This window comes from Columba livia, chromosome 2 (genome assembly GCF_036013475.1).
Source record: "Columba livia isolate bColLiv1 breed racing homer chromosome 2, bColLiv1.pat.W.v2, whole genome shotgun sequence".
Taxonomy (NCBI): domain Eukaryota; kingdom Metazoa; phylum Chordata; class Aves; order Columbiformes; family Columbidae; genus Columba; species Columba livia.
Window position 1 is genome coordinate 64,978,176 of NC_088603.1, and position 72,089 is coordinate 65,050,264.

A 72,089-nucleotide genomic window follows, 5' to 3' on the forward strand; every position below is an offset into this window, starting at 1 on the left:
CACATTACTCAGTGTTATCATCATTTGGTCCCACATTGAACAGTAATTCCTCTACTGAGCATGTTGAATTAGAACTGCTTGTTAGACTGAGAGAAGAAGTCCATTTTGATAGCAGCCATTATTCCTGGTGAAAAAAAAACCACAAAGCATAGCAAACACACCAGGATGTGTTTCTCACAGGTGTATTTGTACAAGGCAAAGAGGCATCAACAGTGGTGCGTCATTTTTCATTCCCTACATCTCCACCATCTTCCTTTTTGAAGAACTTATTGCTGCTTTCATTGGGGCTTTTAACAAGCTGCTGTTAGAGGTATAACAGCTCCCATGGCTTTGCTTCCTTTGTGGGAAACCAAAGTACAGGGGGATAGCCAAGACTCGTGTTGTGCCAGTGAGCTAGCTATAGCCAGAAAACCCTTGCAGTCCATTACCTTCACTTTTGGGCTTTCAACACTGACATCAGATAGTTGTTGGAGAAACTGATTATCTGACTCACCCTTCAGCGCATCACCTGTTTTTACAAGGATGGCTTGGAAAATAGCTCAGATCCCATAAACATTTTAATGGAAATATACCACATCACTGTAATCTCTTTTATTTCTTCAGCTGTTCCTGGATGTTTCTCTGCCTATCTCCCCCACCCTGTTCACTCAGCATCACTAAACAGAAGAGGGCTGGTGTGGTTTTTCTTCAAAAAGGCCACACGTATGGGTACTTCAGAGAGTTTGCAGGACAGAAGCCTCTGAAACAAGGACAATCTGTTTAAAGGAGCCAGAACTCTGCTTAGGTGGGATTTGTTCTGCACTTTGCCATACGGTTAAGTGCCACACATCATCTCCTTAGGACAGGGCCCTTTGGGAAAGCATGAAGTGTATGAAGGAAGCCACTGATAGCATACAAGAATAACAGGTGCAGCACTTCTACAGTAACAATGCCATCATAAGTAGTCTCTCCTGGCACACATGTTCTTTAACTCTTCACAGAGCACTGATATGTAAAAAGCAGATTGCACTCATTTTCTTCTTGCTGGAGAGGTGCAAGCCACAATCCAATTAGTGTTTGGTGGAAGATCCACAGAGAAATGAGAGGGAAGAAAGGGCAGGAATACAGCCATACTGCTGAGGTTGTGATATAGTAAAGCAGTGGCTGGATCACACAAGTACGCTGAAAGGAGCTGAAACCTGAGGGAGGGCATGGATGAGAAATGCATATCGCAGTCCAGTGTGACCATCTGGGGTAGATACACTACCCAGTCAAAACGGCATGGAATAAATCAGAGCAGAAATCCTTTTCTTAGAGGAGATTTGCAGACCTGCTACCCTTCTGCTTGCTGGTATTTCTGGTGGGTAAGTGCATACTAAGTGTCAGTGAGGCCGCTAAGTCCAATTTTAAATGAATGCTGTCAAGTGGGCTTTTGACAACTTATTAATATAATTCCAAACCCTCGGGTTAGTTGATTTTATAGTTAACATTTCTCTGTTGGAATAGCAACACATAATGTCTGCCAGCAAGCCAGCCACAATAGCCATAGGTTTATTTTCAGAAATAAAATAGTAGTCTATATCTGTCAGGACTGTGACAGTGTCAGGTTCTACGTGGGCACTTCTTTAACCTCATAATTCACACAGCTGAAGCATGTCTAACAGTAGGCTGAAGTGTTCTTGCAATCTGAAAGAAACTCTGTTCTCTTCTCCACTGTGGCATAACTGGAGTAGCTACTGGCAAGAGACTGCCAAAACAGTCCACGGGTTATATCAGAAGAGCATTGAAAAATCACAACTTACCAAAGTTAGACAGGTATATTAGAAAAACCAAAAAAAAAAAAAGGAGATTGGTTCATTTTAAAATGAAAAGAGTTATGATAATTTTTTACTAAGTGAAGTAAGATCAAGGAAATGCTGTGCTTCAATAGATCACTGACCCTGATTGTAATGGAAACCTAAATTTGTCCAGGTTCATGAAAGATTTGGTATTTGAAAGATGGCACAAATGCAGCCTGGCTGGGTTTGGTTTGTCCATTTATAAAAAAGGTAGTAACATCGTGACTTCAGTTCTTGTTTGCAATTACAGTTGTGTGTGTACAAGCACCCATAAATATTTGCATAAGATGCAAATAGGCTTACTGAAAATTAAGAAGGTTAATTTTTCATATTGTTTTAATATAGACCACACCACTCCAGAGAACCTAACAGATTAGGAGGCTAACAAGGGGCCCATACACAAGTCCCTGTGTTGACTGACTTGCAGTGACAACTTGTACCTTCTTCTTCCTAAACTGATATCTTAAGCAAACAGACAGGGACTGAAGCTGTCTTTGGAAACTAGTTTTTACAAGAAGAGATAGCTTTATCTGGTAAGATTGGTAACGGGAGGAACAGAAGAAGCACGGGTTCAGGTGCAGGTAAAGATGGGCTTAGCATGGGACCCAGGTGCATACCTTGACTGTCCTGCAGTAATGGAGCATGCAACACTTTCCTCAGTAATAAATGCTACCCTGACCATGAAAAACGTTTGCAAAAGCACCTTTGGTGACTCCAACATTTGCTCCTTATAATTTTATTATCTGAGTAAGCTTACATGTCCTTTCCCTCTCTTCCAGTCAAAACTTGCCCAAATAGTACACACGTGTGTGCAGTATTGGAATATTTCATAATGTGCCTATCTCTCTGTACATATTTTAGCACACACATGCGACTTCCAGTCATAGTAGGACTGATAACTGGACTGGGGCATCTTCTTTGGAAAAGAGAGCAGAACTAAGTAGCATTTACTTTGTTAGTTCTTCCAGTTTTGTCCATTTGGAGGCCTTTTTAATCACCCATATTGTAAGTCTATGTACTTATATAACCGTAATGAATTGTGACAAAGTTATAGACCTATTGTAGTTTGAACATGGGAAATTATGTGGAGTATTCCCATTTCACTGCAAAAGTGATTGTTTAATGCTCTGATTTTCCAAACAGAATGGATATCTATAATGACACCACTGTCTGCATTTCAACTAAAATAACATATAAAAACCCAAAGCATGAGGCCATGGAATACAGCCCCTTTTTAGAGATGATGAAGTGACAGTTCATTTTGTCATTTCCTTGAATGCAGCTGACCATTGATGTAAATGGATCCTCTGTCTACAGTGGTCACGTTCCAAAATCAATCCTTTCACTGTATCACACTGTTAATAAGGTTTATACATGCTGTAAAAAGCAAGGCATTCCCATCAAAACTGATCAAAATTAATGTAATAAAAGTTACTTTTTTTGCCCAAATTTGTTTAATAAGATTCTGATCTAGAAGTTCATTTCTTGGATGAGACTTTTGTTTTCAGTTTCAACCCTGAATTAATTCACAGGCAGTCTGTGTTTACTTATTTTTGTGCCACTGTTACACGTGTTCACTCAGCTCTCATTTTGCTAGGCCAAAACAAGCCAAGCTGGTTAGGATTTCTAACTACCACTCCAATCTTACTGTCAGCTCTTTTTCTGCACATCCTTTTTTATTTCAGTACATCTTTCCTCATCATGGACCATCAAAATTGTACACAATGTCTCATGTGGAGTCTTTCTGTATTGTCTAGAAGACCATTAATGGGACTCTGGGAAATATTTTCAACTCGACAACACTTCATTTTCTAAGGAAATTTGCTTTTCTTCTCAACAGCCCCTTATCTTACTGAGCCTAAGGTTCTGGGCCTTTGTTGCATCTCCCTTAAGTCAGGTCTGAGAGCAAGACTATTATTACTGCACAATACATGTTACTATAATTGCAAATGGATTTATTGGATGGAAAAACAAAAACAAAAAAACCCATACAAAACTGTATCTACAAGAGAAGAGAGAAGGGAAGTGCTCTAGTATTTTACTTCTTGCTATATCACACAGAAGTTACATGTGTCATTGCCCAGTTTATGAGTGTAACTATTATAACCATTGTGGCCATTATGCATCTTGCTTTCCAAAAAAATGGTGGTTTAAGGTTCAGTTCAATCTTCTCTAAGATGTATTTGCTTTACTAAAGAGGATCATAGTGCTGCTCGATGATGTACGCTGGATGCACTTTAGAACCAGCTTCAAAAGTTATTAAAGATATGGAAGCATGCGAAAGTATTTCAGTTACATGGAATGGACAGAAGACAGTTTTTTCTCCCTTTCCTTCTCCCTTGCTACTGAATTAATCAATAGCACTTATCTTTATGCTATTGGCTTCACTGTGGAAAGGTCACAATTCGTTCATAGGCTTAAGTTATTTTAAGCACAAGCATAGTAACCTATATTGAGCAAAATTAATTGCACTCTCTTCCTGAAAGTACATACTGAGGAGCAAGGCGTGAGTGCATTATGGAAAAGAAGAAATACATTAAGAGAGATAGTCTTAAATTCTGTACTTCACTATGCAATACTGTATAATATAATAAATTTCACACTTATGTACATGTCCACTTTCTGATAGAGAATGTTTGAGGAATTGGATAGCAGTGCTCACTCCTTTAGATTATTTTACTCCAATTTGTCCTATTCATCACTAACATGTATAACAGGGGAACAGAGGACTAGTAGGGGCCACCTGGTCACAAAGCTGGATGTCAAACTAGGTCAGCATCCCTGTCAAAATTTCTTTCATCAGCTGCTCACAAACAAGTTTGTTCAGACAGAAGTCCTGTTTTAAACAATGGTTGGGCTACTCTGCCTTCACTGCAGTTGTACTTTGCTGTATCATACTATCACTGATATGAAAATGCCATGTAACTACAGCAATAATAAGGAGATGAAACTTCTATGATAATTTATTTTTGTATAAACTACTGATTCTCTGTAGATTGACTAACATATCCAGGCACTTCGGTCTTCATTCCCAGTGAAAATTTCCCTAGAGACACTAGACTTAGAGAGATTTTATAGAAGGACATATCTATATCCCAGGAATATATCTGTGTGAAGTTTAAAATGCATTTGTTTCTTCTTTCTAGCAATGTCCAGTTGTTTGACTTAAGTGATTTCATTTTCAATAAAATCTTTTCGTCTCACAAATCCAGGCCTTTGCTCTTCTGCAGCAATGTTATAGAATTCCTTCCTTCCTTCCTTCCTTCCTTCCTTCTTTCCTTCCTTCCTTCCTTCTTTCCTTCCTTCCTTCCTTCCTTCCTTCCTTCCTTTCTTCTTTCCTTCCTTCCTTCCTTTTCTTCTCCTTTTAAAGCTTTCAAGACATACTACATAATAGCAACACTGAAACTTCACTGAAGGATTTTGGTGTTTTTTCTGTTTATGGACAGTTCTACAGAGAATATCACCTGAGCACTTGATTGAGTTGGAACAGATATTCGAGAATCATTCAAAGAAAGAAACATTGGTATAAATGTGAATGTCTTTAATAATTGCTCATTGGGAAGGCGAAATGGTGGCACTGTGAGTAATGTAAGAACCAGGCTATGCATCTCACTAAAGAAATTCAGAGGGCCACACCTTTTGTAATGTGTACTTTTTCACACGTTTGCATTAGCACAAGTCTGCTTTGTTTCCAAAGACCTCAGATTGGCCTGGGAGAGTCCTTGGTCTATATGCAGAGGTGTTCAATGAGTTCAAGAAAATCTGACACTTGGCTGCAAGACTGTCAGGCACTTGCTCATAATAGCTCATATGATGAGTTAAAAATGGAGAGGTAGATATGATACCAAGCCTCCCCCCCCCACCCCACCCCGCCCCACAAAAAAAGAAAAAAAGCGGACATTAGTGGAACCATGTCAGTGATTTACTTTGGGACTGTACTGAGCTGATAATTGCCTGGAATGGCAAGGAAACCTCTAAAAACACTACACTGATTCCAGATTTCAACGGGAACTATGACTATGTACCACAGTATTGTTCACCCATATATCCTCATCTTTAGTGGACAGGCTTGATTTATCAGAGTTCTGGAGAGATCTCACTTTGAAGTATTTGTCTTGCACATTCATGTCAAATGCACTATGTCATATGCCCATGCCTCTGATCTTATGTGCCAGATATATCCCTTGGAAATATCATAAAAGAGCCAAATGAGAACTGATTTTCTGGTCTACATTGGACAGTTTGAAGCTGCAAATGATCCAGTACATCTCAAGCAATTTAGCTCTGCAGGATGGAAGAGAACATGTTTTAAAGCTGTTTAGCAAATCCCGTAACAGCACACAAGTCTATTGGGTTCCGTCTGGTGGCAGTAATCCAGAAATCATGTTGCATTAATTATGCTTGACAATGTTGGCTCCTTTAAAATGTCTTTTTTAGTTAGAAAATATGAAAAAAAAGTGTAAAGCACCTAGGTTAAACTACAGGTGCAAACGCGAAATGTATAGATACAGACAATTTGGTTAAGGGCTAGATGAAACAACATAACTGTCATCCACAATGAATGCTTTCAATCTTTCTTATGTTGTGCAAGCAATAAGCATATTCATTTTCATTTACCTTTATTGAGTTGCTTTGCCTCTCTGCTATTATTCTTAAAGCAGGGAGAAACATTTGTGTGACAACACAGGACATTTCCAAAATCACATTCAAAGGTTTCAGAGGCTTTTGTTATTTTTCTAGAGATGGCAGAAATTCCAGTTTACTTCAGGGCAGAGCAGACTTCAGACCCAACACCTGAAAATGCAATGGGACTGCTGTGATAACTTACACAGCTGAGTTCAGGATGTAGGTAGCCAAACACGCTTATGACAAGGAAAGAAACCTTGGCCTCACTGGAATTAACACAGACTTAGGCATTGATCTCAACATGACTGTGATTTTAACAGTCATTTTAGAAATGTTAGGCATGGTTCATGAGCCTAATTGATGGAAACATTTTCATGAATGTCAAATTTAAAATGCCATTTTTACCTCAAGCACGTAGCTTGCTTCTATACTGATCCCAGGTGAAGGCTTTTACAACAAAGTATAGAGCATAATATACTTCAATTTTTATGCATACAACTCTGACAGTGGAATCCTTGACAGCTGGAGTTATTCCTAGGATGGGTAACAGCATTAAGGAGTTCCAGCTTTGTGCCTGCACAGTTACTATTACACACAGATACTATTAACGATACTGATCTGTGCAACAATAATTTCAAATAGTTTACCGGGAAAACAAAAAAAAAATCTTTCATGATTGAGACTTCTTCTTGAATACTCAGCATTTCTGCAGTGCATATACAGCAGCTCAGGGAAAACAATCTAAAATCAGCTCTTCTACTGCATCTACATTTCCTTCCACTATTTCCATAGAGGTCCCACAAAACCAGCTGCAAATAAAGTGCTCAGACTGGAGAGCAATGTAAATTCTTCTTCTTCCTCTAATCTCCATCATGTGCTTTGCAATCCAACAATGCCAAAGCCAGAATATAATTGAGGCTAGAAAACATCTACATAAAATATACATAAACGTGTATACACAGGCTGTATACACTAGTCCAGGTGCATATATTAATAGCATACTAAACTGCTGAATAGCTCTCTGCATGGGCTTCACAGGAACAGAGACCCTGTTATGAACTACTCTCCTCCATTTTTTTCCCCATACACTTGGGCTATTGTAACATCTTCTCTCCCAGCAGTGCTTCCTTTCTCTTGACCTTTTACCCTCTCTGCTTCAGCCCTTCTATGAATGGAAGTGAAACAAAAGGGGATAAATATCAAGAGAAGAGTAATTAACAAGACCACAACTGTTCCAGCTCCTCAGAGGTATCCGTACAGAGTGACTCTCTGAGATCATCAGTGCAACAGAAGATACCAGTGTCACAGATGAACAGGAACAGGCAGAACTGGAAAAAAAAAAAAAAAAAAAGAAAAAAGAAAAAAAAGAAAAGTTAGAGACTGCCTCAGTTATTTTTGAGACCTATTTTGTTAGAAGAATATAACATGAGTGAAATTAAGAGATTTTGCATTTTTCTTTAAGCTATAGTTTTTCAAGTGGACTGGATGGTTATAACCATACTTCAGCTCCTTGAAATCTTATGTCACGTGTGTTTGGACAGAATCAAAAGAGTAATATTGGGAGAAAGGTCTGTTAGTATTCATTCAATATAGTATTGCCAAATTACCTGAGAAGATGCTGTAGAAAGTCCCTTGAACGTTAAACAGCTACTGAGCACTATCCATTTCATCTAGCTGTACCTTGAGTAACACAAGAGCTAATACAGATCAGGGAATTTCAAAAGTATGCCCCAAGCATGCACAAATATTACAGCCATAAAACCCAATTGTGAACCTGTTCCTTAGGCATTATTAACAGGATTTGGATAATCACAGAAAAAGCTCTTGGTGCTGAAATTATATTCTTTTTGCTGACAACACGTTACCTAATGGGTCTGTATGAAGTTAAAAATACTCTCATCGACATGAATATTACAGCAGAAAAAACAGCAACTTTGGTGAAGCTTCCTTGCAAGTTAATAATTTGTTTTACTTTATACTCCCTTTCTTGTCTCAAGGAATAATTTCTAATGAAAATCACGTCTTCATGCCCTCTAGCTAGAGCCAAGTACTAAGACAGCAGGTTTTATAACGTCCATTGTGGGGATTAAAAGATCTCCTATCAGGAAGCCATGCCTGGTGCACACTTCACACAGGGTTCATGGAGAGGCCCTGCTCAGAGAACGCTTCTTCTTGCTTGTTTTCTTCATCACAAAATCCATCAGTGACATTTCACATGTCCTTTGTGACTGAAAGCTGTCCTATCCTGACCAGTTGAGGTAAAATTCTATATTCCATACAATTACTGCATATTGCATTTCTGGTTCCAGCATCCATAAATATGATTGCTCTTGCCTGGTGAGGAAAGACGGACCAGACTAAGTAAAGAGAAGCTCCAGCCAAAGTGGACCAGTGAATTATTAACTGGGAAGTTTGAAAGAGTGATGCCTCACAGGAGCAGGCTGTCCCTTAGCTGTATAACATGACCATCTCCCCATCATCCCTGATCTTGTTCTTACATGCTGTCACGGAGGTAGGTTAATTTAAGGGACAACAAGGTCCAAAAACAACTTCTATTAAACCGGTGAGAAACAGGGTTTTAGCACTCCAAAAGTGACCTAAATAAAGGTTCAGATATCAGTTGAGGAAAATTATTGAGGCAGCAACTAATACAACAGGCGGTTCACAGCGTGCAGGCAGGTGGCTTCACCCAAAACAATGCCGGAGCCGTCCCTGAGTCCCGGAGGAATACACACTTGCCTAAACACGGTGCAGGATTATTTTTAAAGAGATACACGCACTCATAGCGAGTACGGGAAGTGTACACTTGCAATTCCGCGAGGGTAAATTTATAATACACCCGCAATCCTGCGAGAGTTAATTTACTTACACGTGCAAGTGTGCATGGAATCCTACACGTACTTATGCTCCGAGAGGCCCGCGGCAATGGGCAGAGTCTCGACGAGAGTCCCGTTTTTATACTGGCTGATCAGATCTGACTGTAGGCATTCTGGGAGCTTCTCTGCACCCCTACACTGTCTGTGGGTGCCCCTGAAGCCTCCAAACATCCCCCACACTAGGCGCGGCTCAGTGTGCCTCGGCACTCCCTTCTCCTAATGGTCCTGGCCAGGGTGCTCTGGGGCCAAACAAAAGAAGCTGTTAGCCTCAAGTAGCAGAGGAAGAGGGAGATGTGCCCACTCCTTCCATACTGAAGGAGGGAGGGGGAGAGAGGAGGGCGGGGGTTGTATTCTGCCACACATGCAGTCAGAATCATTCTTCCATGCAATAAGGTGGAAGGACAAGTGGCTTTTTCCCTTTGTTCCTGGTTTCTGCATTTCGCCAGCCAGTACACAGTCCAAATAAAAGGATGAGAGAAAAGTGGACACAGGTAGACGTCACTTTCAAATGGCATTTTACGGGTGCCAGACTACTATGCCATGAGCGGTTGTTCGTTACTCACTACAAACTTTTATTTTCCTGCTTCCTGGCTACTTGTTACCAAAACTCCCTGCTGTCCACAGAAGGCAGGTGCCCACTGCTGGCACACAAACAAAGGAAAGAGGAGGTTGCAAGACTTTTGGGGCTATTACATGGCCATTTTCCTAAGAAATCTTTGGCTACTGGAGCTCTGTACCCTCTCATAGCAACTGCCACGTGATGGGGATAGAGGCAGGGGGTTGATTCCTTATTTCTATGATTTGTAAAAAGGTAAATGTTTATCTCAGTTTTGGCACTGAGAGAAAGAGCCAAGAGGGTTTTAAAGGCACTTTGCATCTAAGTACTTACGAAACAATACTGTATTCTCACCCAGCAGGTGGTAAGCAGCAGAAACAGAGACACGACAAATTAACAATTCAAAATAAGCTCCAGGCACCTGGTACTTGTACCTTTTTTTCCTTTTAAAAACCCTTACAGCACTGAAATGCATGGGGTCAATCTGACCTGTTCTTGATGCTGTTTGCAGTAGCAGGAAGGCTTTGTGACTCATATTTTCAATCAGAAGAACATTTTAGAGTATTCAAGCATGGAGGAGAGAAACACACAGCAACAAACTGTTTATTTGTGCCCATTTTATGATCCCAAAGGGCTCTGGTTTTCATTTATCCAAAAGATGTGTTTTCATCATACAGCCCCCAACCCAAATTTATTTAGTTCCATTATATGTGACCTGTCTTTCTGCCTTTCCTTTAAGACATATAAAATTATGGATCTACAGAAGCATGTGATTCAGAAAAGCAATACGACATGACAAATACTTGAATTTCAAAGATACTGGCAGTCCCCTGGCGCAGGTACTTCAGCATTATGACAGCCAAGACCCTCTGTAATGAAAGTGCTGGCTCTTGATGATGGCTAGATAGCTCATACTCAGCTTCTCAGAGTTTTGGTCAACTCATTCCTCATGCAGCATCTAAAAGCCTCTGCTCCATATCTGGCACTTCTGTGGAAAGGGTAGAGAGAGACGGGCACTTCTGAATCCAAAAAACAAGCATACAGTCAACAGGAATGAGCATCCTTCCTGCCTCTACCAGAGGTCAGTATAGATGAGAAAAAAAGAAACAGAAATGTGCCACTGGAAAGCAAGCAGTGATACTTGCCTCCAGGTGTTCCTCTGCTCCATCAGCACTGGGTCCAAGGTGGTGCAATGAGGAGACAGGTCCTGTGCACACCTTTCTGTAATGCCTACGGATCGGCATTATCTAGCACAGCCCCTTTGCTGGCAAAGCAACGCAGCTCCATTACAGGAGCTACTTTGCAAGAGTAACAGGCACTCAAGAGCCACAGGCACTCAGAGTCACAGGCTGACCATTCCCATCTTATGGCTGACCACGGAATGTCACTGTGGAAGAGGTTTATTAGCACCATCCTAATGGCTGCATGGCTTCCAGGTCAGACCTGGGCTGTCACCACCAGCAGGGAGCACCAACAGAGAAGCCCAGGTACCCAGTAAGTCTACTCTCTCCATCTGCTGTCTTTGGGAGTTTGGTGTACGTAGTGATTTGGTCAAAATTTGGGATTTGAATCTTGCACCCTTCCTCAAGTTGAATAACAAGTATTCTTTGTTCATATGACTTAAGTGTGAAGGCACCATGCAGTAAGTAAATGCCTTAGGATTCAGCTCAAAAAGTGTTGACGACAAGTGGATGTAAAAATAACTGTAGATGTCCATAGAAAAATGTTATCTGGCTATAAACCACCTTGTACTTAACAATACAAACAATATTAAAAAATGAAAAAAATAAGTTTAGCACATGTCATTAGTTCTGATGCTTACAATTAATTGTAATTCATAAATACCAAGGGATAGTCCATTCCAACTCCATTATATGTTTCAATTGTTAGAAAAAGTATTATTTTTCTGCCATGCATTAAATTTAATAATAGTTACCATGTTGGAAGGAATAATGGGAAAAACCTTTCCTTGGGTTACCAGAGGGAGAGAGCTAATATCTGCCAGCAAATCCCATTATGATTAGTATATATTACTCTAGGTTGGATTCATTCATAGATTGCACAGATATTACTAAATTATGCTTCAGGCAACTATACATGAGTTTTGTAAATTGTGATCTGGCCTCAGTGCAGTGGCCGCCAGTTAACAGATTAACGAGCTGTCAGTATTAAATTCATTCATTTTGCCTTATCATTTACAGAGCAGGTGGCCTCTAACTCTACCAGTCCGCACACACAGCTCTGAAAGACTCATGGCATTTCACAGAGAAATGGAAGGAGATGCAGCAGATTTCATTTGTCAGGAATAACATTTTATTCATGACCTTTCATCTCCAGCACCTACGCAGACTCATTCTGCTGGCATTATTGACCCTCCTTTCTGTAACTTGAAATAAGGCAAGGCCTTTAAAGAAAAACCTTCAAAGGATTGAAAATATGTGCATGTGTGCATGTATCTGTTCAAAGAAAGCACACAGTGATGGACCGGACTGTGTTTTGCAGATACACACGTATATTGGTTTCAGTGGAATAGTAAGGTGTATAAATCAGTGCAAAATTTGCCTTACCCTTCTCCAAAGTCAAGTCAGACCTGTCTGCCTCTGTCACAGTGTAAAATCAGATACAATTAAAATATCTTAATTATTTGACTGATTTATTGTATATATATAAAAAGTAAAACTAAAATTGCTAGAACTGTTTCACAGGTTTTTTTAAATAAGAGGGATAACCCCTAGTGTAGTCAGGATATATTGTCCTTTTTCTCTCCGACCCCTCTTCCCTCCCACTTTACACTGTACTAAAGCAAATAGAATATTTGGCTTGGAAAAACGAAAAAGGATAGGAAAGAATTCCATTTTGACCTTTAACTCAATAGCTTGTCTGATTGAATCTCCATATGCTGAAAAAATGAAGGGGAGCAAGCAAGCAAGAGAGTATACTTACACTAAGCAGGGCCTTAGTGGGGCTACATTTCCTATGATCTTATTCGTTTACACAGCTTGTTTATAACAATTATTGTAGCTCCCCATCTATTACTGCAGTATTCGCATTACAAGCTAAAAGACTACTGAAGGACTCACTGGAAGAAGAATAGTGGTCACTAAACAAAGTGAAATACCCATTCACTGCATACCAGGGGATAGTTTTTCCACAAGTGAAGACAAAAAGGAGTACCATGAGATTTGCTGAAACAGCTTAGTAACGCTTATCTTGTCTTACTATGGCAGCAAGTGCTGTCAAGGAGTGCTTTCACCAAGAAGTTGAATTACAGTTATCGTGAAGAATGAAGCCATGCTGCTGCTGGCAAGGTTACTGATGGCATAATACAATGGTGCCCCTAATGAAAATTTGAAAGACAGAACAGATCTGCATTCAAAGGAACCTTTTCTTTGTCTGGATAGGATTTTTCCCCTTGATTATTATAAGACTTTTTAATTTAAAACAAACAAAAATCACAACAGGTAAAGGAATTCTTAAAGTATCCCATAAGAAAAACATCTGTCATCTTTTGGGGGGAGTAACCTGAAGGTATGAATTAGGGCGAGTATCTCCAAAACCATATCAGCCAAATCCTTCCTCAAGGAACTGTGTATGCTTGCATTTCTGAGACCTGTATGTGCACTAAAAACAGCTCTCTTTTCAGTCCTCAAGCACTACTGCTCTGAACAGTACTCAGCAAGAATTCAGAAACGCAGTACTTGAGCAGGATGGCACTTAGAAGGCAGGCATAATGCAAAATCATTTCATTAAAAACAGGTTGCATCAGGACCCAAACAGAAAGACAGTTTATCCTGGAATGACTGAAAATTGGTATGTATGGTCTGCTTTGCCATCAGCTTCTCCAAAGAGTGTGGCCCAACTAGATCTTAAAGTATTGTGCCTCAAAAGGGTATTCGGACACCAGTGTTGCTGATGTCCAGTCCTAATTTTCAGACTGTGATGCCACAGAGAAGTCTACCTTTACAATTTTCTGAATGGTAATAATTTCTTCTTTTATACCTCTATGTGGATGAACATACCCACATGGATCCTCACCTCACTCTATATGTAACTGAAATTATATGTAAGTTCAAATGGTACTAAAAGAAAAAAAAAAGGACAGCTACTGGTTTTAGAAAGTTATTTACAGTAGACAATAAACCCATTTTCAGCCTTTTGGCACACACATGTCCTTCTTCCTGAAAATATGAAAATTATACTTGCATAGGACAAATCACTCAATTGTTTCCTCACGGATTCAGAAAGTAGAAGCTTCTCTCATACAAGGAAAAAAATAGCACTTGAAATGGCACACACTCAGACATAATTCTTTCTTTTTGCCTTTTTCCATCTCTTATTCCTCATTATTCCATCAGGTTAATGTTATCTGACTTGCGACCCATTGCTTATAATACTTTATGCATAAATAATTATAAATACAGTATATTTTAAAAAAGCAGTTTTCCCATCCGTTGTTTGTTTGTTTGTTTGTTTATTGTTTTTTTTCTTCCATTGGCAGCAATGGACTTTGTCTCCTGCTTCTAAAATAAATGTTTGCTCCAAAACCATGTCAACTATCCAGTGTTTTGTTTGCACTCTATTCAAGAGCTTGCACAAATATTCAAGATATACAGAGAAAGAAGGGAGCAAAATGCCTGATATTCTACTTCACGTTACTGGGATTCCTTGTAGTACTGAAACAAACCCTTAGCCGTGATTGTTTCACACACTTTTATGGATGATTATTGCCAAGAGATGTGAATACGGGAGGCTGGATCTTTTCTCCTTTCATCTGCCCTCTTTCTGTATATGGGTTTTCCTTACTGTAGAGCACCTACCTTATGCAGTGCTCTGCCCTTCAGCATAGCTTTCACTGCTTACTGCACTGCTCGTATTCTAGTCCCTCCTTTGCACCACTCCTCTTTGTCACCCCTCAGCCTGCTTGAAGCATCCACCTGCTTGCCTTGCTCCATGGACTCTCCTTGTCTCTCTTCTGTTGCTGGCTTGCTTGTTATACCTCCCTGACTCACTATTCCTTCCAAGTCCTTATGTAAGAAGGGGTAATGTATGTAAAATGCTTTCCGTTTGCCAGCTCAACTGTGTTATGCAAGTGAGAACACTTATTCCATTGCTTATCAGATTAATGAATAATTAGATAAATAAGACTTTCTCCAGGCAGCCAGCTTCAGTGTGTGCTGGAATGCTAATTGTAAGGTAGGGGAGATAAAGACTCAGTACATTGAGCAACCAAGCAGATACTGAGGAAAGAAGCCAAGCTCTTTGAGCTGACAACCTTCACCGCTCAGTGCTGACAGGGACCCACAAGTCACAGCACATAACAGATTACCTACATTTTGGAACTGTTCACATCAGTCCACACACACACAAGTTTTCTCTTGGTTTTCTAAGGAAACAAAGCCTACACAGTCACACTCCCTCTGTTTCCACCCACAAGCATCTAACAGCTGCTGAAGCGTTGGTTTCTGATAATGGGTTATCCCATTTCACGTGCTACCAGGTATCAGCTGGGACTCATATTGACAGTTCTGCAAAATGGGGATAGTGCATAGGTTTAAATTCACATAATGTAACCTATTCCCAGGCACTCTGAGTGGAGAAACAGAAGACATGTCTCTGTACATGTCAGGGAAGAAGTTTGCTGAGGTGTGTGGGAATCACTTTGTTACTTTTAATAGGCCTTTGCATCAACCCTGTGAGAAGTTCTACTACAAGTCTCTATCTGTTCTTCCATTTACAATACATCCTACTCCAAAAGAGTACCACAGCTGAGATTTCCAAAGGATAAAAAGGGATTTAGGAACATAAATGTACCTGAAAGCTGACGGCCCTTTTCTACTGCTCTCAAGCTGCTTCTAAAAATCCCTGTTCAACAGCTCTGTGAGTTGTTTGGGGGTCTTGTTTTGTTTATTAATTGTACGCCTTTGCTTTTGGTTCCCTTTTGGACTGAAAATCAGAAGGAGCTAATTTGCTATTCACATAACAGCTTGCAGAAAACTTATTCAGCCTAAACTATACCCAAAATTTAGCCACAATTCAGTATGGAATTAAAATACTATTATAAGAATAATAGGGAGTAATAGTCTATCACTAACATTTAAAAGCATTAGCTTTATCACATTTTGAATATGGAAAATCTTCCAAGAATAGTTAATACAAGTGTATTTTTCCTACACTCAGCCAGAAGTACCTGATCGCCTCTCTAGACACTTTTTCTCAGAAAGCAATTGACAATTTGTAATACTTACTGAATTTAAAAAGTTAATTGCTATCTAACTGAAATAGCTTATTATACAAGTACTGGGACTATGCCTATCTGCCAGTTGAATACACTAAAGCATTCCATTTAAGCAATTTAAATTAAAATATCATTTTATAAAGTTGTTTTGATTGTGATTGCATATTGAGATTTTAAATAAGTTCAATTTAATTTCAAGGGAGATGGATTCATTTTGTATATTATCAAATTGTAATAATTTCTGTGTGATTAACATTTAATTTATGTCTACGCTCTTAGCACTTCCCTTCCCTATAGCCATAGTTGTATTATACTTTAAAAAAAAAAACCCAAACTGAGTGTTCTGTGCAATGCTCTGTGGAGATGAAGAAGCAAAAAGCACATTGGAAAAAAAACAACATCTGGAGCTCTACAACCAACCCCCTAGTACAGGGATGTCAAACTCATCTTCACTGGGGCCACATCAGCCTTGTAATTGCCTTCAAAGGGACAAACGTAATTTTAGGACTGTATAGATGTCCCCTGCCCTAGTAGAATGCTATTATCGTGTTTCGTCATACAGCCAAAAAGATAGCTATATAATAGTAAGAAGACTTCATAGTAGAGACAACTAAATATACCAACTAAATATACCAGGACTACCAGAAGACAGCTCTGGATTAGCCATCAGCCCAAACTCCTTTTATTCAGGAGACAGTAATACAGACAAAATGTCTGTAGCACAGCTGCATGCTTTCTCCTCTGCCCTTCTCAATGTTCACTTCAGGACTCACACACCTGTTTTGAGAAATGATGAAATGCCGAAATAGTACACTCTCCACTGCAAATGTATTATTCACAGAAAGTGAAAGTAGGCAATTCTTTTCCATTTTGGTAGCTGGGTTTTTTTTTGTTGTGTTTTTTGTTGTTGTTGTTGTTTTTTGTTGTTTTGTTTGTTTGTTTTTATTCTGAAGGGAGTGTACACAATATAGTTAAATTATCAAAAAAGTAAATACTCCAGTCAAACTTTGGTGAATGGCTTTAGCCAAATCGGATAAAGCAGGAAAATAAAATGTCAGAAACAGAAAGACAAAGCATTCTGACTTTTTTTTTTTTAATTAACCTTTCTGATTTTTCAACTGAGGGACAGATTTTTCTAGCATTTGAGATGAATTACCTGGAAATAGTCCAGTTCAAATAACTTTGATTGCTTAAGGAAGGATGTGAGAAAATATGTATCTCTGAATATGCTTTCAAAGTTAAAGGACTACACTGAATTCCCTGAGATGTTAGCAACCTGGTGAGGAACAAGTATGGACTAAGAACTTTGTAACCTCATCTAGGTGTTCCTGCTCCGGCAGGGGGATTGGACTAGATGATCTTTCGGGGTCCCTTCCAATCCCTGACATTCTGTGATTCTGTGAAGAATTTAGCTTTTGACTTATGCTGAATTTCACCCAGGCAAATATTCCATAATGTACACAGTAACAGTTGTGGTCAATACCACTTTAAACTGAAGTGTCCTAGGCAATTGCACAACTCCCCATATCCTTTCTGAAGGAAATGCCTTAGCAGCAATCTGATTGAGCTCATCAGAAACAAGTACCAAGCAGGAATTTACATCCTGTCTTTGTCTAGGGACTTGATCTTGAGTTTACAGATTGTTTTCCCTGCTAAGGTTTATAAATGCATCAATAAATGGTTTGTCAATGCACACCGCATACTGTTTTTTTCCCATTGTCAGCTCTTTGTAAAGCTTATCTGAAATATTCCTACTGCTAGTCCTTTTGAGTGTTCAGGTAATATGTGGTAAACCAAAACATACACACAAAATAGAAAAAGAAAAAAAATCTGTAAAGTAACAGCACCAGTACAGCAGCTGAAGGCATTTAGAAAATGACAATCTTTCTAACGATGCAGTAAAAGTAGAAACAACACAATCCAAAGGACAGATTGTTTTTAAAAAACTGCACATTCAAGTTATAGCAACCATATTTAAAGTATATTCATTCAGAAAACCACAATGAGAAAGTTTTGGGCTTTGGTGGGTTTGTTTGTTTGTTTGTTTTGTTTTCTTTTGTTTTTGGTTTTCTTTGTTTACTGAAGGAAAATATGTCCTCAATAAGCAAGGTATAGAAGAGCTAGCTTTAAGGACATTATTTGAGAAGATTTTTAAATTTTTAATATCGAAGTCAGGAATATCAAGGAATATCCTGGTCAGCTTATCAAGAATAAAAAGAGATTGGCTTGCTGTGAAGTTAAATGATTTATCTGAGCCTCTCTCAAGTGCGCAAGGTTAATCTAACTGTCATTTATACAGTTTTGAACAGATTTTCTCTCCCAGGGAAAGGACAGAGAGTGTAGGTAGTCATGGGTCCCTTCCCTTCTCAAGGTGGGAGATACTGCAGGAACAGGCTGCAAAGGACAGTGCTGGACCATTTACTGAAGGTGTCTATCCCATCAGTCATCTCAATACCAGCTTCTTTGTCAAACTGCCTGATCAGATGATGAACCTCTGTAACTCTAATCCCAGCAGAGGCACACTATTTCTGATCAGAGCACAGACAGAGCTAAAGAGGAGCTAAGGATGGCTAAGTACTTGTCCTGTCCCTTAAATGTACATGGATAACATAATGTTGTATGAGGTGTTGATCAGGGGCTTTTTTGATTATTTTGCTACAATTGTGTTTTCTTATTATTTCCATAGTAAAAGTGTAGCAGAATGCTGCGATGTACAGAATTGGAAATATCTAGATTTTTTTTCTTCATCCAGTGTATAGGACATACCAGTTAAGCTTAAGACTTAGCTTTTTGTTACTCATTTTTAAATTGAGAAGGACCAAAACTAAAAACTTGTATCTCAAGCTCTTTGAATCTTCTGGATAAAGAAGCCTTGATCTTCATCCTTGGACGAATGTTTTCTCCACCAGTTTTTGCAGATCTACATCTGCCAAATCTGCTTCAGACGAAAAATTAGCAAGAAAATAGAAGAAATCTATTCTGAAGTTAACAGGTATCTTTAAGCACAAAGTTATATCTCACTAGCCTCAAGCTTTGATTTGCACCTAAAAAGGCAAATTCCAAGGATTAGACTCTTCAGCCTTCTCTACCTTCAAACAATTTTTTCTTTAAAATCCTGTCTAGTGATCCAAACCAGCTAGCAGTGATCACCATCTTTTTAATTGACTTTGGGACACTTTCCAATAGAATTCTAATTGCTTAAGGGGCTATGCATTGACAACGAAATGTTAGTTTAACTTATTTCAGTGAATAAGTCTCACCTGAGACTTTTGAGTTTGTCTAAATGTAGACACTTCAATCAACTTGGGCTAGAAGAAGGAAAATCCGCTACTGGAAAATGAAGTTAATGATCTTCACACTGCACTAAAAAAAAAAAAAAAAAAAAAAAAAAGTACAAAACTAATTGGTTGCAAAGGCCCAAATCCTGAGGGACTTTAAGCATCCACAGTGTTGCTAAATTGTCTGAAGATGCTGGCATTTGCCAGCTCTGAGAATTTGCGTTTAACAGAAAATCTACCTGTTCTCACATTGTATTTAACCACATGAAATATCGTCATATTCTATGCTTCTCTGCTCCACAGTTTTGCTGTCCCTACTACAGTGAGGACCTTAGTCTGACTCTAGGTCTTCTAGATGGGTCCACATCCAAAATGGACAGAAGAACCTACAGTGCATTTGGTTTTTGTATAGCATCTAGCATTTGTTGTGTCTACAGAAATTATGTCCCTGAAACTTCTTAATAAATAACAAATGGAAAACAAACAAACAAAACCCCCTGAACTCATTATCTTCATTCCTACATCTTTTTTGCATTAACACATGAAGCACAGTAGAGCTCCTTACAAAGCTGTAACACTTAGGCTTTGCAACATACGAAGCTGTCATGATAACAAAGTGTAATGTTTGACACGACAAGCTTTTGCCTTGATTTCCAAGTCCTTTATAAGGCTGTCTGAATTACTTAACAGGCAGGACACCTGAAGGCATCGTACATATGTAGGAAGTCATTCTTATCATTCATTTTGTGTACCACCTAAGGGTCTCCGAAAAACTTGCAGTTAGATGGATTCTTGGAAAAGAGCTGGCAGCACAGATATCTGGACCAGTACAGCAAGAAATTAAGCAGAAAATGTTCCACATCTTCTTCCATTAAAGAAAATAGAAAAATCCTGCAGCACTACTCCATGCAGGGCTTTTTTGATTCCTGAACAATGATGTTCAGAATGTAGTTGTGTATCAATCTTACAGCTTACTACTTCCATCTCTGCTGTTTATTCACTTTTTTATTAAAGGCGCTGCACTGTCCCCCACTTTTGTGCAGTCACAGATATTAAAGTCTTATGGAAAGGATTTGGGTCAAAATGAATGCTTTCTTCCTACCTTTGCCTTTTCTTGACCTACTGTGAGGAAAGTTGCCTGAAAAAGCCTCCAAATAAAATATTTTTACAATCTCAACCCCAAAAGCTTTTGAAGTAAATATATACTTTCCTTTCTCTATAGTTACACATGCTAAGGTTTCCAGAAATCCCTCTAGCAGAAATGTGTGTGTGTGTGTACACATGCACACCCTTTATTATCCTGGCAAGGAAGCAAGGACAAAGAAGACTTCGTAGCAAATTATTTAGATAAGAGCTAAAAATCCATAAAATAATGAAAAGCTATTTTGCTGTTGTGTTCTTTTCTCCTCCTTAAAACATCGTTATTCGAGAGAAGCTCACTACGAGCAGCTTGGGGAAATGAAGCCCTTCCTACAACCTCAGTACAGGATAAGAGTGGATTATCAGTGTCATTAAAATATGTCTCGGTCCTGACCTTTCATCCTTGTGTAAGGAGTTCAGTCCCCTGTGACTTCCCTAACCCACTGCCAGCTAGGTTAGCCAAAGCAGCAACAATTAACATAACACACCCATCTGTCCCTTAGAAATTACAGTGAAGTGTGAGCATGCCCATTTCAGGTAGCCACAGGAGCAGCTACCAGATTATCATCACCTTCAGCCTTTTCACACTGGGCTCAGGAGTGGTGGAAGGTCTCCTTTTGACAAACTCCCTTGCACAACCAGTGCTGCAAAAAGCAGCAAAGAAGCTGAGGTCTAATAAGCTGACTGTAATTAACTGTGTTATGCGAAAGGGCTGAGGAATGGAGGGGAAGAAGGAGGAGAAATGAAAGAAGTCTGTCTCCTGGATGAAGGTTCCCAAATGTCAGCATACTAGGATCTACCTGGTGGCAGATGCACACACAGTGTCTGCAAGGAGGGAAGCTCAGAGAGTCTGTCCTGCATCTGGCTTACTGCCCAGGGAGCCTGCAAGACTTTGTCTTGACTATCTCCTAAAGGTAACTTTCAGGATATGCCCCAGTTGGTGAGCTTGTAATTAGACCAAGGGCTAATCACTATGGTGGTGGCCCCAAGCTGGCAGACACAGGTGACCAAGCTCGGTAGAGGGCCTGTTCCTCCAACAGGAATCAAGGTCAGCCTCCAAGGCAGTGAGGAAAAACACAGGTGCAAGGAAAAACATCAGGTCTCTAGGTGTGGTGGCCATGCACGCCTGCCCCTGCCCTCCCTACCTCCAGCTGTGCCACCTGCACTGTCACTGCCCAGCTTCACTTCTGCTTCCCCAAGGAGGGGGAAGTATATCAAGTTTCCCAATTTTCAAAACACTGTTCTAACAATGAGCTGTTGCTGCACCTGCTTCCTTAGCACTGGGCAAGAGGCCGCAGCTTACCTCCTGCTGCAAAGGCGAGCCTGGCCTGCGATTATTAACTCCAGGAGAACACAATGGTCAACATCTGAACCGCCTGTGTGCCAAGGAGCATGTTTTCCTTGTTTATCTTGCACAGCAAGTTTTTAGCACTGCTTTTTTACAAAGGCCATGCCTACTCTGAATTCCCAGACGGTGAGTCAGCCGCAGTCCCCGGTGAACCTGCAGAGCCATGTGATGGGGAGTGAGGAAATTTCACCCCATGGAGAGGTCAGGCAGGCTTGCCACCGGAGCATGTCCTGATTTTAAAAAACAAACCTGTTTCCTACTGCCATGCTCTAGCCTCAGCCAGCAAGTAAATAGTTCAGGGAGGCTGGTGTTCAGTGCTAGCTGCGCTTCTGCTTCCTGCCTATCTTTCCAGCCTGAGGGTTGTATCAGCAAAACATCTTCGTTTCACCACTATTTGGCATTTTATCCTCGTGGTATAGAACCATGATTACATTATTTTTTATCAAGGCTGAGTAATATATGTACATTACAGGGCTGTCATCTCCATTCCTAAAACACCCAAGCTCTCAGTCTGAAGTACAGGGTGTGGATGTGCTGTCTCCAGCAAACCCCAACAAGAACAGGCGTTTGGGGTCATGAGCAGCCAGTTGGAAATTAGAGCAGCCCTGAGGCTAAGGAAATTCAGAGGCACTAGAAAGTTTCAGCTAAGCAAGAAAAAAGTCCAATACTCTACCAGCAACATTCATACAAAATGCAGAGGGTGTGTTACGAGGATGTTTGCATCCCACAGCAGTTGCCATCTCAGCAAGCAGCTAGTTAGAAGTGAAAAGTATGAAAGTGATGGTATTTTGCACCCCCTTTCCCCTTCTCACTATTGTAGCATGTGGCAAAGACATATACAATTCATTTTTGTTAGCACATTATGTATAATATTCTGTAAGGGTATCACATTGTGCTATGAAGTGAGGAGAGGTTATCATGAAAAGGAACTTTATTATCACTGCTAAAGATGGTCTCAAAGTGCTTAGAATAACCTTTGTAACATGAAAGGTAGATCAGAAAATATAAGCATTTGTTTTTCTGCTTATGCTGTAGAGGGCTTTTGGTCTATCCTTCAGCCTGGGTATGTGTTATACCATTGCCATATTCTGAACATAACTGTAGGCAATACCAAGTGAAGGCAAACTTAAATATCTGCTATCTCAGTGTCTCTGACACTGCAGTAGTGCTGCTCTGTGAAGCCCAGCCCAGATCTGCTCAGTGCTACTTGGTTTCAGTGTCCTTCTACATTTGTTCTCAGGAACCTTATTTATCATTTCAGAGCTTGTTCTGTGTTAGAAGTTGGGGGTGAGGGAAGTGGTGGTGGTGGTGTGGTGTGAACAGGTCCCAGGATTGGGATATGAAGGTCTAGAGGGCCTGGAAGAAGGTTAATGAAAAGGGATTGACCTCCTCAGGCCATCGTGCACTGCATAATCCCACCATTCATGTTGTCTGACCTACCCTCTCTTACTACCTCTTCCTCCAAGCTCACCAAACTTGCTGCTGGCCTCCACAACAGGACAACCTTGGTTGCTTCTTAGGTCTGGTCCTGGTTTGAATCTCATTGAAATCAAGGTGAGCAGTAGGAGAAACATTCCTCCCTTTACTCCTATGGACCTTCAGGTACAATTTAGAGGAGAGCTGTGGGGACCTAACTAGTGAACCATTTAAACTGCTGTTTGTTGATTTACCCCTTTTGTAATTCCACATTGGTTTTATTGTTACTATTTATTAAAAAGCTAAATATAAGGAAAGTTTTGTCTTTGAGCTGAGTGATTTTTTTATTTTTTTTTTTGTTCCTTTACTACAAAGCACCACTTTCCACCATTTCCTTTCACAGGCAGGGTTAGTCTTGGTGGAAGGTGTGAGCTGCAGGCTGGGAATGCCAGGGATTTTCCACACAATGCCCACAAAGTTTCTGAGACTGATTATGTTGTAGCTTGTTCTTAACAAATGTCAAAATAGAAAAAATCAAGCCTTCAGTCAGCATACTGAGCCCTTCTTTGCAAAACAGAGGACCTTTATGAGGAAGCCGGCACTCACGGTACAGTATTGTAGGTGCCCAGTGACTTCTCTGATGGGCATACAGATTACCCCAAGGTTTCCCCTAGAGAAATATCATGCTGCAAATAATGATTTTCATCTCCAAGGTTCATTCAACCCAGAAGTTTTTAATTTTATAAATGAATGTGTGGTTTAATTTGAAGTCATGGTATGGAGCCTATCTTGTTGAATAGCCACTTTTAGAAAGCATTGGTAACATATGTGGGATGGTAGAGTTTTGTTTTTGTTAAAAGTTTTGTGGAGGTTTGCTTTCTTTTCTTTTTCTTGACAAGTACAGCAACACAAGTTGGATGGATTGGAGCATCTCAGTTTATATTGTCATGGACTGTCACATTTATTGGTGTTCAAAAAGGATGCAGCAAAATGTTTATGTGGAAAACTAATAATTGTTTTGTATTTTTTAATGACATTTTGCATTGTATATCCTACAATATTTTTGTGGGGGAAAGAGGGTAGATTATTTTGCTTTTGATTGTCTAGTTCTTACAGCTGGTCTGATCCTTCTCCTGCTGAAACCTTTGGACATTTTACCACCCTTGTGAGCAGGCCTGGAGTCAATATGTCTACAAATGCAATAACAGAAGCCCCAAGTCTGTGATGATCTTTGAGCAGGAGGAATTCCATGTCCATATATGAGACCTGGGTCAGCTGCAAAACATGTCAGCATAAAGCCAGATTTTGTGGAGACCAGCTAAATAAGAGCAAAACTGCTTTAATTTCAAGATACTGTTTTAATACTACAATGTCAGCTGATGTTTTTCAGAGTCTGGGAAGCACATCTGGACTGTTGGTACAGTTCGCCTTGCTAAACAGTGGCATTAAGCTCTAGCTCCACATCCTTTCCTTGAAGAAAACGAGTTTCTACTCTCTGCTCTGTGCATGCAAGAGTCAAGTGCCAGCAGACCTCTGGGCCTATACTGAACCTGAAGAAAATATAAGGCAGGTATATACTTATTCATAAGTGTAACTACTTTTTTTCTCACATGCCATTCTGATTCCAAATTGGATATGCTTCATTTTAAAGAAAGGTAATGGGATGTTTTGAAAATACCTTCCACCTCTGGCTCTCCCTCAGCAGTTCCCCAGGCAATGAAGGAGGCTGAATTTTAAATGGAGGTTAAGAGATGCCCTGGAGCATATTTAAGCCTTGTTACTTGTCCTTGTGAAAACCAGTACTTGTAACATTTAAGAGGCAGTGGGCATCTATCTTGTTGACCTCTCTCTTCCCCTGTGTCACCCTACATTTAAGGTGATACAGATTCAGAAACATGTCATGTAGCTGTAATTCATTCTACAGAATCCTCTAGTCAAATGACAGCATATTGAAGATCCTAAAGGAAGACTAATCTTTTGTGTCTCCAAGAATGCTTCTGTGCTCACTGCAATAAGTTTGGCAATAATGAAGAAAGGTTTTTGTTTTAGAAATGGTTCTAATACTGGAGAGGTTTGCACAGCATTGAGGAGAATCATGAGGAGCCATAAATCACTCTGTAACATGTGTTCATGAGTTCCTGGGTTATAGTGTTCCTTAATTTGTGTATGTAAGCCCCCAAAATCAGAGAGACAGTTATCGTCTTTCTTGGTGATGTGGGGGTCACAAAAGACAGCTTAAACTTCCAGAGTGCTCTTCTGCCAAAGCACACTACTGAGTATGAACCAAGGGTAAGCTCCACAGTATACTGTGATATGGTACTGAGTTGTCCTGAATAGAAAGTACTCAGGTGGCTACAGGAACACCTGCTGCTCAGAAACTTCCACAAGATGAGTGCACTTAGACATGGACTGTGTTTCCTTTTTAATGAACAAAACCGTCAGCAAAGACAGGAACTGAAATTCCACTTCATTCAGGGTAACACCCAATTTGCCTATTATGTTACAGATCTCTCCCACATTTATGATTTAATTTAGGAGATAATGTCAATGAAATTGAACATTGTAACTGCATAATATACAGCTGCTGAAATGCAGAAGAGATATATTTTCAAAGAAAAACACCTAATTTTTTAATGATGAAAGTTTGGTTCCTGAGCAGATATTACTATTATACCAACTGAGATGCTATTATTTGTGCAATGTGATAAATTAGTTTCTTCTATCTATGACAAATGAAAAGAAGATACTTGCTTTTATACTTCACTGTATTTGATTAAAAACCTGCATTCTTGTTAGCCAAAAGATGGAGCAAGTCAGTGAGGACTTAGTCTGTATTTCAGCTCCCCAGGTATCTCTATAACAAGCCTGTTCCACCTCCTTTTGTAATTACCTGAACATCAGTCATATAGATCAATGTCTTAAGCTATCTGAATATGTGGATCATTCAGAGATGCAGGAATGTTCAGTTCAGGATCAAGCCAGGACTTTTGCTGGCTAGCACTGAATTCATATAGTATAATTGCTACAAAGATTGTGTTAAAGGAAAAGTAAGGTTAAACACCAAGCACTGGGGTTTCAAAGTGCCAGCATTTAAAACAATAAATAATTAATAGGTCTGGAAAACTTAATTCAGACCCTTTTTGCATATGCTTTACACCACAAGTCTGTGTTTTGTTTAAGTTTTTACTACAACAATTTAACTTAACATTGTTATTTGCCATCTCTGCTCCTTTCCCTCTCTCTCGCTCTCTTACCTGCCTTCCACTTTGTTTTTTCCCCTAGTCTAATTTATCATTCCGTCTTTGATTCTTTTCTTTTTCTTCATCCTTCAGTGTTCACTGCAGCAGGCACAAGAAAAAGTCTCCAGGGTCTCAGTTCTCATGTCTAGGCACTATGACAGCCGAACAGTGAAACGGCACATCCACAGTAGCTTCTGCCTCCCTCTTGCAAATGTCCTCGGTCACATTTTTGCTTTAAAAAACAAAAAAAAAAAAAAAAAAAAAAAAAAAAAAGGGAAGAAAAAAGATCCAGCCATCAGTCAGGAATTTTAAGAGAATACAAGATACTTAGTGTTTTATGTAGGTGAATCTGACAGCCAGACTCTGATATGTCTTGGGGAATGAAGGAATTTTTTAGTTATGTATTTATTTTTAAGGCAGGACAAAAACAAATGGAATCACAGTCATTATTTGTGAACAGAGGAAGCTGTTTTTACGAATGCATATGTACAAGGAAACACACAATGACATTGCTGAGCTGCAGGACAGGCGTCCAGTATGACTGCTTTCCTAGATGTATTAATAGGTGTTTTATCATTGTCCTCACAGGCACCACTTGTGTGGCAGGTAACTGTTCGCCTGCAGACATTATCTAATTTGTTGTGAAAGCAATCTTGAAGGCAGTGTGAACAAATTCAGAGCTGCCTAAACTCGCCAGGAGTTGACTATAAAGTTGAAGAACATCTTGGATTCGTGCTTGTCAGGCCACTTGCAAACAAGCCATACTGACATCAGGGGAGAGGGTTATTTTCAGGCTACTCATGTTCAGTTTGTGGGATTGACATGCAGAATGGACCAGGAGCCCATGACCGTTAGTCACAGACAAAGATGCAATGATATCCTCCATGACTGCACTAAGGGCAGGGTTCCTCTGAGTGGATGCTGGGCATATTTGTCACAAGGATAAACCCAACACAGTTGAGCATTCTGTTCCTCTGGGCAGCTGCGATGGGCACGGGTTTATCACAAACAGCAGGCCATGACAAAGCAGCAAATGGGCTGTGTCACACCTCCCACAGAAGTGAACTTTCCAGTGCAGAAATTGCTATACCCAGGAGCTGTACAATCCAGCATAGGTGTTGTCTCTCTTTGATATGGTACTTGTTTCTTGTGAAATGCCATTAAGCCACACCTGTAAATTAACAGTTCTCTAGTAGCCATCCTTCGACAGCGTGCTCATTAGGCAAAGTCATGACTACCATGACAGAATGAAACTGAACCTCGCAGCAATTTTTCAGAAGATTTCTGGCTCACTTTCTGGTATCAGTGAAGGTAGCATGGTCTGGAAGATGACTAGGACAGCCTTGCCCATAAGGATTTACCTTTCTTTCTTGACCTTGCTGGTAAATTCATGGTTTAGAGAAACGTGAGCAATATTAATTCGATATTTTGTTATATGGTGGGTTCTGATGTCAGCACATTGCAGACACTGAAGGAATACTGTGACTGCTAGATGTCTGTTGTTAGGATGGTCACCAAAATGTTAAAGGGTAGGTGACATTCCAAAGCCAGTCAGTCTCGCTTGCCATATAGATGCACCCAGATGTCCTAGAGATGCCCTAGAGGTCTGAAACATTGACATAGAGGAATTGTTCCAAGCTTGGGACTCTATGAGTGAAACAGCACTTGAGAGGGCTGAGGCTCAAAAATATAACAGACAGAGCTGAGCAGAGCTGCTAGCTATTATGCTTCCAGCCCCTAGATATAGACACAGCTTTTTCAAGTATATTTGGTGCACAGAATTTCATCAACAAAAACTAACGGAAATATTACCTAAATTAGACATTTCACACAAGTAGTTACAAAAATATTTACAGGCATGCCACAAGGTGAAATAATAACTTCACCATTAATGTTTTTTGCAGTAAGTAGTATGAGTACCCTGCAAGATCATCTGTTGCTTTCAGATTCCCCACACAATTGGGAGATTTCTTTCTGGTATGACCTTGCCTTCACATTAGGCACCATCATGCCTCAAAGACCATGCAGGTATTTGGTTGCCTTCTCAGCCAGCTGGTTAAACAGAAGTCCTGCACAGCAAAAAGAAAGACTGCAGATATTTACAACCTTTCATTTATGCTGGGTTTACTTGGCCTCATTGCATTGGTTATTATTTGTTCTTTGTGAATATTTCAATTCAAAAGAAGACTGCAGAACAAACTGTTTGCTACCAAAACATAATGCAGACTTTTCGGAACAGTAATAATAATAATAATAATAATAATAGTATTATGAAGGTAGTTACACATCTTGGAAAAGCACACTTGAGTATTGCTCAGTATCCAGAAGGTCTTATGGACAGACTGATAAGTTTTCAGTAAAAAAAAATCTTAAAATACATAAACAAGTAAATCAATGGAAAGAGATATACAGTTTGTTGTTTTCATCAATTTTGAATACAAAGTCAGCTATAATAAAAATATTTCATTTGTGCCTCTATCCGTGAGGCCTCATGTTCTGTGCACAAGACACAAAAGGTAAATTCAGATTTCAAAAAGCCACTGTACTTTAACCCATCAATAAGGATTACACGGTATTTGTTTACTCAATGTGTTTACATTCTTTCACCATCTTTAATGGCCATAAAATTTCATATGGATATAATATACTTAGAGCTTTTATGAAAATATTCTGACTCTACTGAAAAGAAAAATAATGTATAATTTACTAATGAACACCAAAGGGAAGTTGCAATCTATGTCAGAGTTTGAAAATTATTAATAAAAAAGTGTCTTTGGAGATTGCAAGCACCCTTGGTACTAGAGGGGCTTGATGATTTTGTTTTTTCTTCAGTGCAAAGAAAGCAAATTATTTCTATGGGGAATATTCTTAATTCAATGCTACAGATTCTATTACCTAAACCAATAGTTTGGTTTGGGGTTTTTTGTGTGTGTGTTTTTGTTTTGTTTTGTTTTAATGCAATGAAGTCAATATATTAATAGGAAATCTTTTCATAAAGTTTTCTACGAAGAAACAAAACAATGAGAAATGCATAATTAATGTGTTTCACAGGAAAAGGAACACATTTTATTTACTTGTAAAAGTGAAAAAGAATGTATGTTGTAAAGTAGCTTGTATAATATTGGATCAAATTCAGTGCTATTAAAAGATGGTGTGAATTAAAGACATAAGGTTCAGGGAAGAAAACAACTGAAACTGTACAGAAAAACAAACCAAACCAACCAGCCAACCAAACCTTTTGAGGTCTGTTGTAGAAAAAGCAGAAGACTGAAAGAGGTGGTTTAGAAGGTTTCATATGCAATATTTTCTGTCAATGAGAACAGTGAGTTCATTTTTATAAACAGTTCAATCCATCAAATTAGTTCTATAATTTCAAATATTTTGAAGGGGGGCATTGTATTTAAAAACTTACAGAATGTGATTATTTCTATTACTTTAGATTGGTTTATATACTGAATTTACTGAATTTATAATTATTTCTTAATATTGTATTGGGTTAACCGCTCAGTGAATAATAGAATAAATGAAGCTGGAAGGGAATTCTGGAGATCACTTAGTCCACCCTCCTACTCCAAGCAGGGCAATCTTCAAAGTTACAGTAGGTTGCTCAGGGCTCTGCTCCACTGAGCTTTGAAATTCTCCAAGGATGGAGATTCCACAGCCTCTGTGGCAAAACCATAATAATGTCATATTAGTATTCCAAGACATGTCTTTTTTAACAGAAATATGTAGGGTTTGTGTCTCAATTCCAACTTCCAAATCCTGTTTACATGGCACCTAGACCTGTACAAGTCCTGAATTTCTTGCCCTCAGGTCAGTATGTTGACTTTATTTCAGGTATTTTCAGCATTTTTATGATGATTAAGTAAAAGATGTATCAAAAGACAAGTAATATAATCACTGTTGGATGCATTCAGTGTGTACAGCAATGTAATGCTGGATTCATTTCTCTAATGCTGAATATGTTTGTTAATGCTTGAAAGAGTTTATAATTATTAATATAATAACAATATGGAGCAGCACCTCCTCTGGACTATGTACATTATTTAAAGTCCTTTCCCTCTTTTTTTTCAGTAGCAATGAAAATTTAATATCAATAAACAATTTACCAGAAAACACTCATTTTCATTGTTTGTGGGGTTTTGTTGTTTGTTTGTTTGTTTCCTAAAAGAAAGTGAAAAATCCTGCTTTTCTCCCAGGTACATAAAGAATCCATAATCACTACATGTCAGGTGCGGATTCTAAGTCCTTCAGTTGACAAAACATTCCTTAAACCCACTTAAATTAACTAAATTTGTCTCACTAATTTTTAAGTGGTGAAGAGTTATCTAGGCTATTCTTTGAGAAACCATATTTTTATATTTTAAATAGTATCTATACCTTTGAAAGATGGCATGCATTATTATAGACGGATTTGGTATTAAATTTTGTAGGCAATGATGAGAAGCAAAAGTCTGTGAAGTGGCACCAAGATTTTTTATTTTATAGGAGGAGGAGGAGGAAAATTTGCACTAGCTAGAATTGCTCGCCACTCAAGGAAGAATTTAACTTGATGTTGGTGGGTTTAGTTTTTCTGCCTTGGTTTTGGATTTGTATTTTTTATTTTAAAGCACCCCTGTTATTGTGAAATTCTAATGGTTTTCCTATCACTCAGCCAGAATATGTGATGTTATTCATTGTGACAATGTTATTAATTCACTGTAACAATAAACCATGACTATCTGTAGCAAGCAAGCTGCATGCTGAAATTCATGATTACATTAGTTAATAATGGGGATTTTATCTGTCTTTCTTCATTGGTTTTTCAAACAGCTCTTCATGAAAATTTCAGGTGTCTCCTACTCAGTAACAAGTCATAACTCCTTGTAGGTTCCCCTATTTTCTTATCATACATGACATAAAGAATGGTCTGTCCTTTGTCCTTCTCTTTTTTTTTTTTTTTGTTTATTGACTGTAATTACTACTTAAAATCTCTATTCATCTGCTTTTGATAAAGCACATAAAACTACAAAATCTCTTGAAAATTAAGAACTGTCCATAGTAATGAAACAGACCAAGATGGTGTTTAGCTATTGATACTAGCATGATACATTCTGCTAAATAGAGATCTGGTTTATATATATATTTCTAAATGTATTTAGAAAAGCATTGACCCAACCAAACCCCTTGTTTCAGCTTCTTGAAGGATAGCTTTGCTTTATTTTCATTTCAGTGACTACACAAATTATCAATTTGACCCATATCACAGGAAGAAGTTCCTTTGTGGAGATGCTACAAAAGTGAATTTGAAATAAGTGGCCTCACAATTGCTCTTATTTGCCCACCACTAATTTCAGGTTGGAGTCACAGAATTCTGTCTGAGATTTCATGGACCAAAATTAGGTCCCAAGAGCTCTGCATTTTTCTGGCCTACCTACAACACGTGAAAAAATATGTTCATTCTCATTAAGCACAGTGCATATCAAGCACACCAGATCTACTGTGCAAATGATTAATTTAGTAAGACGATTTGCGTGCCAGGTTTCGCATAATGCAAATGTGAATATTTTCCATCCGAAAAACACAGTACAGTAGTCCACTTTCACTTAAGGGATCTAAAATGAAATCTCCAAAGTTGGCAAAGAAAGAAGGTGCTTTGTGTCATACATTATCAGCCTGATCTATCTCTCTGTGAAGACACCCATAAAGATTTTCCCTGGTTTCAATTTTGGATGACTACCCATGCATCAATTTCCACAAAAGAAACACAAGCATAGTTTCACTACCTAAGCCAGTAGGGGCAACTGAAACATGGTATGTATGTTCCTTCCAATATGATGATATAACTGTCAAATAATAAGGCAAAAACCTCTGTCTAGGTATAGGGACCATTCTTGTCAGCAAAAGTTTGTTATTCATTTAGTTTTGTTTTGTTTGTTTGTTTCCCCTAATGGATGTATTACAATTTTCAACAAAAAAGTAAACATAGAGAGCAATGTTTCCTACAATCCCCCAAAGGACTTCCATAGGGAACCCAAAAGTTTAGAAGAAAATTACCTGGGTAACCTTCACTATTCTGCCCAGTATCTATGTTGTGGCAAACAAGATATGTCACTATGCACTCCAGCAATAGCATAATACAGTATTGATTATTACAATTCCATGAGCAGAGGAAAACTGTATGCTGAATTACATTCTTCACTGTAAATTTCAGGAAGATGTATAGTCCTTTTTGTATAGTTTATCCAAAACAACTGATGATGACTATACAATGATAAAGACTCAGGCACTAAAAATATTTTAACTGCAGTTTCTAGTCCAATTTAACGATTCAGTAATACCTTCAGCTATCCTATATATTAATTATGCCACAGCTTCTTCTCCTTGTAAGTGTTTGAGAGATGGCACAAAAAGAATGCAGCCTGCCAGGCTGCTTTATCCTCACTTTTGGGGTTTGGAGGAAGATGGAAGGTGGGTTTGCTTATTAAAACACACCATCTCCTTGATTTTAAGTAGGGTTTTACACCTCTGCCACTCATACAGTCCTTTTGATGAATCCTCTAAAAACAAGGCCCCAGAATCAGGGAGAGAAGGCAGTGAGCACCTTTTCTGCACAGTACAGCTGCTCCTGCTGCTGCTGTTGGTAGAGAATCACCTCTGTCACTCACTACTCCTCTGCATCGTGTGATCTGCAGGCAGAAATTCATTTGTGAAGCTGGGTAAAGTGACGAGGAAACCAATACCTCTCAACTATGCTGTGACTAGGATGACTTATTTCTCTGGGAAAAAAAATGCATATATACATACATAAATTTAGCTGGAGATGGAGTGAAAATGCATTGGATGGGAGAAGGAATATTCCTTTTTCATTACCTTCTACTACTGGAAAGCCATTCCTTTCACTCTTTAGCACTTAAGTACAAGTGGAAATGCCATTTATCTTCTGAAGCCTACAGAGAGATTTCTTGAATTTGTTGTGGTGTTCAAGTTCACTTCACAATTTGATTATTCATTGTGTTTGATTGGGTATATTTAGATTCTTGATCTTCACGCAAATCACGATTAAGTTCAGGACCTCTGTCTATTCACCAGCTTACCTGTGTCTGTTGTCGTGATTGCTTGTATCTGCATATCGGCAAAGCCATGGCATGTCACTTTGCTTCTGCGTTTTCACTTGCTCAGCGTATCCTCTCCTGATACCTAAATTTAGATTCAGTAGCAATTCATTCTGCAGCTTGTACTGCTGACAGGGTAGACAGTTCTGTGGTGATATTCTCTCTGATGTGCTGAACACTGCACAAGACAGAGAAGTCATTACTGTATTAAACCTAACAAGATGACAATTAATGGAGAACATGGTTTTCTGGATGTGTTTCAAGCATAAATTTAAAATATGAACATAAATTCTTTTGCAATCTGAACTGTTCTTTATCTAAGTTTCCTAATTGGGATTGAGAGCTACTAATGATATTGACCTGATCTCAAGCCACTCATGCCAGGATTTGTTTTGTAAAGGGACAAGCACTCTGGACGCAATTTTGCAAGTGCTTCTTATGCACATGCCTAACTTGAAACCACAGGAATAGTTCCATTTAACACAAAGATTGTTCTTGTGCTCTCAGGTTCAACATGTACTCAACAGCTTTGCTTTAGCAGGGCAGGAATATGCACCCCTTTCAGTAGTTTTTCTACCACAACAATTTCATTATCTTATCCAATATCTTGTTGGTTGGCTTCCAGGTAAGTCATTTAGACCAAATATTCCCATCTAAATCTTCCTTCCCTTTCCATATGTTTAACTAAAGCTCAATTTCCCAAACTTCTGCAACTGCTACTATGCCAAACAATGTGTTTTGGACTACCTTGACATTAGTTAGAACTAACTTCTTTTCAGCAAGTTAGGGAAAACCTAAAGAAGCCATGGTGAAAACTATGTAGAGGTTTTCCCTTAGGCTCAAGTGGGATGCGTATATCCAAACAATCTTCTTGACTTTCCCTATTATCGCACATCACTTGAACTGTGTCTGTCCTGATGTTGGATAGCACAAGGAGAAAGGAATCACAGGCCCCCTGTGTCTGTGTTTTTTCTCTTAACTACGGGGCATAAGTTATGTAATAAATTAAAATCAAATTTATTTCACTGCAATTTGAGCATAGACAGATTATGTTGAATTTGCCATGATTATTAGTGTACATCTGCCCATTATCATGATCAAACTGAAAAAGCTCAAATGTTGTCAATCCACAGCTGCTAAATTACGTGCCTTATAAAATACTTCTGAGACCCATTTATGCCAAGTCCATGCAAGTTTCTTGTGTACACAAGTCTCTGCTTAGATTAATACATCATGTAATCGTGTATCATGCAACAGTAATAGCATCACAAGCAGTAACAGCATGACAAACAGCAACAGGTGGCCAAACATGGCACAAGCCCAGCTGCAGGGAGCCTCACCTAGTGAAATCTAGTTTATACGAAGTCTGGTTTATGAACGCTCTTGCAAGACGGTTAACACAGTTCTGCACCTAGAACCACCTGCACCGGTGGCTTTCTGCTTCCTACTGCAAGAAAGAACATAGACCACAGGGATGAAAATCGGTTCAGAAAAGTTCTTTGCAACAAAAATGCAGTCTTGCTTGACAGCATCTAGCATGCTCTGCCCAACCCAAAACCACAGAGGCAGAGTGACAAATACATCTCTCCCTCTCTAAAGACATAATGAAGAGCTATTTTAGCAAGGCAAAAAAAAACTTGCCATAAATTAACAGCTTGTTTTTTTTCAGGGAACATAAAAATTTTTCTCTGTTTCAGCCCATTCGACTCTCTATACTAAAATGCTCCAAGGCTATGGCAGTTTCTTGGTCTTGTGGTGGGAGTTCTGCTCTCCCTGTGGGAGGTTTGGTGAGGATAGTGCCCACCCAGGGCATGAAATGTGCAACATCTGTCCTCTCCTCCCATCCACAGTGCTGCATCAAGGAGCCTGGAAATTTTATTAAATATCTTCCTGTTTGTGTGTAATTTCTTTCTGTTTCTAGAGAAACAGAATGACAATATCATCCTTGCAAAGATAAGGAAGGACCAAGCTGAAGCATGACCTTTACTTCCATACAGTCATTTTATTGTGTCTATATATTACTGAGCAGCAAGATCCTAAAGAGCAGCATATATGGAGCTAATATTCTCATGTTATTAGTTAATTGTTTACTATATTTCAAATTTAGTAGACTACCACTCTTGCTGGGAAATTTCTTGGTACGAAGGCATGCACATGTGTGTGCACACATTCGCATGTGTGTATTGAACAGCTTCCTGTGAGAAGTGATGTTTTAACAGTTTGTTTGCTGGGGCAAATGATGTTCACACAGTTCAAAAGAAGATGTGAGATATCCACATATTGTGCTTTTCTATACCTTAAACCAGATTTACTGCGAAAATATGTGCTGCATGTGATGGTAATTTTTAGCTTATCTATTTATCTCTGTTGAGTCTTGTATTTTTCCTTGTTTTACTTGTTTGTGAGCCTCTTGATAGAAGATTAATTAGCATTTACTGAGTTGTAAATAGTTTGTATTCTCCTGTTCTCTTATCATTTTCTATTACATTTTTTGAATCAATTATTTTTATTCATTGATACACACCTTGTAAAAACAATTTTGGATAACCAGCACATTAAAATGAAACATCCATTACAAAACATTTGACAAGAAACGTCTGTCCCCTGTCCTTTGATGGGTTTTCTTACTATCCTAAGCAAACATTTTCAAACCAAGTGTTTTACCTCTAGACTATCCAACAGCTAGATACAGATGCACCCATCTATCTGTCTGTCTGTCTGTGTCCCTGCCTAGCTATATATCTCCTATTTCCTTACAGAAACATTTTCCTGACAGTTTATTTTCTCAGCAGAAATTTGCAACATCTGAAATGAAGTGAATAAATGGTTGAATATGCTATTATCCAAAACTCTCCCCAAAAAGGGCAGTCTTTGGGAAGTTTTCTTCAAATGTTCAGATGCTCAGTACTTCATATTCTCTGAGAAAAAAAAAAAAAAAAGTCAGTGAAAAATGAACAAGTCATGGATTTTCAGTGCTTTAATGACTTATACTAATGTATTCCTTCATCTAAATACAGATTTCTATTTAAAATTCAGTATGCAGGGGTATTATGAATTCTAGTTTAATAGATTCCAAATAATTGCCCTTTAGAAATGATGAATAGCTGTTTAAAGCCACTGATAAGAATATACTATTTCTCCCCTAACAATGGGCCTTCCACATTAACTGTATCATATATGCCTGAAATTAGTTTATTAATATTTTTATTGATATGCAAACTACAAGCTGATGGCAGATGGCAAATAATCCCTCACTCTAACACCAAACCCTCTAAAAAAGCCTTGTCTCTGCTACTGTTCTTGTAGGGGGACAAAAAAGAGAGATAAGAAGATAGCTTTTATATTGAAGGCAGGCCACTGAAATGCAGATGATGCCATCCTCTCTTGTACTCAGTTTTCAGATTTTGTGGCACAAAAAGAATAAGATATAAGGTTGAATTAATGACCAGTTTTTGCACAACTGCAATTCAAGAAGCTTTCTCTGTGCTGTTCATGCTATCTCTGTGACTTGCCTTTAAAACAACCATTCTAGACTTGTTCTTTCATTTATAAGATGACAATCCAGAAATACTGAAATTAAAAATACATTATTCATGTATACAACATAGAGAATGACCTGGCAAAAATTTCACCTAACAGAGCTGATGGTTTCTTTGTAGCATATGAAACCCTTTGAAAACACCAAGTAGAACAGATTAAACGCATCTAAAGTTGAATTTGCAGTTATGCCTACAGCATAACATTTTTTCTGAGGTTGTATGTGTTTTGTGTGCTAAACACACCTGCTGTACCTATATGCAACACTTGGGAAAATATATGTAAAACGTCATTCTATTAGCAAACTAACACTAAAACCTTTTTCTTTAAAAAGGCAGGGGCGGAAGTTTGTGAAGTATTATCTCAAATATTTAAGGAGACACACAAAGATATTGGACACCAACACCAGTGATTTTGTCAAATAATATGGTAATGCTGATGTTACAAGAGTGTGTTATATATAGATGTTTTTTCACTACATAATGTTTAGGTTCTACAAAGCTTTTAGATTACAAGCAGAAATAAAACTTTTGCTGGGTGAAAAGTACATATATACACAATTACGTTGCATTTAAAAACTTTAGTATTTCTTAGTATGCACATATTGCACTATGTAACATCCTTGTACTAGTGCTCACTTGCTCTCTGTTTCCATATGTGACTGCATGTAATTTTATTTGTGTACAGAGACTGCATCTCATCTAAATGTTTGTTGCTGGAAAAGTGTTTGCCAGTGTCCTTATTTGCTAAAGCTAACAACAAAAAGAAAAGCTCTTAAATCTTTCCTAGAGGTAGGAAGTTCCTGTAAGAATTGCCTTACTTTCCTCATTTTCATCTTCCCTACCTACAAGCAAATTTCCGATTAATTTTCCCTTGGCAAAGCTAGCAACACCACAAGAGATCCTAAAAGTGGATTAAAGCAATTTTGTGTCTTAACCATAGTTCCATCTACAATACTTGGCTCTGATCCCTACAGCCTTTTTTTTTTTTTTTTTTCTTTTTTTTCTGTAGGAGCAGGGCAGTTACTCCCCTCTCAGGGCCTTTTCTTTCTCGCTCTGGGGTAGGCTGCCTTCTCCACACACTACTGGTACCCAGAAAAGAATGGTTCTTCTGTTTGCCTCGCTGCCTGCATATTGCATCCATTGCTCCATTCAGCCTGTCTTTTCAGGTCTGCTAGCTGCTGTACAACTTAGCTTTTGTGCTCTACTGCCAGGGGTTTTCTGAAGCCAGACGCTTTTTGAAAAGGGGGTATATTTGCATAAACAATACCATGTGAGGAGGTCTGCTGGAAACAAAATCAAAATTCAGCTGAGCAAATCTTCCTGAGCAACTCATTTCTTGCAACCAACACCTCCTATCATTACCATCTGTGAACTAAATTATGGCTGAAAATGTGTGTAGTTCTTTCTTTTCACTTGCTGTTGTGTACAGATTCTTCATATTAGCTGAAGAATATTTTGTTTTCAGATTTAGGCTGAACAGAAACCCTTAAACAGAATTTGGTATATGGAATGAGAAAAATATGGTTGTGTTAAATAAGGAACAGAAGGCCAGCCATGCATCAGCTAGCTTGCAACCCAGATTAGATTTGTACTGAAGGCTCATCAAAATGCATATCAGAAACAAGATCTACCCATCAGCTCTCTGAAATTTCAGGTCAATGATAGCAGGGCAGCTTTATCAGAACAGAGCAGAGAGAGGAAGGCTTACTACTGTGGCTGATAGCTGAAGGAATCATTCTGGAAATGTGTGTGCTTAAAACAAATCCCTAGTGACTTAAAATATTGGATATGCTGAGTGAATGTGTATGTGTACGCACATAAACACAAACATAAAGGGGTCATACATATGTATACATGAATGAATTCATGTATATTTCTATGCACAAGTAAACATACACACATGGTCTGTGCTACATCCTCTATGTGCATTTACAATATCTTACCCATGGGAATAAAAATAATTAGGCTAAGCCTGAAAAAAGACAGGCAGGCAAACTGAAAGTAGACACATGGGAAAAAGGAAAATGCAGTTTCATAAGCCACTGCTCAAATCTCCCACTTATTTGCATTTTTTATTCAAGTATCTGGCTAGGTAATACATCTCTCACTATTCCATTAAATTACAATCTTAATTTTGCTTTTTTGCTCAGATGCTTTGGATATAATTAATAACTATTCAAAATATGTTTCCCCTACTGCTTTAGGTCTATACATATAGTATCTTTTGTTTTGCACTACATTAAACTACACTCCTCTGTCTGAAATATGGTGCTCATGGATATGTTCAATATTCAAAAACTACCACACACAGGGCTTCTCCTCCTACTCCACTGCCTTGATCACTGCCCACTCTCCAAGCCCTAGTGCCAAGTGGGTTGGGAGAAGGCAGATTGCCTCCAAGTGTTGAATCTATCCACAGGGGATTTTTGTGAGTCTCTTTTATTAGTCTGGTTTCTTTCCACACAAAACCCAGCTCAAGGGAGTAGTTTGAACAGAAGGTCTCATACCACATCTTGTCACCTGCAGATAGGGGTCATATCAAAGAGCTCCCCAGGCACCTCTGAACTATCTGAAGGAGCCTCTTCCCATAAGTCAGACCTCATTCCTGTCATGGGGCTCCAGTCTGGGTGTGTCTCACTTTGAGGATGTACCCAAACAGGCAGTTAGTAGAAAACTAGAAGGAAACACATTCACTCCTTCACATAAATTCCAAGTCCTCTATAAGATGGGTGCTTTATTATTCTTACCTGGAATGTAAAGTGATCCACTTCAGATAACACTGGAGAATGAAAGTCAATTAAGGTCTTGTTAAGGAGATGGCCTTAGTAACTGTCTTTACCAGATTTCAGTTTGGTAGAATCATCTCTTCAAGGTATTTTTCATTTGTTACATGAAAAAAACTGTTACACAAATAACAAAAAACACAGGCATTAAGGTTTAATAGGTGCACTAGAGATAGGAATGCCCACTACATAACATCTGTAAATATGACTTTATTATTCTACTGCACTGCCCAGAATAAATCTTTCATTATTGTGAAATTAAATGCACGACCAGTATCTGTTATTCAAACCATCCCCAGTATTAGTTTACAACATCAGTGACTATACCGACCAAAACAGAAAACAATAATAAAAAATAATCAGAATTTTGTGCATGACCAATAAAAAACAAAATACCTGTTACAACAATGTCATGTGAGTTACATGCCTTAACACTTCTAGCACACAAGTATTAGTTTCAGTTACACCATAGTTAAAGGGTGCTGCTTCTTTATCTGTGACTTTATTAATACGCTCGCTATAATTGCATGTGTCCTTAACAAGTAGAGTAAACAAAAGCAGCCTGGGAAATCTTTGAGCAGGGCCTGCTCAAAGTAGCTGCTGATGCTCTTTGTCTTCCCAAGTCACCATTACGTGTGATGGAGCCCGGCTTTTCTGGCGGTGGCTGAACACCTGCCTGCCCATGGAAAGTGATGAATAAATCCCTTGTTCTGCTTTGCTTGTGTGTGTGGCTTTTGCTTTACCTGTTAAACTGTCCTCATCTCAACCTACAAATTTTCTTCTGTCATTTTCTCCCTCATCCCACCAGGTTGGAGTGAGCGAGTGGCTGTGTTGTGCTTAGTTGCCAAGTGGGATTAAATCACAACAGTAGTGAAGGAGTGAGTGTCTCTCAAGCTCAGTCTTCTCCACATATGCCTGTTTAGTCCTGCAAGGCCAAGCAAGGTCTTCCACCACTCCAAAACCAGACATGACCCCATAACTACATCACCCAGCTCACTTTGTTCCTGGATGTTACCCTCATGCACCTCCTCCTAGTGAGGTCTGAAACAGGTATGCCAGTTTCTCTGGTCCTTTCAGCAGGGGTGATGCTGTTACAACCTCATGGAGTCCTCCACTGATGTCAACAGGAAAACATCTATATCAGCATATCAAGCCTCAAATCACCGAGGCATGCAGACGGCAAGCTATATTAGTCTAGTGGAAAGCAATTCTTCAACTTGCAGTTATTCATAGCACATAAATAGGCAATTACAGAAGAAACTCACATTTCAACATTAACAACTGTAACCCTCCCAGTCCAAAACATGGTATATACTTCCTTCATGGTGACTGGACTCCTTCTTTAAAATTACCCACAAAGGAAGACATTTTCTAAGACAAAGCTCAGAAATATGTCAGTCTGAAAGTAGAACTTGCACTTGAGTGATTAGTAATTGTGCATCCTGCAGTTAATAGGCTCCACATATGTTAGCATATAGATTGATGTGTACGTTAATCTCCCTGCTTTTCTGAGGATTTTCTCTATGTTACCCTCCCCACCCCAAGGCGGTGGGAGGTAAGAAAAAATAAAAATTTACAGAAGAAATGATGGTATTTATATGAAAGAGATATTGCCTGATTAGCATTAGCTGTGCACTCATTATATTGCAAGAAAAATTAGAGAGGAGGGAGAGTTGGAAGTAGGAAAGAGGGAAGAGTGAACTCTGTGGAGTTTGCAGAATGTGTTTTCCATGGAGTCTACAAAACACTTTGGAGGGGGGTTTGCATGACTGGATTTTGTAATCCTCATAACTTGGAAATCAATAAGATAAATGGAGGAGAACTGAAGAGCTAGTGACCTCAGTCTTGATGATTCCAGGATAAATCCTTTTAATAAACATGAAACTGCAGTAGAGCAGAAAGTCTAAGACCTGCTTTTGATTTGAAGATATTTACCTCTATATCTGCTACATTTCTCAGGTTTTATTCTTCTTCTATCTTTTCAATTTTATCTCTCTGACTACCCATACAGTTAATTGTTTTTTGCATTTATTCTTCAATGGTAAAGCATGTGTGTACATACACAACACATTAATATATGCAGACAGCTGGGACATACATATAGTTTTGCTTTCTAGTGTCTCTCAAGAAGACTTAATGGAAAATTACTGACATTGAGTAGTCATTTCATTCATGCTTAAAGCGTGTTGTTGTCTGTATGGAAAATTCACATTTGTGAAACATGCAGAAGGAGAGGAAAAGAAGGGAAATGTCATTTAGAGAAAAGTTACTTACATATAGGTTTTGCTGGTGATGGTGGTGACAAAGGAATTGTTTAAAAAAATGAAACAAACTATAGCATTTTCACAACATTAGGACTCCTTCACCAGTTAATCCATCAGAACTGAGATTTGTCAAGGCTTGGTTTACGTAATAAATGTTTGATTAATTTATACATTTCTATGATATAACAAGAATTTGCAAGTTCAAGATTTAATATCCAGGCTTCCCTTGATATACACGGGGGGAAAAATACATTTAGATCTCTCATTTATTTTCCAATTAACTGTTCTTTATCCATGCGTTAATATTACAGATGTCACAAGAATAATTAAAACAGATAAGCAATTTATAAAAATCTTCACATTTCATGCTAATTATCATAATGTAATGTTACATTTCTATTAGTAGCTTTTGTTCCCTCCCCCCACCGTTCACTTCCAGGAACCCTGGGGCCTTAGCCAGTCAGCATGTTATAAATCTTTGTTAAAAAATGACACAAAGCTAAGAAGCTTGCAACCAAGTAAATTGGACAGTGATGGAGTTCTCCTTTCTTTACCTTCATTTTCCAACAGACAGCCTGTCATCAAATTTCATGAGGAGCGGCTGAGGGAACTGGGGCTGTTTAGCCTGGAGAAAAGGAGGCTGAGGGGAGACCTGATCGCTGTCTACAGATAGATGAAAGGAGGTTGTAGCATGGAGGGTGTTGGTCTCTTCTCCCAAGTAGCAAGTGATAGGATTAGAGGAAATGGCCTCAAGTTGCATGAGGGAAGGTTCAGATGGAATATTAGGAAAAATTTCTTCATGGAAATGGTTGTGAAGCATTGGAACAGGCTGCCCATGGAAGTGGTTGAGTCACCATCCCTGGAGGTGTTTAAAAAGCATTTAGATGAGGTTCTTAGGGACATGGTTTAGTGCTAGAGTTAGGTTATGGTTGGTCTCAATGATCCTGTGGGTCTCTTCCAACTGAAATTATTCTATGGTTCTATGAAATATGAAAACAATGATGGTTTTTCACAGCTTCTCACTGTGAAAGCTAAGGGGCTCCCAGGATGAAGGGTTTAAATATGGACTTCAGAGCATCACAGCCAGGCCATGAGAAAGGCAAAACAGAGCAAACTGATCTTAGGATCCTGTCAGAGACATAAATTGTGGGCCCAGGAAGGAACTAGGGACAACAGAGCTGGTACCATTGTATCATGCAATTATATTCACAAGCAATTAAGTCTCATCTGAAAACGAGTTAGCTTGTTTGTTCACACCATTCCTACACAAGATTATTACAGTGATTTAAAAATAACTATTCTAAAGGGAATTCCAACTGATGTTTAATGTTCAAGACATCAAATCAGAGAAGTAATGCCATGTGGCGTTATTCAGGCTCTCCCACACCTCCACTCCAGCCACCATTAGAACCAAACACATAGTCAAGCTAAAGAGCACGGTTATTGTGAGCAGTCTGGAGTAAGAAATAAAAACAGCTTCAAAACCTGATCTTGTGAACAGTTTACATTGATAAAGAGGTTTCCTTTGCTAAAATACAATAATTCATATCAGTAAAATGATGTGCATGCTGAAGTGTTTGAAGGAATGGTATAAATTTGTCCAATGAATTATCTAGAATGAACAATGTGATCAGCTCCATTGGTAGCAATACAAACATCCAGCATGTTAGCACGTGCATCTGCAGAGGCACACACATGTGCACACCCCCTTCTACTCAGGTGCTGCACAGTACAGCAAAGTGTTCAAGTGTGTTGTTAGTTCCATCTTTCAGCAGCCTCTTCTACTCAGGCTTTGCACAGTAGTTTGTGTCATAATACAGATAATGTACATCCATATGTTTCAAAAATATACTCATCTAAGCTTTCAGAAATAATAATATAGTTTACATTTCATTTTGGTTTTTATTCTTGAAATAGGCATTGATACAAGACAGTGGAAATGATGTATTAAATACAAATCTTGTTCCAGTGTCAAGTCTTGAAACCTTTCTGTAAGAAGAGCACATATGTGCATCTCCCTAGCTACTGATTCAAAGCTACAACAGGTTTTTTTATATTACTTAATTTATCTTTATTTATTGCAACGTTGATAACATTCAAACTGCTTTAGATAGTGTACTAGATCAGATACCTTTTTAAAACCTCTTATTGAGATCCTATTGAGACTGGCACGTAAGTGAAAATACTTAATGGAATATTTCAGGGCATATTGCCAGAGAATGAACAAGAGAATATAATTTCATTTTAAAATGTCATACAAAAAAATCACTTAAAATTCTCATAGCTGTGGTTTAATGTAGAAAAGGACGGGTATTGTTATTTACATTGAATTTCTCCCTTTTTGAAATTGTTTTCTCTCTTTTTTTCATTTGAGAACTCACCTACTGTCTTTTCAGAAATGTCTGACACTTCTTTTAATTAAGAAATGAGAAGCAACAAGCAATACATTTCTAAAAGATTGCTGACTGCGTTAGGTGTGTTTTCAGCCTCCAGGCCAAATCCCTAGTTGGTTCACTCCCTTGGGAAGAAATATCAGTCCTTCAAGTTCTGCCATGACCCACACTATGATGGTACAAATCAACTTGTAATACTCTCAGTTAGGGCTTAGTTTGCACTATCCATCCTTCTATTAGGCCATAATAATATTTAGGTCTTGGAGGGCTCAAAACTACTAAGTTCTGAGGTTTCTGATTACAATACAGCAAAATCCAGACAAGACACTTTTTAAGCTGGAGGTCTTATCAAGAATTTCCTGGGTGCTTGCACAGCCCCAGACAAAAGGTGATGTCCTTCTTCATCTGTTATAAGTAAACTGATGAGCAGAGAGTTTAAGTGGGCTTTTCTGTGACCTTACAACAGACTGCATAGAAAGCTGCGAAGAGCAGCCAACCTGCCTGTCCCCATCATCCTGTAGACTACAGAAGGAGAACCCCTGCAAGCAGCTGACATCCATACATATTCATACTGCAAATTTACCAGTGAAACTCTCCCTCAAGCACTTTTGAACAAGGAAAACCATTTGAGCAAGGAAGAAAATTTTCTACCAAGAATGTAATAGTCAGGAGAAGCACTAAAAGGCATCTTCAGCTGACATAAAAAGTCTCTCAAGTTGAGTGACTAAAAGTAAGAAAACTAATTTCAGAGCTAAATTTTCAAAACACAACTATCTTTCCACACAGAGTCAAGTATGCAATATTTTGCTGATTCAGGCTCAGTCAGCCTCATACTTAGGAGCCTGTCTTCACACATGTGAAGAATTACAAGGGAAATACACAAATGTTTCATTGTGTCTATGCAACTTTAGCAGCCTTGAGCACTCAAACCCTTTTACCCTGATTTTGTAGACTAATATTGTTTAATTGCTACTGACATTTTAGCTCTAATTAATGCTAAAAGTATCCATGCCACAAAGATGTGTGTCACTCAGCTCCATTGCTTTCTAACAGCAGGCAAAGAATCCACCTGTGGCAAATGATTTTGCATTTCAGAGGTAAACAGCACTGGACTGTTTTTATCCTTACAATGGGCAAGAGGAATAGGCCCTTTTTGTGGCTTGGCATTAAGGAAGTAGTGCTAAATCAAAATAAAAAACCCAAAAAACTTGAATTCAAAATTCCTCCAAACATTGTGTTTTGGCATGCAGCTCCAGATTAGAGTGCGTTTGAGTCCTGTTTGTAACTAACTCTTCTCAGATGAATCAATTAACATCAGTCAGCTAACATCTAAAAGGGTATAGCTCATCGCTTGTCTATAATCCTGGTCCTGGACCTGGTTTTACATGAGCACAGGGATGTGACCACATATTATCACCATATGTCAATGTAAATTTGCATGCAGGTTTGAGAATCATATTACTAAATAAGCCCTTCATAAATGTGTAATAATGACAATAAAATATACCAAATATTCTGAGAACTAGCTCATCCTTTCCACTTGTTACTATCTACAAGAGCCTGTGCTTCTATCACCTAATATTCCCTGCAGGCAGATTTTCCCATTGGGTGGTCGGAAATGACAAGGTTCACTGGAGCTGTTCTCTCTTCTGTTCCTTTGCATCCATTGGAATGATGACCCTCAATCTGGAAACTGAATGTAGTGAGGAAGCCACAATCACCAAAACTGAGATGGCTTATCAACCTTGATTCCTGTGGTGCAAAGGTCAGCCCCAAGCATTCGCTGATGCTGAGAGATCTCATCTTACAGAGATAAGCCAAATGTGGAAAGAGCCTGTGGCAAGCAGAAATCTCCATACCAGAATGCAGATTAGAAATCAACACACTCAGATTTGAGCCTATGGAAAATAAGTTGCTATCAGCATTTGTGGTTTTGCCACTGGAGATGTGGGAGATCTACCACCTGCTTGAGCAGCACCAGCCAGTTTATTCAAAATCAAATCATAGTCTTCCTAGCTAATAAAAGCAAAAAGTGTCAGTCACAACATCACTAATAATGAATGCCTCTTTTAGAATACACAGAAACCTCTCAAATAAAACAATTGTCTAGATAATATCCTATCTTCCTCTTGCAAAAACCATGCAGTTTCTCACCAAATGCTCCTGCCATTGGCTTCTGAGGCAAAGTGATCAAGATTAAACAATACACAGCACATGCTCACATTTGAAATATGTCAAAAGCAGGTTTTGAACCAGGGCATAGCACAGAGATGTCTAAAGCAGTAGTGATAAATAACTTCCTCGTGGCTATGAGTTAAAGCCCAAGTTTACACTGTTTGACCTCATTTGCGTTTGACAAAGTCACAGATACCAATGACCTATTTCTGCTCATGGTGCCAGCGGGAGTGGATGTTGCCTTGGAGGACACACTTCATATATCCTCTGGTATCTGAGGTGATGAACACAGGCAGGATATAAAAAATAAGTAATTAGTGTGGTGAATGTGCCTTGCAATTTCACATACCCATTGTGGGGGAAGGGGTTTGCAAGGGTATACATGCAGTGATGCTTGCCAATAGACACAGATTGTTTAACAGTCACCTCCAGGCAGTAAAACTGGTTGCCAATTCAACTTCCAGGTAATTTTATAGGATAATTATTAACCTTACTGAAGTTATTAGAGATTAGCTACTGGGAGACTTGTGAAATGTGAATTATCACTATCTGTCTGACTGAAAAGGACAGCTATTCCCCTCAAACATTTTATGCTGAGCTAAGGATTATCGCCCTTTTTAGGTATTAGAAAAATCTTCAGAAAGGATAAAATTACATACAATTTTTTACAGTTGTGAGAAAGCATTTACAAGATTTCTCTTCCATTTCTCTACCACCCACCCACTACCCTTCATACCCACCATCCTTTGCAACAATATGTTAGGAAAACACAGTTCTGTCTCAGCCCTCTCTGATACTGCCATCTTCTTGGTACACCACAAGCAGTGAAGAAGTGATGTGAATATCATTATATCTTCCATGGAAAACATTTCTAAAGATGATAGCAGAGCTAACACCATGTGCTAAGGCAGTCAGCACAGCTCTTCTAAGGTCCCACAATCTCCCCTCCTCCTCCTTCCAACTCAAAGTAAAACACTTTTTTTTTCCTTCTTATCATGCCACTGGTGAACTACTAGTACAAGCCAGTGTGGTTACCTTTCTCTCTTTCCCATCACTTTCACCTAACATTGTCCCTAATATTGAGCTTTCAGTACCTATCTGAAAGCCAAATGCCACTATGGAGCATCACAAGGCCACATCCTGTGAAGGAAAGTGTGAGCAAGGAAGCTCTTTTGCATCTATCAGGGCCAACTTACTTAAAAAAAGCATCACATGTACATAGTGCTGAAAATAAATGGAGGTTAACCAGAGGTGAGGAAATTAAGAAAAGCTGTAGCCCAATTTTTGCAGGGTCTCTTCACTCTCCTTGAAAAGGGAAATTGATAGAGTATCACCACAGCATGGCCTCTTACATGTGGTAGTCCTCACCCTTGGTATTTCAGCCCTGCCCTAACACACAACTATGTGTTTGCAGATCCTTTCTCCCTGGGTGTCCGGCATAGTCATCTGTGAGGAACATGCAGAACTTGACTATTTCTGTAACAATTTCAGAAACATGGTCTCAGTACCCCCAGAAACACTAATGTCTTTGTTCCAAGCTCCAGCTGATGATGCTGCCACCCGTTAAGCTCCTGACATGCACCTGTATCCATACATACTGGTGTTAACTGTGCAAATGGAGAGACAGTTTCCTGATGTGAATTACTGCCATTTCTAATCCATGGCTGGTGAGTGTCTGCCACTAGGGAAAGCAGTAAATTTCAAAAGTTTGTCCTTTGTTGATTTGTTACCCATCTCACGGTTGCTTCCTCTCCTCCCTTCCACATGTCTCTTTTGAAGTAGCACATTTCTGTTGGCATGCTTTGAAGGGATGTTCCCTTGAGTATCTTGCCCTTTTTTCTCCTATCCCCAGAGCTTTGTAACTATCTTTTCTAACCCCAAGAGGAAAAAAAAAAAAAAAAAGTACTGTGCTGTTGTCTTCCTCTTCAGGGAATTTTTACACTTTAGTGCACACAGGTTTGCATTCCTCATACTGTTCGTTTTCTCTCTACCCACCTTATTTCTTGATGCAAGATCAGGAAATGTCTTCTTTGAGGACCATACAAAGGCAAAAATCTGCTACTTCTGCTGCACACAAGGGGTAAATCTGTGTGACAGTAAGGCTGCAGAAAATGCAACCACCACAGAGCAACTCCTGTTTTATATGGCCACAACTGATAGGGTGACCCCAGAACTGCAAGACACATGAGAATCCAGCAAACACTTTCAGTGATTCCCCTAGTATCCCATGGGGATTTTTTTTTTTTTATTTTGGTTTGGACTTTTCTGAACGTGACACTAGTTTAAACGTGGATTTTGTATTTCTGATGCTATTACACTTTGCCTAAGCACTCTCTACTCACATACTACTTTCGTGCCGGTAATAGACGTCTTAATTATTCCAGAAACTAAAAGACAGGGACACTTGTACCAATGCCCTCCCTATTGTGGAGCATCTGGTATCTTTGCTTTATTCCCTAGCTTTATTTTTAATATCTCAAAACACTGACTGTTTTTTCTCCTTTTACACTCTATATTATAAAGGAAAAAGAAGCCTTTTGTTACCTATTTGCATTTTTTTATAGAGGTCCTTGTGATATAGTTTGTAAACTAAGAGAATGTTGGGACAGCATAATTTAAGAGAGGGGTTTAAACTACTTTTTTATATTGATGGGCTTATTTAATTTGTTGAACTCTCTGAGCTTCTTACCAGTCAAATGTGGACATAAATTTGTAAATTACTGGTATTTCTTTAGATGGAATGGGAAATAAATGGTCACAGTCTCTGTACATATAGGCTGGTAAGGAATCTATGGATGTTGTTACAGATTCTGCTTAATCACAGTCCAGAGGCCATTACACATCCAAAGCAAAATTATTCTTTTCATAAAGCATCAGGCTTCCTTGGCTCCTTTCCTGGATTTTTTAATTAATCCAGGGCATGGCTTGAGTAAATAATTAATTTCTTTTTTTTTTATTGTACCTATTCTGTCCATCTGGGTTCTTTTAGTTTGTTCACTCTCTGGAGTGAAGTTGTGTGTGTTCATACAGCACTTAGTGCACTGTGGCTTTGAGCTCAGGTAAAACCTCTAATTAATTTCTATGCAAATATCACCCAAAGGAAGAATTCAAGCCATCAGGTTTTGTCCCACAAAAGCTTCCTGGCTGGCTGGTAAATGACGTGAGACTTACTCCATCTTTAATCTTGGAGGACCCAACCATGTGTTTGCTTTAGTAAGAAAAAATCAAAGAGTAGCTGTGTTGTGTTGGCTGGGGGGAAGGGGTAGGGCAGGTCAATCTATAGAGGAAAAATGGGTAAGAACAATTGCTTTGCAGGTCTGTGCCCCTGAAATTACTCTGCAATGGGCTGATGCTCTCCTATCAGACAAGGAGACTCTTTCATCCTGAAAGGTACCACCTGCAGCAAAAGCATCTCTTTTTAGCCAACTAATGAAGCATCCTGAAAATGTATTACATCGTTAATAATGCAAGATAATCAGTTTTTATATAACTTGCTGTTGGAATGGAAGTTCTTCAGAGAAATTTGTTATATTTAGTTTATATATTGCATCCCATAATCAACATTTAGATTAATTTAAAATAAACTACAATAAATACTTCAGTGTGACAAGCCAGGTATATCAATGTTGTTACAATGGTAGCAAGTCCCTCTTCAATAAATAAGGCCATTCTGGCTCTTTTAGGTCATTCTACTCCTTGTAGAAGTGTGTTCTAACAAACACACCCTCTGATAGCTAGTCACATTTTTCTGATATGATAGCCTTTTTGAGTCTGTATGCATCCACAACTGTGTTCTACTTGTTATTATGTCAATATTGTCCCTAACTTTTAAAACTAATCTTGATTGTAGCTGTCTGTCCTCCTAATGTATTTGACTAGTCACATCACCCCCTCTGCCTTTATTTTGTCCGGTCAAAAAATCATGCTTTTTTGTTCAGCTTTGCTCACCATTAGTGCAGTCCATTCTCTAAAAGCCGTTTTCCACAGCCATTCCAACCTGGAAAGCTGCAGAGGGTTTCCTCGTGGTACAACAATTTCCCCTGCTGATGGTACAGCAGCATAGATATTCTTCTTATAGGAAGTTACTTTGGTGAATTATCTACGTGAGTGTCATCTCACTTGGCTTAAAAGTTTTTTTCTGATTATTCCATAACGAAGTTTCTTAGTTTCTTTTTCTTTTCTTTTTTTTTTTTTTTTTCTCCAGACCCAGCCCTCATTTGCTAACAAACATATGCACATTATTATTATATTTTTGACAAGAATCAAGCCTTGGAATTGTTATTGGTTTTGAGACTTTCCCATTTTAACATGTGGGAACCACTGCTTTCTGGACCCATTTACTCACTATAAACTTAAAAGCAGCTGTAAACTTGGTAAGATTACCTCATATAGTCTTGATTCCCAGATATTTTCTCTGCATTTTGTGTTGCAGAGGCCCAGAAACCTGTCTACCTGTCTTCCATTCCAAGGAAGATGTTTTAAAACACCACAGTCTATGGCACAGCAACGTCCCATTGAGCAATGACACATCCAAAATACTGAGGATGGAGCCAGCCTCTTACCTAGGATCAGTGGGGTAAGCAGAGGTTTGCAAAGGTGAAAAAGTAAAATAAAGATTTTTTTATGATACTTTTCCTTTATATAGCAAGAATTCTGATTGAAGGACTGTGCTCATCTGGGGACTTCAAGAACAAAGTCCCAAGTGCTACACTCAGTCAAACTGTTCAGGTTAATGAACCTTGCTTGAGTAAATAAGGAGTTTCAGAGAATTTAGGATCTAGGCCTATTAATCATTCCATTCTGTACACACCTAGTGTCATGAAGGTCATACATTTTATTCTTACTAAGTCTTAAATGAGACACTGACTCCTCTTGCATCCAGTGTTTAGGAAGAGTTCTTTCACCGGAATAAAAACACATCCGTATCTGTTTATTTCAAGGAAATGCATCCATTTTGGTTCCCTTGATTTCATTTCCTGAGATGTAAATCTGCTCTGGACACCCTGTCACAGCTTTTTTCCTTCTCTTTCTTAGTCTTCATTTATTGCTAATCATCTAGGCTCAGGTTCATCAATTTTAAGCCTGGATGAATTTAAAAAAAAACACTATTGACTTCCTTCTGTTGTGTGTATCTAAATATGGTAGTGTCTTTTTTTCATATGAAAAGCTTTGCCAAGAAACTATTAATCTAACCTTGTGTCATTATATCTTTCATGGAAATCCATGACGTGGAGAGGTCTTTACCATCTGCTTCCATCAGGGGGGTTATCTCAGTGTCTAGACACTATAGTGATAGGCTTTTTAGGGATGCTGATAGATAGACGGGGCTTTTGAGAGCTCACATTTAATCCTCTTCAAATGTGAATGGATGTTTTCTTGCAGTCTGGAATGAAGTTCAGGATTGCATTTCAAACAAATTTGTCCTGGAGTGTAAATAGGACAACTTTGGTTAACAGTAAACTCTAACAGGTCTGACACAATAAGTAATATGAGAAGCAGAGAGCCTGCATTTTGATATAGGATATGTTTATCTCATTTTGTTTTTTTAACACAAATAAAATTCTTCAAAAGGAGTAAAAAAAAATTGCTTGTACACTTTTAGGAGTAAGGGTTTCTTTCAAGGAAAACTGTTAGAAATAGAAATATAGAAAGGGATTGTGTGCCTATATGCACATGAAACTTTTATCACTGACACTTTGAAATATATAATTATAAGAAAAATATTTTTAAGTCTTGCTAGCTGCTCACCATTTATTTTGGCAAAATTCTGTTCTCAGAAAATGAGAATAAGGCAAACAAACATACTCCTGCCCCCTGTAGCATTCTGGTTCTCATGTGAGAGCACAATGCGGCAATGTTTGGGTCTTGAACAGCAGAAAGCAGCATCTGTTCTGAAAACCTGCCTCCGTGGAAACTTTTAAAACTGCCAGACATTCCTGTGCTGTGAGGTGTATGCCCTCCAGCAGTGCTCCTGGTGTTCCCTCAGTCCCCAGCACAAGGAACATTCACCCCTACGAGGTGGTCAGTGCCCCCATGATCAAGTGGTTTCAAAGATGCTGAAAGTGCTTTTTACCTGACAGAAGAATCCCACTGTCTAGATGCTGGTTCTTCATCTGTGCCCTTCTCTGGCTGCTCTGGGTGCAGCTCTCAACAACTCCCCCACTTCAACCTCCTCAGACTCCCTGGGCAGACTCACATTGTTCTTGCTCTGGCTCGTACTCTTGCCCTGGCTCCACAGCTGTCTTGCACATTGAGTTTGATTGCTTTGGGCAGTACAGCTGGGATTCGCTCAACCTCCCTCCAGGAGACCTAGTTCATCAAGGGGAATTCCTCAAGGAGCAAGTCTGGGACTGATCTTATTATTTACCGATACAAAAGTAGGAGTGTGAGTGCTAATTAGCCATTAGTAAGGACAGAAAACACTGTCAAAATGGAAGATGAATGGAAGAAGACCTTACTGCCCTTTCAGATTGAAGAGGTAGAAATATAAAATCATGCATATTAAGAACTAGTAGTATCTTTTATGAGATGGAATCTGGTGAAAAAACAGAGAGGATAGATGTGTCCAAATAAGTCATGTACAAGGTGGTTGGAGCTAGCACTGTAATTCGGGTATGAAAAACATATGTCTGGCCCTTAGAAATACATGGCAACTATCTTCAGCAGAGGAAAGAAACCATTCATGCCCTTATTAGAAGATGTTGATAGCATCCCAACATGAATGCTACACATAGCATTCTGACAATCCACACTTACAAGGAATGAAATTGGGAATAGAGGAGACGTGTAACTGATCACGAGAACAGGAGGATCATCATGCAAGAAAGATTAAAAGACCTAGGCCTGCTTAGCCTAGGTAAATGAAAGCTTTAAGGAAATATGATTGCTGAAGATAAATGCAAAGCTGGATGAGAAATACTGAAGTTATCAGACAATTCTGGCAGCAGAACATAGGGGCAGAAGGAGGCCACAGATACAGCCATGCTGGGAAGCAGGAGAATGTTTCTAAACACCAGTGTCTGGAGATGCAGATCCCAGTATGCAGAATAAGCAGCATAAGCAAAATATTTTTCGTTATCTTGCAGACAGAACTGGACATGTTTCTGAAGGAGATCACAGAGCAAGGCTTCCTGCAACAGCGGGAGACTGAGCTGGGTGACCTTGCAGATCCATCACTCTCTACTCAAAGTTGCTTCAAGCAGCTTGTGATGGTCGAGGAGAAAAACAAAGCCAGGCAGCCTTCTTACAGTGTAGTACTATTTCAGTCTAAATTTAAGCCACGGTATCAAAATGAAGAGACACGAAAACCTCGACATGTTTGTCTTTCCTGCCTGGAATTTAACTGTTCTCCTGAACAGCCTTCTACAATTCTGACTTCCTCAACTCCCCAGCCCCCAGGGTATAACTTTGCTCTTGCTCTCTTCTCTCCCTCATTCAGAAATTTGTCTCATCAAGCTTTCAAAACTTTTTGTCAGCCTGGTTCACCTGTGGGACACAATTCTGCACAGTGCTGGAGAAGAAATTTAAAATTCAACTCTGGAGGCGAGTCGTACATATTGTCTAAGACACATTTGTCAGTGCATTCTTCAGTGACTGCACAACAGAAAACCCTATAAACAGGGCTAATGGACAGTTTAATTTGCTGCTTCTCCAGTCACTTACGTGTTGAAAGAGACTGTTACAATGAAATGTACATTTTACATCATAGGCTGGATTAAGTTCACTAGCACAACACAACACAAGCTGCTGACCAGCTATTGAGCCTATCAGGAGTGCTGTTTGCCAGCTTGGCATGCACACATCCCAAATTTTTCATTGCCAAGCCTTTAAACCATCCGAGCCTTTTCCAAGACAAGATGGTCCTGCAATGATACTGTCTTTTATCCACCAAAACTCAGGCATAAGCCAAACATGGGTTCAGGTGCGCACTTCTGCACAGAGGAGGACAATTCAAGTCTTCCAATAGAAGTTTTATACCACTCCCCCCAGAATGGTTTTCTTGAAAGGTTCCTTTAGTGTTTTTCTCTAAAGCACAGTACACTGAGTATTGCTCTAACTTATCCTGGTAGTCAACAGTGTCAAGATGCCATATTGGCAGGTGAGGATACAAAGCTGAGGGATTTATGGGATATGCTCTTTGATGTCTGGCAGCCTTCCATGGAGGAAGGGCGGGTTCCCTGCTTTTGCAGCACCACAGAAAGCTGATGCTAGATTGAGCAGCTCTGGGACAGGCTGAGCTATACCTTTCCCTTCAGCTGGGATCTAGAAGTCAGAAGAACTGAAAGGACATGGCTTTTTACTTGTGTCTTGCAGCCAGCCGGAAGAATGTCTCTTTTCTGGTCTGAGACACCATGCAGCTACCAGTGTCTGGTTTTTGTGACATCTGCTTGTTATTGTTACCTAACAGAGAATAGCAGGCAAGCTGGAAAAAAAACCCATGTTTATTTATCTAAGAAGTTCTTACTTGACAACTGAAAAACTAAAAACCAGATAAATGAGAGAACAATCTACTGTGGAAAAATGTACTTAGTTGCAGCTCAGAAAAACCATCCAAATTGGTGGTCTGCAATATGATCAGAAATAAAGGAAAGCAAACATATGCTATGGATACAGGTATCCATCATATCTGACCTGTGAAAGAAGAGCTTATACGGCTTGTGTGGGTTATAGCTCAGATTTCAAAGCTCCTACTGTAAAAAGTATAGGAACCTGTTAAAAACACAACTGCTTTTAAACAACAGGTGTACAAGAACTTCTCAGATTGTCTATTTAAATAGAGATTGACCATGAAAGACCTCACACACCCTGTCCCACTGTCAACATTCAATAATGTTTTAACATATTGAAGAGTGGGTTTTGCCCAAAACACTGGGTTGCTATGGTTTACTGGCTAGGATTGATCATGTTTCTGGTAGCACAGATGGCTGAAGTATTGGTTGAGGAAATTTCTCAATATGATGGAATAAATTCTCAGCTGCCATGGTGTGAGGGGTCTTCTCACTGGGGAAAAGACATCATGCCCCCCATGCGGCATGTTTACAAGTGCGTGTCTGTCGTATTTGTGACCATACACAGAGCTCTTCCTCTACTCTCTAAATGCTTTCAGACTATATTGTCCTAAAGAAAGCTTATCAGTTAAAAACAACCAGTGTAATCACAGTTCCCACTGAAATGGCAAGCACAGACAACCAGTTAACTGGTGAAAGAAAGAAAATAGTTGGATCCAGACACTGCTTGACAGGTCTTACTAAAGGCTAAATCCTGACTAGCCCAGCATGGAAACAACAAGATGAAAGAAGAAAGCATATAGACTTGCTTCTTTGTCAGATCAGCATAGAGTTCAAGGATGCACTTGCAATTCCTTGGCATATAGGAGAAGGGGGAGAACAAGAGCAAGAGCAGCACCAAGAGCTATTGCAAATTTCACTTGTCATCTGTGCTGAAGTGAGGTCCAACCTTTACGTGCGGAAGGTAGGTGAGTAAAGTTGGTCATTTGTGAAAGAAAATGTGCTCACATACTCTCCCCAGCCTGCTTGGTCGATTCAGTTTTCGCAGGTGTAGCTCTTTGCCAGGTTCAGAATGGGTAGACAAGGGAAAGATCTCCATTCAACACAGAGAGAATCATTGCCATGATCCCACATAGGACATATACTTTCGCAAACCACTAGGGACTTTTGCACCCATTTTCACGTCTTAGATTGCCTGCAGTCACAGATGCACTGGGATATATTGCCATTTGGGTAACACAGACCACCTTTCTGAGATGCCAGCAACGTTAAGGTTCTTTGTCAGAGACACTAGGAGTTATGAAAGGCTTCCTGGTCTCTGAATACTTTGCTCAGTAAAATTAGCTTGCTTTTGCCTTACTTCCTCTGACTTTTTTTTTATGAACAGGTTTTTGTAATATTTTATGTCATAGCATGTATGTTATTATCCTTGACTAAATGCAGATATTTATTTACTTGTTTTTTTTTGTTTTTTTTTTTTTTTTTTCTGAGTGGTGATTTTGGACCCAACTTGAATTCTTCCAGATAGAATAGGGCCTGTATAGACAAATGTTTCCTTTCCTGTTAAATACTTATTAGCAGAGTTAAAGAGTTGAGCAAGTTTTGCTCAAAAGACATTTATTGACAACAGAGAATATACAGGACTAACAAAGGCAAAATCATGCATATTTTCTCTGACCTCAGCCTGCTACAGACCTTCACTACTGTGCAGATGTTTTCTTAAAAATGTACTTATTTTACAGCTGGAATATAGTTTTTCTCCCCACTGCTGGAAATGGAGAAGCTCCTGCTGGCTCAGAGCAGGGACTCTTTCTCTTGGAGGAGAACTTTCCCTGATTCCCCCACTGAATGTAGCACAGCTCACAAAGCTGAGAGGTCTCACAGACAGCGCTTTCCCGTTACCTTTGTTCACAAGACAGTAATTCTCATGTGATGATGGTTAAATGAGTGAGAAGTCTCACTGAATCACACCACGAAATTTTCTCCTTGCTGGAATGAGACAGTGTGCTGTAAAAAGCTTCTTGAAAATGAACAAGTCTCAGCTGAAGTGAGCGAGAGCTGACAGGTTTGGTCCCGCACATTACATTATTTTGTGAACCACAGAGATGCTTTCTGTGAAGATTTTCCATGCTCCATTAAAAAAAAAAATCTTTTGTCTTGCATACATGTTATAGACAGAGACCACTCAACTGTAACGGTGGATGGGATTTATGAGGAAAGCTATACTTGTAAAGCAAGAGAGAAATAGAAATAAAGGCTTTGTGCATTTAAAAGATTACATTTTAGACTGTGGAAGAATAAGAAAATAAGCTTAGCTACGCGTTACTGATAAGACAGAAAGCTACCATCAGAATCTCAAGCACATGCTAGGTACAACATCCTATGTCACAGTGGTGGGTTGAGGGGCTTTAGGGTTCCCTTGCTCTCCATAAAGCTTAATCTATGAATTGAGGGGAAACAGCCTAATATTTGGGCAAGCCTACCTCTATATTCCAGTTTTTCATTGTCCACAGCAACTCATGGCTTGCACATTGCAGAGGAAGGAATCTCTGAGGAGGAGGAGGAAGGGATGCAGTTGCAGAAGTAATAAACCTAAGTTGCAGTGGGAGATTTTGGTTAGCCTTTTGGGAAAATCCAACATCAAACCTCAAATTCTGTGTTGCAGAAGCCAGTTTTCTACCACAAGAATGAAAACTAATTTTTAAAATCTTAAATCTAGTAAGTCTGAGGCATTTTTCTGCATATTATAGACAAAGTTATTTTTATTGCTTGAGAAAAATAAAAAATAAGAATTAAAAATAAAAGCTGCAACTAAAATACACATAATTTTCTTCTTACAAAAAATATAAACAACTATATGTATGTGGGAAACATACTAGCTGATACATTGTCTTTTACCTCTATTTATTGGTAACTTGGGGCCAGATGCTGCTGACCTTACTCACAGTGAGTCAACTCTTACTCCTCAAGCAACTCTATTATTGACTAACAGACTTGCAAGAGAAGTGAAGTATTTGAGTATTCTTTAGGGGCATTAGCATCTAGCTCTGGAAGCCACATTAATTTTAAATATACTTTTGAAAACAGAGCAATGTTTAGGCATTGCCACTTTCGACTGTTGAATTGCTATGGCAAACTTTGCAAATTGGCCCACACATACACAAAATGGAACCACAAATGTTTGCATCTAGCACAGAGTAGTTACAACATAAGCTTTATATGCATGCATGTACACACACATATAATTCAGCTTTTTGAAGCAGAACCAACCTGAGCAAGAGGCAGTCCAGAAGCTTCTACCATTGAGTTGGAACAGAGGCTTGGGCCACATGGCTCTGCTTTCTGGTGTCTACAAAACAGCACATCCTAACTGGAAGCATGACTGTGTGACTCCTTTGAGAGTGAGAAATCATCCAGCTGCTGTCATGGTAAATGGGTCACCAGTGAGGGAGTTGGCAAGCCAAGGTGAAGGGTGTTCAGCAGCAACCAGCCTTTTGAGAGATCACTTACTTAATGGAAAACATGATCCAGAATCTGCAACAAGTCAAAGCATTTCCTTGTTAACCTCTTTCTGGTATTTGCCCTGCAAATGCACTCTCCAGTTTAATTTTCTTCCTGATGGACCCTCCTGAGATCAATGGCACATACGTCAAATCATAACAATGAAAGACGGTACACAGTGAAGGGTCCTCTCAGCTCCTCCAGGCCCTCGTCTCTGTGTCAATAAACACAGAGTTGCATCTGTTATGGTATATCTAATGGTTGCACTATACTTCCTATAAGTTTTCATCAGCAGAACACCAGGAAATTAAAACTCTGAAATTCAGGCAGGAAGACAGGTGATCTGTTCTGCTTCTGAGAATGCCCAAGACCTTCAGAGATCAAGAACACCCAAGCAGACATAACCAAATTAAATGTTTCTTAAAAAAAAAAAATATGAGTATCATTAATATTTGTGTTTGGATAAATGATTGCAGTGGTTTGACTTTCTGGCTGACTAATTCCCTAGAAGAAAGGGAGTGCTAGCACTGAAGAGCTCTCACTCAAGGAGAGGTTCACTAAACTTGTCAGAAACCCTTGTTTGCTTCTCTGTCTTATTTGTCTATCTCCTGGTTTCATGTCTGTGAGTCATAAGATGACAGACATGTTCAGGCTGGAAAGGATCTCAGGTGTCTCTAACCCAACTTTCTGCAGCAGAGCCAGCTGCAGGATCGGACCAGGTTGCTCAGGGCTTTATCTAGGCAGGTCTTGAAAACCTCTAAGGATGGAGACTGCACAATCTCCCTGTGTTTCTGCTCCACTGATTGACTGTCTTCGTGTGAAAACAGTTTCTTCTTATATACTGTCTAAACCTCTCTTGTTTTAAACTTAATGCCCTTGTTGTCTTTAACTTATGGCTTCTTGTCTTCCCACCAAACACCACCATTAGAAGCCTGGCTTCATCTCTTGAGTCTTGTTGAAGAAAGGAAATATATGAACAGGTGTATTCCCCAAACTAATATGATGGGAACTTTTACAAATCAGATTTAGTAGGAGCATATTATCAACTTTATGACTGTAGACTTATTTTCTGAAGGTAGTGTTATATATAAATTAACACAGTTATAGAAAAATTGACCAATTTTGACAGAATATAGGAACATAATCCCTCAAGAGGTAAAAAATTTACCAGAAATTGACCAATCTAACTAGTATTATGTAAAATTATAATTCACATAATTATTTTCTGTGTAGGTCATCAGAGATAAATAAGTACACAGAAACTCTCCAAATATTTGACATTTGCATGGTTGCCACTACCACCTCACCCTCCCACCCCTCCCTACCTCTCCCAGTTGTAGCTTTGTGTTACAGGGCTTTTTTGAATTATGCTTTTACAAGGAAAAGTACATCAATATTCTCTACAACCTCTTTTAAAAACAGGCATGAACTAGGTAGGAGTACAGCAGATGGTGATCAGTTGTTCAAGTCAACTGAAAGAAAGAGGCATTTGTTTTCTTTGCCTGAAAGATACTAGCCAAAAATGTCAGTTATGAGGACAGCTTGGGGTGGACCACATGGGGACTCTGTAGACCCCCTTCAGTAGAGCTTTTTATGAACAAGTTAGTATCTGTTGGAGGTGAAGGGTCTACGCTGGGACACTTCTGCTTCAAGGCAAGAATTACATAAAGTTCAATATTTGTCCATTTTCTGGTTTCATGGTATCCACCCTGGTCTCATGGATCCAGCTTTTCTTTGTCACCTTGAAGGATTAGCTCCCAGGCTTTTAATGTGACACGTGAATCTGCAATTCAGGAGAAGTTAAAAAAGCTAAAGATAACTCAATGTTGGAAATAAAGAATAAAAAAATAATGGGGTGGTGCACAGACAAAGAGGAGAGCAAACAAGTAAGGAAGACAAAGATCTGAAGGTCAACAGATATGAATGCTGAGAGAGGGATAAAGCCAGTCTTGAATTTGCTGAGAAAAGCGGCATACAGTATTGTGGGGTATTATACATGCTTCCCAAGCCATAAGACCTGATTCCTGTTGCCAGCAAACTCACAACTTCACAGAAGAGCTCTGGATTGGACAAAACCCCAGAGGAAGAGTAACAGCCTTGGGCTAAGAAATGCTTTTATAAACAAAGACTTTGCACCTTTGGGCAATAAATACCATTCACCCACATTACAAATGAAGTAACTGAGAAACAGAACTGTAGGCTCCAGGGTGTCAGGACCAGTTCCTATCCACATTGAAGCCCCATTGAAAAATATTTCCTCATTAACTATGAAATTGTACAATAGCTCTTAGCCAGAAGGTCATATGAAAGAGGGTCCTGGTTCTGCCACAGCTCTTACCCCAAAAAACCTAATGCTTGAGCTCCAGTTTCAGGATATGCTCAGGTTTGCAGAACAGAATCTGATTTGCGATTTAGAGAAGAATCTGGTAACTTAACTATATCTGCTACAAACCTTCTGGTTATAATTTTGTACTTGCATTACACGGGAGGAATGGTTAGCAGTTAGATTGCCCAGCTCCTGCAACACTTCGAGGGGAACAGCAGAAGAGTCATTCATCATATAGCTGCAACAAGCTTCACACTGTCGAGTGACTAAATGAATAATGAATATATATATATATTCACCACGAAACAAGACAATTTTAATACAGAACACTTTTTCAACCATCTACAGAATATTTAATTGGTATTCAATTGGAGCTTGTACAGTATAAGCAGAACTCTTTAATTCTGCCATGGCAGTCTAACCACAGGAAAAAAGGAAAACCCTAAGTGTCCTTATAAAGTTGAAGCCTGTGGGTTTGGATTAACAAAGTGGCATGAATATTTTTTTTAGATCAAAAGTTCAGTCTGGTTTCTTTTGCACATTCCCCATACCACTGCCCTTCCAGGCTTTGGCTGAAAGGGACAGCAGAAGTATCAAAACATCTCACATATTCCTGTACTTGCAATATTTCTGGCCCAGCCAAAACCAGGATACTTCTGCTTCCCCTGACCACTGGCTGACTGAAGTCTGTTCTTCCAGGATAGTTATTTAAGAGATGTGACTGTCAGACTCAGCCAAGCAATGTTTACTTCCTTTGCTGATCCTCCTTCCCAGAGCCTGGTGTCACATGCCCCGAGCAGGGCAGTGCTTCATCAGCCCCTCTGAGCCGTACACAAGGCAGCTATTTTATTGCAGCGCTGCACAAAGGGTTTCCTCCCACTTCTTTCTGTGCAGCCACACGTTATACAGCCCCTTATGTGGGGAAGAGCTGCAGACATGGATCAAAGCTGCTAATGGAATCATGGAATAAACAAGGCTTAATAGGCTAACTACTTCAAATGTGATTAAAGTTACAAGAAACCAATCCTTCTCCTTAACCAGGCCTGGCAGTTCCAGGTTAAAAACTGATTTTGTGAGGTTAGATGCTCTTCTTCCACATTAGTCTAGTTTCTGTATTTTTCCCTTGTTCCCGCAAGCTGCAATTTGCACATTTCCTGACAGATCCCTGCCAAACCATCAAACAGACAAGCTGGCAATTTTAGGGACTGAGCAGCAGTTTTAAGCAGAAGAGAAGGAGCCAGCCAACTACTTAGCTTCCTTCCCCCTCCCAGCAAGGCTCTATGATAGTTTTGTGGGTCCCAGTATTTTTGTTCACCTTGTATAATCAGTAATTTATCAAGTTTGTCTCTCCCTGTCACTTCTGGGCCTGTGTATAGTACTGATTTAAAATACAAAAGATACATTAAACTTGAGTGTTCCTTTGCAGTAGATGCTGCAGGCAATTGCAACTTGCTTCATGTTGATCTTTGAAAGTATTCCACATATTAAAAATAAGAAACAAGATTTTTTTTCATGCTAATTAAGAGTTATTTTAACAAAGGGTGACCCGAATGTAAGAGAATTTGGCTACAGTGGTGGCAGATCAGGTGTATGTTCATATTGTCTCATCTCTGTAAAATATGTCACTTAATTGTTATGTATTTGTAATCAGCCGTCAGTAAGTTAAAGTCAGGAGAAGACTTGCAACTGATGCTACCTGGATTATAATGAGATTAAATCTCTCAAGAAAGAAAAAAATACAGTATTTAGGAGACGTTGCAACACATGTTGGATTTTTAAAGCATTCATCATTTTCTGCATCAGTGAAGCTGTAAACATTTGCAAAGCCCATACCACCTTGTAAGGGATAGCTTTCCTAAAAGGAAGAGTTAACAAGTAGAAGGGACATACACACAGGTCTGTGTAATTGAGAACACCACAGAGAAGGTGCACAGAGATTGAGCCTGTCACAAGAGCTAGGGGACCTCAAATGAAATTAACAGGTGGCATGTTTAAAACAAACAAAAGGAAGTACCTTTTTTTAACCCATTACACTATGGAAATTCATTACAACAGGATGTTGCGGATGCCAAAATCTTGCACAGCTCCAAGAAGTGATTAGAGCAGATAAGGTGAGAAAAGCCAACCAAAGGCTACTGAGCACAAAGTCCTGCTGTTGCACGATGTGTCTGAGCCACGGGCAGCAGGAGGTGAGGGAAGGTTACCAGGAGTGCATTGCTATACCCTTGCCTGTTCTTGTAGCCTTCCTGACACATCTGTCCCCTGCTGCTGCCAGAGACAGAATCCTGCTCCACAGGACCCTTTGGTCTGAGCAAGAAGAACATTCTGACACTTCTATATTAACTGCCAGCCAATGTGCCAGATCTGGTCAATAAAGCACTCCTGCCTGGCCTGCCCTCTTTTCCATGAGGAGCCCGGGAATAGCTGTTCAAGAAGCAAATGCCACCCATATGGCTCAGCTACAGTCACTCATAACCCAGCACAGAGATGAACGGCAGCTGCTGGGGGTGCAGTTTCTTGACAGACTGAGCCACGGCTCCTCCCACTCCCCCACAGCAGCAGCTGTTGGGCTGGCTGGTCCCTGTCCCAGCCTCTGCTCCCGCAGGGAAGCAGGGAGCACCTCGAGGGGTTTGCTCAAGACAGGGCTAGGAGGAACATGTGTGTGAGAAGGGAGAGATGCTGTGGCCAGACCAGCCTGAGCAGTTACCTTGTAAGAGGGAGATGCATACTGCCTGTGGCATGGAGGACATGTGCACCTACAGCCTCCGATATGGTGAACACTGGGGCATTTTCAGCATCACCTATCCATTGAAACATGTCGTAAACCAAAATAGAGACCTAAACCAAAATATAGACTTAAACCAAAATATAGACCTAAAAGCTTTTGCATCTATTTTCTGCTCTCCTAGTATACATCCACTGAAGGCAATGGGAGCTCTGCTGTTATCTTCCAAGGCATAGTATCAACCAAAAAATGCAAGCCTTAAGGTATGGGTTTTTTTTTTTCCTCCCTATTTATCATATTTTTCACTCCTTACATTCCATGGCAGAATTACATGGCAAATCATAACATGGTGGATTAATAAAACTTAATAAAATCTCTATAAAATCTCTACTCCACCCTATCTCCTTCTTCAGCAAAGATTATGATTCTGAGGTCTTTGAATGGCAGAAGACAGAAATACCCTGTAAAACATATGACACATCTAAATACATTTGATTTTGTAAGATGATGTCTGTATCCAAGGAACATAAGAAGCATGAGCTCATCATCATAATTCCAAAGGCTGATCAATGTTGCGTGTATAATGTACATATCTCAGTCATAAGTTCATGGGTTACATACTTGTAAAGAAATCTGTGAAAACTTAAACAAGAAGCTGTCATCCCATCAGCCTTGAAAAGCTGAGACAGCAGACAAAGGTACTTTGCTAATGGAGCTCTAGTTCTATTTTTGCTTCCTACCTAATGAATTTCTTTCTGAGTTTGAGTTTTTTCAGCTACTTTGAAATTTAAAAATAACTATAACATAGCTGAATAAAATATTTTGTGTTTCTAGAAATCCCTTGAGAAGACTGGATCAGAACATTTCTCAATAACCTGGGTCTAGACAGTATCTCCTTTTTAAAAAATGTGGGTATCTTTTTCCCCTGCTCTGATTTCAGAGTCAAGTATCTCTATTTGTGCAGCAGGAACTAAGTAATTGTGAGTAACTTAATGATGAACAACATACATTTTAGATGCATATACATAACTAATGTAACATCTTTACAGCAAACACCACACTATCTCATCCAGAAAAATTCGTGAAAAAAAGGACACACACTCCTTTTTCTTGAGCAGAAATCCCTTACCACTCTAAAGTATTAAACACATCAGTTCTTTAAAATACAGCCTGCTGTATAAATCACTGAACAATGGAAGGGCTCTTAAAGTACCAGAAAGGCATCAAGATTTACTGCCATGTGTGTATATTCTTTCAATACTCCTTCAACCACTTTTTTTTTATATTTCCATTTTCCCTTTTTTTTTTTTTCCCTCCAGTATCTGATGAATAAAATTCCTGGTTCCTCTCCCTGCAGAGGGCAACAAAGAGCTTTGCTGCTGGTCAAATTATTTGATTTGCACCCTAATGAAATACCACAGCAAACTACACTATGCTTTGGCTACCAGGCTCTGGGGAGGCCCCAAGAGCCAACCCGGAGCTCTGAGCTGACCCATTAGCTCTCTGAACATGGTGCTGCTGGATCTCACCAGCTGGCTGGCCTAGTAGCCGGGCTCCACATCAAAGTCTTGATTGTTCTGCCTTACTGGTCCAGGTTTCTCTCAGGGAAACATATAAACCCTACAGAAAAAGGAATGCGGGCAGGAAAGCTAGATCTCTAATAATTCAGAACAAAACATCATATAATGTTCTGAAGTTGTGGATGGTCTTTGTTTGTTTGTTTTTCCTCCTCCAACGTAGATGTTGAAGTACTGGGCTTTCAAAAATCTTGGATCAATGAATCAGTTTTTTGTTTGGAAGAGTAGAAATGTTGACTTAGCAAAAGTGCAGGATAATACATAAAGCTACATGTAGAAACCATTTTCAGGTTCTACACTTTGCTTTTTTGCAAGATGTTATTAGAAAGCCTGACATATTTAAGTGCATGGTAGTTCAAGCTGCATTCTGCTGCATACAGAAGATATATTCTTATCTATATCTCTTCTCCCTTATCTATAGGGCTAAATACTACTTCATCTAAATGTCTGTGTGTGTATTTGTGTGTATGTGTGTCAGACTGGGAGAAAGCAGCGTTCACTATGCTGGTGTGGATGTTTCCAGCATGCCATATGCATTATTGCTTGCAGCACCGCCAGTGCCTGCAGGCTGACAGGCTCCCATCCTGTATCTCTTCATTATCATGAATCCTTGACAGCATGGCGAATCCTTCAGACAGCAGGACAAGCTGCATGAGTCCACATCTCAGCTGCATGAACCAGGGCTATCAGTCATCAGGTGAAGGATAATACTGGCAACTTTTAGACACATTGAGGAAAATACAGCAGAACTTTAAATAACAGGTGAAGAAAAACCTAACATCATTTTCTGTTGGGTGTGTGATCAGTGCTCCCTGGCTACATTCAGCTGGATACAGGTGTGAATGCATTAATAGATGCCCACCAACATGCACCCCTACACCTCCCAAAATACCTACCAGTCCTACCACATCTCTGGAGGCTTGGTGGGGGTCAGTCTGTCTTTCTCTCTGTAGATAAGACTATGGAGTTGAAAAACAACACAAGATAGTGCAAGCCAACCCCATACTGCTGTGGCTTGTTACAGAAGGGCAAGCCAAACACTCCTTACTAAACAACTCTCCGTCACATCTGCTGCAAAACCTTGCTCAGGTCTTGTAGCTGACATGGTCTAATGGTAAGTGCAGGAAAGCAGGTAGGATGGAGCGATATGAACTGACAGAATTGGGTGGGGCAATTCCAGGAAGGCTTTTGGCCACTGCAGTCTTTTTCTAAGTCTGAAACAGTCTGGGAAAGCTCATCCCACATTCACACAGGAAGGAAGGGCTTACTTCTCAAGGTTTAGCACATCATGGATACAAACACTCCTGCAGGTGACTCAGACTTTCACATGTCATACAACCTACACACTTCCAAGTTTAGGGCCTAAAATGTGTTTAGAAACTTAAAGGCCTGGGAAAAAAAAAAAAAATCCTGGAAACATATACAGAAAAATTTAGTGTTGGAAGGGTTTTTTTCCTTGGGTCTGGTAGGGAAAAATTGGAGGGGGAAAAAAAAAAAAAGAGGGTTTCATGTGAAATGCTCTGTCTCAGAATGAACAGTGAAAGAATGTTTAAAGTAATATTTACAATGACACTGGAATTTTTCCCTAAATGGATATTTTTTTTTCTGAACATCTTCCATCCCCTCCCCCTCCATGCTTCCCAAGGAAAATATTTGCTTTCCAAACTTGCAACATTTCCAAAATTTTTACATCTCTAACAAGGTTAAAGCTGGGGATAAAAATAGGGAAAAGATCTGAGTCAGTAAGGTAGGATAGAACAAGGTAGACATGTTGCAAAATAAGGATTATAAAACAGAAACTTGAGGTCATGTTTCTGGCTACTACAGACCTTGGACCCTGACCATTTTTCAGGAACACTGTTAATTCCTAGAAACCCACCGTGAGCATGACAGCTTTTCCAAGTGTGGATGACCTGACTTGGTTTAATCCTGAAGATCACAAGACTTTTCTGTAACAACCAGGTCAGGTCTAACAGTTCCTATCATTCAGAGCAAAGGGATAAATCAAGCTACGGTTTTAAAACTAAGCCAGGATCTGTCAAAAAGTTGCTGGACCCAGCCAAGGACCAGCAAAGGCAGTGCCTGGACTCAGACAGAGAGAAATCCTATCTAGCGAAATGATGCCCACATTCGTCTTCCTCTTTGTTTCTGGAAATGAGTTTTCCTATCTGTTGTTATACAGCTACAACTCCAGTCAACAGGTTTCTCTTTGAAAGCTGCATACACCTGAGTTCTTGTTTATATAAAAATCAGCACCACTCTTGCTTTCTATTTTCAAGATTTAATTTTTACTTCTTATCTTAAGGATAAGTTGACAGGTAACAAATACACTTCGGAACACTGGTGTGTAGGGAAGCACGATCTTCAGTATTTGATACAGCCATTATTATTCAAAAGTAAAGTACCTGTATGAATTTATTTGATATACTAGTACTTTCTAAATTACTAAGTATATTTAGCTATCTAAATCTTCAGACCCTTTTGTTCTTAAAGAAATTAAGTTTCATTTTCATAAACACATAATAAAGGCAAATATTTTAAACTTTCCCCAAATTTCTGGGTTTTGCTTTCCTCTAAGAAGAAAAGTCCTCTGACATTTCTCTTTTCCTCAAAAAGACCTGTATGTGTTCTGCCTTTTCTCACATTCATATTTGTACAGCTCAAATTGACCTGTGATAGCTGTCTGTGTGCTCAGTTAATATCAAGTAACTTGCACTCACCATAGTCTCAAAGCACCAGAGAAAGGTACTTTGGCTCAAGATAAGCACCTAAATCGAACTTATTTCAGCCATGGAGCTAAATTTGTCAGGGGCTCACTTCCTGTCCCTAAATAATGAGAAAGTTAATTACAGTTTACAACCAGGTGTGATTCAGAAAAGCCTTTCCTAATGTAACTCCCTCTAAGGGCCCAGCTGACTTTAAAAAAATGTTTTTAGAAAGTTGGTTAAGAGTATGTCTCACCTGTTTTAATAGCGAGGCCAGACCTTGGGAAAAAATGTATCTAAATTCATGTGTTTTCACACCATCTCAGTTATTTATATAGTGTAACAGTGGTGTTGCTTGTTAGGCTTGTATAAATGATGTGCACAGTTGAAAGCAGGTAGGAAAGGTTGACACAGAATAAAGGTAGAGAGAGTAGGAGTTAATCAGTAGCAGTTCTCATTGCAGAAGCATTTATCTGTAGTTTCTCTCACATTAATTCCTCCAGGGGCAAGGTTATACAGCATCCCTCCTTACCGTGCTGCACAAGCCTGTCTTCACTTTGCACCATGCATTTTTCATGAATGTCAACTTCTCGTACTTTCTCTTACCTACAGGTCCATGGCCTCATAGTAGTTAGAAAGATTTGACAGCAATAAGTTAAGTTCTGTTACAACTCATCCTAAAATATTCACTCTAGGAAGCCACACCTTTACATCGAGCTGAGCAGTATCACAGTTACACCCTCAAGTAACTCAGGGTCAAGGCTAAGAATAACTCCTTGGTCCACACCCAGCTTACAGTACTCACAAATTTCACCGTTATTTGTGTATGTACCAGAACTGTGCTGTGGGTTAAGTGCTCATAACACCCACGCAAACACACCTCAATCTTCACCAGGTCTCCTCTGCTCTCCATTACAGCTCAGGAAGTAGCTGGCAGAGGAACATTTGTTTCATCTCTTCATTAAGGTTTCTACAAACTTTCATGCAAATCATACAAATCCTTCCAAACTCAAGTTCCCCAGTATAAAAATCCATGGAATAAAATTCTTCCTATCTCATTCACCCTCAGCAAATTTCAGCTGAGCCGTAGCCCAACTGCAGACATTAACAATTCAGAGAATTTCATTTCTGCATTTGTAACTCACAGTTCTCAGTGGGAATAGTTACATAAATCACACTGTTTTGCTTTTGTTCCTGATTGCACAACATAACAGTGTGACCGTACCAGAGTGAAATTTTCATGTTACGCCCAGATATGGATTTCCAAATTTCTTCTCTATTGGCTTATTACTCTGGTCACTGAAAGAGGGAAGGAAACAATATTATATAATTAACAAACACAGCGTATATATTTAACTGAAAAAGGAAACTCTAAAAACTGGAATACCCTAAATGTAACAACTCATGGGTTCTACAACAAATACACTGTTTCTTTAAGCTATTCTGACTGGATGTTTTAAAATATATACCACAGGCAAGACTTACTGATTTTTTGGTAAAACTTCATCAGCAGAAGGAGGTAGACACAATTGAGGCCAGGGAAATATGCACAGATCCCTCTATTGCTAAAGAGCTTGGCAGCAAGCTACAGCTCTGGGTCCATCCAAATATCCTTTTGTCAAACACAGCTTATGTATTTCTACCTAATCCATAGACTATTTGAGCTCCCACTATATTAAACCAGCCTCACAAATACACTCTTGCACTACACAAAACAGCTCTGAAATATTACAGGAGCCATCAGGAATGGCATCCTGGTGGGTTTTAGGCAAGATTCATTTTGGCAAAAGATTTCTAGCAGCAGGCTGCAGGTTTAAATTCCCCTGGATATCTGCCCTGGGCTTCATGGAGTTGTGCCTAAACATTTAACTACATCCAGGTACAGAGAAAACTGAATTTACTTTCTCTGGCCCAGAAAGCTTGTGCTGCGAAGGGGAGCAGTAGGGAGACGGCAAACTCCAGGGGAAGTTTCAGAAGCAGTCTCTTTTCCAGGGCTAGCCCCACCAGCTTCAGGAACTGAAATATTTTTGGGATGTGGGTTTAATTTTTATGTTAGTTCACAGAAGAGGTATAAGATGCACAGCTGTTTTGTTGGCTTGACAATCTCTTCTCATTCCTCGCATTGCCTTGCGCTGTATGCAGCCGTTCAAACCACAGAAAGCAAGTTCATCATTTGGCTTCAGCCAAAAGCTGTAGTTTACTTACAATTTACATCAGTAGCAATTACTAGACTGGGGAAAGCAGTGGAAAAATCAGGCCTTTTGTTAAAATAGTTAGTCGTTATTTGTAATGCCTGTGAAGTGTTTTGAAACTGTTTTCGTCTGCTTGCTTGCAGAAGGATACACAGGTCTACTCCCTTGTTCCAGTAGGCAGCAGTAAACTTCACATAGTATCGACTGAGATTTATGGATGGTATTTATTTTAATAACGCTCGGTGAAACCAATCCATGTTTTCACACAGGGTGCAAATACATCTGAGTGAAAAATAAAACCAAACTATTCTTCTTGGCCAAAAAACCCCACATATCTTAGGAAAGAGTCAATGTAAATAAAGTGAAAACCGTTTAAGAATGAGGCACTGAAGAACACTGTACAAAACTAGCAGCTTAGATGCCTTGGACTTGAGCACCTCCTCAACACAGACCCTCATCCTGACAGGACATGCTATTATTCTTCGCAACAAGTGTTAAGCTCACAGGAAGGGTTTACTGCAGCTGTGATCAAGGAAAATTAATCTTCTCTGGTACTTCACTGTACCACATCACATTCTAACTTTCCCTATTAGCAAATACAGTCCTGTGCTAATGACAAGGCAGACTTCCACTGTAAACAGGAGACACCTATTTTCTGAGGGAGAATAACACTTTTTTTTCCCCCCTTTTTCTTCCCTCTCACCTCTAACCCCCTGTGTGCTCTACTCTAATGAAAGGTCAGAGGTTAGGACTTTATTTTCTTCCAGACCATGAATGCTAAATAACATCAGCACAAACAGTTCAATGACCCCTGTGTGTTCTGAAGCCACTGAAAAATGAAAACAAATGTTAATCTGGGGTCTGACTCAGACTCCCTTTGCTGATCTATACTTATGGAGCACATTAGGGCCACTTACAAAATCAGACCGAGCAGTGATCTCTGACCTTGCTCCATTTTCAGATGGCTTTGCATCATTTTCTAGAAGCCCAGTGCTGCTGCTGGCCTCACAGCATGGGGGCTCGCCCCTAATTCTCCTGTGGTGCCCAGCACCGCTCATGTGCAACATACATAAAGCCAGAGCAATTGCTAGCACGCATCAATGGCAATGCTCCAATTTAAAAGTAGATGGCTGGAGTAGGTGTTATTAGTACCCTGTGTCAAGCTGTGATTGCTCACACATGGCTGCAGGCTGAATAGGACTTTTGATTCAGGGTAGAGAACGAAAAAGTTGGTGGCAAGCAAAAAAAAAAAAAAAAAGAAGATGAAGCAGGCTTGATTTTAGCATTTTCTGTTTGGAAATGGCTGGATTAGAAATAACTACAGCCAAAAAGAAATAAAGTTGGATGTCATCATCGAGATACCTGTATGTTTCATCTTCTGGATTCCTTGGCGGTCCTGATAAACTGAAAGTCCTAGTCCAGTGACATTAGAGTCACATATTCAACAGCAAAGCGGTTGTTTGCAAATGGTTTCTGATGAAGAATACATTCTCCTAGGTAGCATGACAAAGAAGCAACAGAAATATTTTCTCTATAAGGCTGGTATTAAACAAGAGTAGTGTTCTTTTATTTAATCTCATAATTCTGAGATACACTTTTCATTTCTTTATTTTTTTTTTTTTTACCTTTTACACTTTTTCCTGATCAATGTCTCTAAGCAAATAAAAAAGCAGAGGTTTAACTATTGAGATCTGAAGATTGCTATTGGTCTATGAATGTGAGCTATGTGAAGAGTCTTACAGAATTTGACTTTTTTTTTTCTTTGTCTGGAAAAATC

General features: G+C 39.3%; 1 long non-coding RNA gene across 1 annotated transcript; it reads right to left on the bottom strand.

Annotated features, from left to right (window-relative positions):
• Positions 1–5,287: 5,287 nt before the first annotated feature.
• LOC110361259 (uncharacterized) lies at positions 5,288–58,687 on the bottom strand. The gene is made up of 7 exons (XR_002417735.2): positions 58,557–58,687; positions 57,770–57,878; positions 39,912–40,064; positions 34,966–35,072; positions 33,608–33,803; positions 26,547–26,763; positions 5,288–7,771 (listed from the first exon to the last, which is right to left on the bottom strand). It is a non-coding gene; the product is annotated as an uncharacterized LOC110361259 (long non-coding RNA).
• Between the last annotated feature and the right edge of the window lie 13,402 nt (positions 58,688–72,089).